Here is a 67,740-nt window from a genome sequence, read left to right as displayed (position 1 = left end):
TAGATATACAGGCGAGAGAGATAGAAAGAGAAAATGTATTTACATTTATTTAACCTTTATTTAACCAGGAAAAGCCCATTGAGACCCAGTCTCTTTTTCAAGGGAGACCTGCTCAAGAAGGCAGCAACAATCAATATATTACATAATTCAAACATACAACACAACATTATCCAGCCTAAAAAAAGCATTTACACTCCTCTGTAACAGAGTCTCCCATCAATATTTTTTAAATTAATTCAGTGGCACTAACATATCTAGATGAAGCATGGATTGTAGACTATTCCATGAGTCTGGTGCATAAGAAGAGAAGGCAGTCTTGCCTAATACTGTGAATGTCCTGGTGACTTTAACTAGCAACCACGTAGCAGACTGGGCATGGTAACGTAGCAACCACCTAGCAGACCAGGTATGGTAACTGCTGGTGGTGAAGGAAACCAGACTACAGAGGTAAAGAGGGAGTTTACCCAAAAGGGCTTTGTAGATGAACACATACAAATGTATCTTTCTGTGCATATAAAGTGAAGTCCAACCTACCATTTGGTACAATGTGCAATGGTGGGTGAGTGACTTGGCATTTGTAAAAACGCGCAAAGATGCATGATAAACAGAGTCCAGTCTCTGTAAGACGGAGGAGGTTGCATGCATATACAACAAGTCACCATAATCAATTACAGAGAGAAAAGTGGCCTGAACAAGCTTCTTTCTAGCCATAAGCGGGAAGCAAGCCTTATTACAAAAATAAAAACCCAATTTCAATGTAAGATTTGTCACAAGATTATCCACATGAACTTTAAAGGACAACTTGTCATCCAACCAAATACCTAGGTATTTGTAGGATGACACTTTTTCAATGGATAAGCCACCAGTTTTTTGTATATTCAAGACCAGTTTGAGACCATAAAGTTAGGCCTGCAGTGACTGAAAAGCAGTCTGGAGCTCTTCAGCAGCCTGAATCAGAGAAGGAGCACATTAATATATGACTATCATCTGCATATGTAACTTTGCTGATCTGTAACTTTGCTGGTTGCATCTCATTTCCCAAATCTTTAATAAAAATTGAGAACACAGGAGCACACCTCTATTAATCTCAAGAAAGCTAGACTTCTGATTGTCAGTATATACACATTGTGTTCTGTCAGAAAGATAGTTCCTAAACCAATTTACTGCCCCTTCACTGAGAACAATGTGTCTGAGTCTAGCTAGCAACAATTCATGGTCAACTGAATCAAAGGCATTTGATAAATCCACAAACAGTGCAGCACAATGTAGCTTTTTATCAAGTGCATTAATGATGTCATTTGCCACTGCCATAGCTGCAGTTGTGGTGCTGTGCCCCGATCTAAAGCCAGACTGAACCCCGCTCAGTATGTTCTTTTCAATTAATCCGTTTTTTAACTGTGAGTTCACTAGGGATTCATAGACTTTGGCCAGGATAGGGAGTTTGGAGATAGGACGATAGTTATTAGCATCTGAGGGATCTCCACCCTTTAACAGTGGGAGGACATAAGCTGATTTCCAAATGCTGGGTATGGATTTGGTAAAGAGACTCAAGTTGAAAATGTGAGCCACAGGTTCAGTAATAATTCCAGCTGCTATCTTTAAGAGGTAGGGGTCCAGGTTGTCTGGACCTGCAGACTATTTACTGTCTCTTGCCTTTTAGTGCTTTATAGACCTCAGAATAAGAAACAGGCTCAAAGTTAAAATGGTTCACATGAGGGCCTATATCATAGTTGACTGTAACAGAGCTTACATTAGAGGCCTAGGCACCACCATTATCAACAACTGAACCAGCAGATATGAAGTGCTTGTTAAAAAACCCTACAATATGGGCTTTATCCTTCACTTCATTATAATCCATCATTAAATGGTCAGGGATGCCAGAGGATACATTAGAACCTGACACTGTTTTGATTAGCTTCCAGAACTTGGTAGGGTTGTTTAGGTTCTCTGTGACTGCATTTAAATAGTAATCTGGTTTGGACTTCCTGATCAATCCTGTGCATTTGTTTCTTAGCGCCCTGACGGAGGGCCAGTCAACAGGAGCATTGTCTAGCTTGAGCCCAAGAGATATTTATTTTTCAAATAAATTCTGCCAAGTTATCTGAAAACCAGGGATTGTCCCTTCCACTGATTCAACATTTCTTCACAGGGGCATGCTTATCGCATATCGACACAAATGTAATATAAAAATAGTCCCAGGCAGTGTCAACATCGGGAATCAGATTTACTCTGTCAATATTATGGTACAGATCATGTAAGAACGCTTGCTCATCAAACTGTCTAAAATGTCTTAAAAATATAACGGTGTTTGGCTTTGGTCATTTTTGTATTTCTAACACAAGCAATAGCACAGTGATCACTGACATCATTACAGAATATCCCAGTCGATGTGTATTTGTGAGGGGTATTCGTTAGAATAATGTCCAATGGCGTTGATTTGTTCGGGGCTCTGGGATTCGGTCTTGTAGGCTCATTAATTAATTGAGCGAGATTCAGAGTCACATAGTTCTTTAAAAGAGTCCGATACAGATGTAAGCATGTCCCAGTTCAAATCTCATAAAACAATGAATTCAGAGTAATTTAGCTTGTGTAGGACATGTAGCAGCCGGGAGTCCTTATACGTGTTCACTTTAACCGCAAGCAATTCCAAATGTTTGGCTTCGGTAATCGAGAGAATTTCAGAGGTGTTAAACTCGGATTTCACAAAAATGCAAACCCTCCTCCTTTACTCATCCGATCCGTTCTAAAAAAAAACGTGTACCCGTCAATAGAAATCAAGTTATTTGACACAGATTTCTTTAGCCAAGTTTCTGATAAAACATTTACGTCTGCATTTGTCGTTTTGGCCCATATTTTAATCATGTCTATTTTTGGAAATAGACTTCTGACATTTACATGCATGAGGCCAAAACCTGCTCTGTTTTAAAAATCATAGGGAGTCGGTAGGGATTACGTGGTATCTACTGGCCCAGGATTTGGTCACACATTACCAGAGATGAACAATAAAATCCTAACAATATATCTCAGTTGCCCAATGCGTGAGGACTTGGTGGAGCCAGCACCATTGTGAATAAAACGAGTCGTTCGACACAGAAAGAAAGTAATTCAATAGTTTGAGATTTTGGAAGTATACCATCAAGTGTACGTCCAATTGCGTTTGAGAGTGGTACAAATGTAATTGCAGAGAGAGACCAAGTTCCTGATGGTATTGACATGATGGTCTCGTCGGAGTGTTTGCAAACTGTAGGGCATAAAGCGAAGATAATTAATTTAGCCTATTTAATCCAGGATGGCATGGAGTAAAGATCAGGCACAGTAACAGATACATAATGCCGGTTTAGAGGTATTTCAGCACAGGTGTGCAACGACCAATAGACGTTGTGTAGAACACGGTAGATTTTCCCACCGCCCACGGTGCATCAGGTTTTCCAATCCGATAACCACTTCTCCGCTCCGAGCCTTCAGTGCGCGCCTGCGCTCGCGTAGCAGGCCTTGCGCGCAGACAGACGCTCCTGACACCGCGAGCTCCAACTCCAGAAAGGTGTAGAAAAAAAAGAAAGGCCTTCTCAATCCGAAATCTTTGTACAAGTAGATTTCGTAAAACAGAGACTGATATCTAAAAAATAATAGTTGTTATATACAGCAACCACCTTCACATAAAAAGTATTTGAGCAGCCCTGGACATACCCAGGGTCAGAGGCCAGTCTGATGGGAAAGAGGAAGTAACAGGGAGGTCCTGGCCTGGAAGAGAGAGAATCAGGGAAGGAATTTTGACTTTTAGTTATAACAAGAGAATAGGAGTGTTCTTGCTGAAGCACTATAAGGAAAGACATGAAACAATATATTCACAATCTCTGAAATAAGCCCATCTGTGAGTTATGCATTTCTGATGTCAGATGGTCCTCGTTTTCCAGAAGACTGACAGATCCATTAAATCCCTTCAGGACCAGTTAGGATAATTTCCTCTGACTCCTCTATTTTTAAAGAAGTGCAGACAGAGACAATTGATGGTCTACTGAAATAGATGGTAAGGGAGAATAGATGTAACATGTATTATTCAACACAAGTCTATGTCTGCTAAAAATTAGACATGGGGGACCTGCTTAAAGGAGGACTGCCATCATGGAAAATATGTAATATGCATATGGTAATTTCCATGTAAAAGGAACCATGAGCATCAACATGTGAAGTTTGTAGGAGTGAGTATATCACATTTGGTGTCAAATGAAAGCTAAGCGTCTATACAGTACATTCGGAAAGTATTCAGACCCCTTGACTTTTCCACATATTGTTACGTTACAGCCTTTTTCTAAAATTGATTAAATCATTTTTTTTCTCATCAATCTACACACAATACTGCCTAATGACAAAGCAAAAACAGGGTTTTAGAAATTTTACATTTACATACAGTACCAGTCAAAAGTTTGGACACACCCACTCATTCAAGGGAGTCTCTTATTCTTATTGGTGTCCTTTAGTAGTGGTTTCTTTGCAGCAAAATCGACCAAGAAGGCCTGATTCACGCAGTCTCCTCTGAACAGCTGATGTTGAGATGTGTCTGTTACTTGAACTCTGTGAAGCAATTATTTGGGCTGCAATCTGAGGTGCAGTTAACTCTAATGAAATTATCCTTTGCAGCAGAGGTAACTGCGTCTTCCTTTCCTGTGGCGGTCCTCATGAGAGCCAGTTTAATCATAGCGCTTGATGGTTTTTGCGACTGCATTTGAAGAAACTTTCAAAGTTCTTGAAATTTTCCGAATTATCTGACCTTCATTACTGTCATTTCGCTCTCTACCATTTGAAGTACTTTATTAGGCCTATGTGGTCTAAAATGAAACAACAATACAATCACGAGGATCCACTTTTATAGATAATATACAGATTCACTGACAGCGCATTGCGCAAACAAAACAACCCTCACAATATGAACTGGAATTACATGGGTCTATTACTGAGCTTTTTGTTGAATAGAAATATTTGAATTGGAATTGACTGTCACAGGGAAACATGGTTACGAGGAGGGGATACTATAATATCATGTTGTTGGGTCTGTACCACCCTCCTTGTGGAGAAATCAGAGCTAATTATAACACACAAAGTAAGAAAAACAATTAAAGGCATCATTCTAACATTGCCTAAAATTATGAATAAGACACTAATGAGATATACTTATATAAGCAATATAACAATGCAGATATATAAACTATGGCATATATTCGACGATAAGCGGTTTGATTAAGACATGAGCGAGCTGAGACGGATGTAGCCTATATGCCACCTATTTGGTCAGCACTTTTGATATGGACAACGACAGAATTCAGAACATGGGCCTTTCTTACAGTATTCTCCCTGTACACCAAGTCAGAACCGTAGGATAAATAAAGGGGGCAGGTAAGCAGGCAATGAAAACTGTTACAATATTCAATGATTAGATTTCTCTAAAACTGGCTATAGGCTAGATGTGCACAACCAAGTCCGAACAGTAGGCTATGTGCCTATTTGTTCAGCAGTTTTGAAATGGACAGCGACATAATTCAGAACATGGGCTGTTCTTACAGTATTCTCCCTGTGTACCAAGTCCGAACAGTAGGCTATATTAACAGGGGAACATAAGCAGACAATGAAAGCTCTTAAAATGGGGGCAGGTAAGCAGACAACGAAAGCTGTTACAATATTAGATTATTACATTTCTCTAAAACTTGCTATAGGCTAGATGTGCACAACCAAGTCCGAACAGCAGGCTATATGCCTATTTGTTCAGCAGTTTTGAAATGGACAGCGACATAATTCAGAACATGGGCTGTTCTTACAGTATTCTCCCTGTGTACCAAGTCCGAACAGTAGGCTATATTAACAGGGGAACATAAGCAGACAATGAAAGCTCTTAAAATGGGGGCAGGTAAGCAGACAACGAAAGCTGTTACAATATTAGATTATTACATTTCTCTAAAACTTGCTATAGGCTAGATGTGCACAACCAAGTCCGAACAGCAGGCTATATGCCTATTTGTTCAGCAGTTTTGAAATGGACAGCGACATAATTCAGAACATGGGCTGTTCTTACAGTATTCTCCCTGTGTACCAAGTCCGAACAGTAGGCTATATTAACAGGGGAACATAAGCAGACAATGAAAGCTCTTACAATGGGGGCACATAAGCAGACAATGAAAGCTGTTACAATATTTGAAGATGATATTTCTCTAAAACAGGCTATAGGCCACATGTGCACCACCAAGTCAGAACACTAGGCTAAGTTCTAAGGGGGGAAAGGGACCATATTCTTAGGGTGAGGCACATGGGCTACTAACTGCTTTCTACACAACATACACTTTGTATTACTTTCTTAGCTACAGTATATATATCTCCCTGTCATATTACATCACTTAAGCAGCAGCATACTAGACATATTTATGGACTTACCATAGTTGTGCTATGCTCACTTGAACACGAAGTTCGCATGGCGGTCCTTCTTGTGGGCAAACTTCTCAATTACTTTGTCATCAAAGTCTGGCATTCTCTGGATGAAGTCATCCTGGATTGATAACATGGCCAATGCATTTAACCTTTTCTGGCCCATGGAATTGCGTATGAAGGTTTTTATCCTTTTAACGGTGGAAAAGTTTCTTTCTGACTCGCCGGTTGTCATCGGAGTGGTGATGATGATTTTGAGAAGAGAGACTGTCTCAGACAACGCTTCCTGCAGGTTGTTCTTGTAGAGTGATTTCAATAAAGAAAGTGCTGTCTTTCCAGTATGCAGCTCAGGATGCCGGTAGACAGTGAACAGCTCACTTTTCAACTTCTCCTGGTTGCCCACAGGCCATAGCTTGGTAGCACACTGGAGTTCTGCGGGAGGTTGGAAAGGAATCCTTCAGTAACGTTTGGACATCACCGCTGCCCTGTCGTGGGTTTGTGCAACCAGCTTCTCCTTGACATTCAGTGGCACTAGGACTTGTTTGATGGTGTTGGAGAGGCCAACACCAGTTTTGTCCTTCACCTCAACAAAAAACTCACACACACTGTTGTCTGGTAACATGTAGCGCAGCACTATTACCATCTGTGATTTACAGGAGACGTCAGTAGTCTCGTCTGCCTGTACAGACGCAAAATGAGTCTCAGACACCTCCTTAGCTATAGCTTCTCTGTACGCTTCATACATACAATCCAATAGTTTGTTTTGGATCGTGCTTGATGTACCCTTAAAAATTGCTTGGTCGTCATAATGCCTTTGTAGCCTGTAATCTCCTTCACACGTGGTCTCAAAAATACACCTGAAAACGCCTGGGTTCAAGAAGTCAACTGACTCGTCGTGGCTCTGTAGTTCTCTCACAATTGCCACACAATTTAATGCATGCTATAATTCTGGCAAGCACGTACCTATTCTCCTCCATTTGTTTGTTGTGAAGGTCGATGGCTCGTCTAGCTGAGCCACAACGTTTGATTTCCCCAGTAACCCGAGTTTAACAGCGTTGTCTATATGTGATGCACAATTCTCATGATTTGTGACACTTTAAGACAGATGTTTTAAATCCTTGAACCCAGACTTGGACAAAACACCCTCTCCACTGAATAGCAGGCAGGGGAAGCAAAATAGTGATAGCTTTGAGATGCTTGCAGTTAGCCACTGCTTCCTTCCAAACCACTCATTGTTGTATTTGCAATTTCCGACTTGTTGTGTAATGTTTTTGTCCAATGGCTGATGAGCACCGAGACGTTTTATCTCTAATTTCTCTTCATATGACAAGGGTTGAAAAGGATTTGCTAGTAAATTGTCGACTTGATTCATGATGATGACTGCTAGCTTGCTAGCTAAGATTTTTAAAGTATGTTGTTGACATGATCAGTCCAATCAAAGCTACTGTAGATATAATGTGATTTGACATAATTTTATCTGTGGCCAATGACCTTGAGCCCTTGGATGGGCACTTCTAATGTAACTTTGGCAGCACACAAGGGGCTTCATTTTTCGAGATCTCCCCGTAGATTTTGCAGTGACGTAGTGTCCCCATGAGTGACAGAACACTGACCCAATCAAGGCACAACTAGAGAACATTAACAACCCCTATGCTCTGTATTTCCGCTGGCTGCCCCACCACCACAGAAAGATGCGCTGCCATTGCAGCTAATTTTTACGTCACTCAAGAGCTTGATGCGATTTCCCCTGATGTGCCCAAATTCATCATGGGGGATTTCTCTCAAGCGCATTTGGAGTACTTACACTCAGCATGTGACTTGTCTAACAAGGAAAAATAAGGTCATTGACTTATGTTATGACTCAGTCTCCAAAGCGTATTCATCCTTGGCCAGACCTCCACTGGGTGGATCAGACCATAACACTGTTCTTCTCAGACCAACTTATAGACAGTTACTCAAAAGGTGGTGGAAAAACAAATACAGGTGTGGGACAATGACAGTATTGATCAATTGCAAGGATGCTTTGATTGTACTACCTGGAGTGTATTTGAAGAATCATCAGCTGAACTGAACAAGATGACTGACCTAATATTTGGCTATATTGAATTCTGTGTTGATTCGGTGATCCCCAAAAAACATGTAAGATACACAATATATACAAAAGTAAGTGGACACCCCTTCAAATTAGTGGATTCGTCTATTTCAGCCACACCTGTTGCTGACAGGTATATAAAATTGAGCACACAGCCATGCAATTTCCATAGACTAACATTGGCCTTACTGAAGAGCTCTGTGACTTTCAACGTGGCACCGTCATAAGATGCCACCTTTCCAACAAGTCAGTTCATAACATTTCTACCCTGCTAGAGCTGGCCAAGTCAACTGTAAGTGCTGTTATTGTGAACTGAAAACATCTAGGAGCAACAATGACTCAACCAAGAACTGTTCGTCGGGAGCTTCATGAAATGGGTTTCAATGGCCGAGCAGCCACAAGCCTAAGATCATCAAGCACAATGCCAAGCGTTGGCTGGAGTGATGAATCACGCTTCATCATCTGGCAGGCCAATGGACAAATCTGGGTTTAGCGGATGCCAGGAGAACGCTACCTGCCCCAATGCATAGTGCCAACTGTAAAGTTTGGTGGAGGAGGAATAATGGTCTAGGGCTGTTTTTCATGATTCGGGCTAGGCCCCTTAGTTCCAGTGAAGGGAAATCTTAACGTGACAGCATACAATGACATTCTAGACGATTCTGTGCTTCCAACTTTGTGGAAACAGTTTGGGGAAGGGCCTTTCCTGTTTCAGCATGACAATGCCCCCGTGCACAAACTGAGGTCCATACAGGTGTCCACATACACTACATGACCAAAGTATTTCCTAACAACAAACCATGAGTGACCAAATAATTGAAAGTGGTGCTTAAGAAGAAGAAACCAGTGTTTGCCTCCGGGAATCTAATCGAAAGAAAAGAGGTACAGAGAGAGGTTAACAAAGAGATAAAAAGGCGATATGCCAGTACAAGGATAAGGTGCAACAGACACTATCACAGGGAGACTCTCTGTCTGCCTGGATGGGCATTTAACATAAGTGGTCGTGTCCTGAAACACTGTTCCACTCAGCTAAGCAGTCTTCTGCTCTCTCTTCCAGCAGTCCCAGGATACACTGGAAATTCCATCTCTGTGGAAGAAAATCAATTGCTGTACCTGTCCCAAAAACTTCTCATCCATCCGCATCAAATGACTACAGACCTGTCGCTCTTACCTCCCTCTTGATTAAATCTCTTGAAAAGATAATCAAAGCATACATCACCAACACCACCAAACATCTCCTTGCCCCCCTCCAATTTGCATACCGGTCGTAGAGAAGAACAGATGATGCCATCCTCTCGTTCTTAAATCTGGTATACATGCATTTGCAGAACCGCAAAACCCATGTGCGTATCATGATCACAGATTTCAGGGCAGTGTTATACTGTATACAGACAGGTGCCAGAGGCAGTTCCCAGGGTACTACCTGATCAAATACGCTGACGACACTGCTTTGCTCAGTCTCCTCGATTGGGAGGAGACCGAGCACAGACCGACTCTGAATGAATTTACTGTCTGGTGTAAGTCGTCCCATCTAAAACTAAACACATCAAAAACAAAGGATATGGTGATTGATTTTCAAAGGAACACTACCTTGCATACACCATCACTGATAAAAAGGTAAGCCCATCGAAATAGTACAAATACCTTGGACTAGTCATTGACAAAAAGCTGTCCTGGGATCAGTGTAATGATGTCATTTTTAAGAAAGGCCAACAGAGACTGTATTTCCTACGGAAACTACACTTTTTAATGTTGACCTAACCATTATGGATCTCTTTTATATATCATCCTACTGCTTGACCTGCTGGTTTGGGAATATCAGGTTGCACTGAAAAATATGTTGGGCAAGACAGTCATGACTGTGCAGCAACAGCAAAAACTGTAATCTCTTTACCTGGCCAGAGCCCTCCAGAAGGCGAATAAAATAGTTGTTGACTCTTCCCACCCACCCCACCCCAAATTCGAGCTCCTCCCCTCTCGCCGCAGGTACAGACTACCTAAGGCCAAGTACTCTTTTACTCTGAATGCAATTCTGCAACTTAACAAAATCTTGGACTACTTGCACTTTAGCACTTGCACTTTAGCACATGTACCTGGTTTTGGCATATTTATTATGAAATTGCACTTACCCAGCCCACTTGCTTGTAAACATTATTTGCTATTTGCTATTTTTATTTTATTTTAAACATGTGATTTCATTTGTATGTTTTTTAAATGCTGCACAATTAATTGAGGTCCTTAGTTTTCTGAATCTGAATCCTCCTCTCTTCTCCCCATCACTTTTCTCTGTTCCTCCTCTCCCTCAATCCTCGTCTCCTATTTTCTCTTCTCCTACAATTTAATATAACCAAGCTTGGAAGAAAAATAAAGGTTGACTAGATGACTATAGAACAGCGTTTCTTAAAGTATGGGTGGTCGCGGACTTGTTCATGGTGGGTCACGACGTAAATGTATAATTATTACCTATAATTACTGGAATTGATTTGGACAAGTGCAACTTCGAACTCGGTTCAGTGCGCTCTCTACTTAGCAGCGGTCACTGCTCAGTTTGGCAACTGCGCGATTGGGAGAGGTAGAGGGAATGCCCGTGTGTTTCGCGATTTATCGGATCTTTTTTCTGCAGTTTTCTTGAAGATCACCCACACGCTGCAGGGCTGTAGTTCAAGCCACTGACTTGTTATTCCCACTCGCCATCACTCACCGCTGTCATGAAATGGACTCATGCTAATCACAAGTTCTGACTGAGCTCAATCGTTATGAGACGCAAATACAGTGATGATTTTTTGTCTCTTTCTTACAAACTTTGAGAAATAATGAGGAGCGCCCACAATCTGTTTTGTGTGGGGAAGTGCTTAGTAATGAGTCTCTCAAAACGAACAAATTTATAAAACGACCTGATCAAACATCCAGGCACAACATGACCGTAAATTAAACCATGGGAGTTCTTTCAGAACAGGGCAGAATGCTTCAGGAAACAGTGCTTCGAAAGTGGAAAAGTAAGTCAACTAGCAAGGCATTGTTGTCATTTCATAACAGGTGATGATAAGCAGAAATAAGGGAGTACTATCTCATCGTAGTAACGTTAAATGTGAGTTTCTCTTCCAAACAATCCCCTGGCATTGTAGTTACACAGCTAATAGCTAACGTTAGCCAAAGCAAGCTAACTAGCTACTGATAGTGCAACCCAAAGAAACAGTACAGATGAAGATGAAAAGTGATCAGACTTACTGTACATTTTACAGTAGAAATTATTGTTGAAAACAAGTTTAGGTTGGAACTGTTGCTGTTACAAGTAATGATTGTTATTCTGAACTGGAATAAACTGATTGAAGCAAGATGCTTTTTGAGGCAAATACTCACACAGTTCTGGGATGCTCATCTGCAGCAGGAAGCGGTCTCCTGCCTGACTGAGAAAGCAGTAGATGTTCTGATCCAGTTTGGCACCACATACCTATGCAAGTCAGGGTTCTGAAGTACAGAAACAGTGTCAATGCTGAGCATGACCTTAGTGTTGCACTGTCAAAAACTGATCCCAGAATAGACATGCTGGTTGAAAACCATTAGGACTGTGTGTATGTGTGTGTGTTTTCTGGTCTACATCTGTGGGATGTGATCAATCAGTTTATTCCAGTTCATAATTAAATTATATTTTGTATTTTAACAGCAACAGTTCCAACCTAGACAGGTATGTAAGAGTGTTTTTAATGAGGAAAAAAGAAACATTAAAAGATATTTATGGGTATTTCATTGTTATTTGTTTTTGTCTATATTGCTTTTTTTTTAGGCATAAGGGCAATGAAATGTATCGATATTTACTTATAGTTGCATATTTTCCTAAGCTTGGGTCCCAGGAAAACACAGAATTTCTAATTCTAGCTTGGATCCCAGGCTGAAAAGGTTTAAGAAGCCCTGCTATAGATTGACTGGATGTCACTTCAGTGACAGTATCACTTTAGTGACCTGTTGACAGCATATGCAGCCCACTGCAGGCTTTGCCATTCAACTGCGTTTCCACACTCATTTACCAGCAGCAAACGGCACTCTGTGACTCTCTGCTATTTCCTTGTTCATTTGAATTCCAACTTGTAGAACTTGTGACAGCATTGTGCTGCAATAAAACCTTTTCAAATGTCAAACTGTGTGCTTCCCTGTTCTTACTTAGCGACTGTAGACTATACACTCTGCTAAATAGAGCTGAGAAAGAGAAAGAGAGAGAATGTAAGATGGCTAAAAGAAGGATGGGTGAGTGAGAAAGATGATAGAGGGAGAGATGTGAGTGAAAGAGAGAAGCATGAGAGGAGAGTTGAGAGCGAGAGGTGGCGACAGCTAGACAAGAGTGCAGCAGCGACATAAATAACTGATTGTTCCTAAGCCTACTCAGTCCCTCTCCTGCTGAACACATACACACAGAGAGAGAGAGAGAGAGAGAGTATGGATATTGGACACACAAAACTGTAGCAATCCTTGGTACAATAGGATACAGAGCTTGCCTTGCAACCCGAGGCTCTGGTTTGGGCCTGAATTCACTATGCTTTGGTTAGAAAGCATGCTTGGCATCTTGGAGCCATGGCAGACACACATGGCGTATGTAGGGAACCTTGCAGTCTAGGAACTATGTCTAGGAACTATTTAGGAACTATGAACACACCCAGATGGCCTGCATCTTCCCTTTGTGGTTTGAGGAAACAGATATAATTGGGTGCCTCTCAAGACACTAGACAGCGTCCTGGGGTACCCTCAGGGGCCATGGCTGCACATTTTAGTTCCAGCCCAGCACACCATTTTGCTCTTGATTAGTTTAATCAGGTAGGTCCCTTCTGCAGGAGGGGGCAGAGGAACACTGGTCAAAGGCAGCTTCCATCCCTCATTTCCTTCATCTGCACCATACAGATAGAACAACACCATGGTAACCAGGGTCCAACCCTACCACACCCCATGTTTGTCCTCAGAAGATGACTGTGTTTGTGTGTGTGAACTAGCATATATGCTGAACTGTCTGTGAATAACATCTCTGTTCATTGCAGCAGACCAACAAGACAGCCTTTTAGTGACTGTTATTGCTCCATAAAATAAAATGTTATTTTTCCACATACAACGGGTGTAGACTTTGAAGTGCTTGCTTAGAAACCCTTAATAAAAATGATGTATTATTAGAGATAACGGATTCAGAAGTAGTTAAAATTATCATGGTAAGCCTATACCACTTATTAACAGTGTCATAACCTGCATCTCTCACACGTTCCTAAGTCTTTACTATGCCTGTGAGACAGAGAATTAGAGGGAGTGCAGACCTACAAACTAACAGAGAACAAATATAAGATCAGTAGGGATTAGAGAGAAGAGGAGTAATAAACTAACTTAAATAATTGCTAAAGGCAGAACTGTAACAGCTAATTAGAAACTGATGCACACACATAGACATCGACATACCGTAAATAAATCACACAGACTTTGATATTCAAACAGCGCACAATTGATCCATCAATCGCACGCAGTCTCCGGTACAATTCCTCTCCAACCCACAGGAACATGATGTAACAAACCCCAAAATGGATCTGAGAGGACTAAAATGTATTCTGTCTATATGTATTATAACAACCTCTTAAACTACCACAGAAAACACAGAAGTGAAAATCACAGAGCTTCTCACCTTCTACATTCCAACTCAAGCTGAGTGTCACTAGAGCACAGACCACGACGTGGATTTTGGTTTCCATCGCTCTCGCCAGGAACTATTAAAAGGCTCTTCTGTTCCTAATAGCAACAGAGATCTGTTAGTTCTTTGTGGCCCTCTCAACTATAAATAACTGCATGCACGGCCGATCAGTGGAGAGCCCTAACCCTAACCTTAACCACACTAACCTTATGCCTAACTCTAACCTGAAAATCAAAACCCAAAAGCAAATGTTTTATTTTCATTAATTTATGATATAGTTTTGTGGCTGTGGTAACTAGTGGAAACCTTTGTGCCTGTCGTTCACACGCTTATTTGCCCTCACATTGGCTAGAATGGTCCCTATACTATTAGTCTTTGGTCAGAAAGGATGTAATCGCCAGTGCCAGTTGGGCGCGTACCACCAGTGCCAATAGAAGGGGCGTAATGGATTAGATTAGATTAGACATTTAATAGTAACATGTACATGGCTGCAGATGTAATTACAGTGTATAGTGAAAATGTTAAGCTCCAAGCTCCAACAATGAAATACACCCCATGCTGTGAAATAAAAACTATAAAGGTATACTGAACAAAAATATAAATGCAACATGCAACAATTTCAAAGATTTTACTGAGTTACAGTTCATATAAGGAAATCAGTCAATTGAAATAAATAAATTAGGCCCTAATATATGCGGCCATGGGTGGGCTTGTTAGGGCATAGGCCCACCCACTTGGCATCCAGGCCCACCCACTGGAGAGTCAGGCCCACCCATGGCTGCACCCCAGACAGAAATACTCCTTAGCACCCCCTCAGACGATTCCACAGGTGAAAAAGCTGGATGTGGAGGTCCTGGGCTGGCGTGGTTTCACGTGGTCTGCGGTTGTGAGGCCGGTTGGACGTACTGTCAAATTCTCTAAAATGACGTTGGAGGCAGTTTATGGTAGAGGAAATTAACATTCAAGCCTCTGGCAACAGCTCTGGTGGACATTCCTGCAGTTAGCATGCCTTTTGCACGCTCCCTCAAAACTTGAGACATCTGTGGTATTGTGTTGTGTGACAAAACTGCACGTTTTAAAGTGGCCTTTTATTGTCCCCAGCACAAGGTGCACCTGTGTAATGATCATGCTGTTTAATCAGCTTCTTGATATGCCACACCTGTCAGGTGGATGGATTATCTTGGCAAAGGAGAAATGCTCACTAACAGGGATATAAACAAATTTGTGTAAAACATTTGAGAGAAATAAGATATTTGAACATATAGAACATTTATGGGATTTTTTATTTCAGCTCATGAAACATGGGACTAGTGGTGGCTATTCAGAGAGACGGGAGGGAGGAGAAGCAGGGAGGGGAAGAGAGACAGAGATGCCATGAAATTATAATAACGAATACAGTAGCTTTATCATAGTCTGTGACAGAAATAGGGGACATATAACTTGTGCAATATTGAGTGCACCCCTTATATGGCATTGCATAGTTATATGAATTGAGGAGAAGCATGGCACAATATTCTAACAATCAACAGAATAAGAGAAATTACAGGAAGAAAAATACAATATATATTTGGGGAAACATTTATGAACACTTGACATAGACTGACCAGGTGAACCCTTGTTTATCACCTGTTAAATTCCCTTCAATCAGTGTAGATGAAGGGGAGGAGACCGGTTAAAGAAGGATTTTTAAGCCTTGAGACAATTGAGACATGGATTGTGTATGCTTGCCATTCAGAGGGTGTATTTAAGTGCCTTTGAACGGGGTATGGTAGTAGGTGCCAGGCGCACCTGTTTGAGTGTACCAAGAACTGCAAAGCTGCTGGATTTTTCATGCTCAACAGTTTCCTGTGTGTTTCAGGAATGGTTCACCACCCAAAGGACATCTAGCCAACGACAGGCCAGTGGTTTAAAACGGGTCATTGATGAAAGAGGACAAAGGAGGTTGACAAATTGTTCAGAGCAACAGACGGGCTACAGTTAGTAAACTGACAGTCCAGTGCAACATTGGTCCCCAAAGACCAGTGGTGGAAAAAGTACCCAATTGTCATACTTGAGTAAAAGTAAATATACCTTAATAGAATGTTACTCAAGTAAAAGTGAAAGTCACCCAGTAAAATACTAATAAAAGTATTTGGTTCTAAATATACTTAAGTATCAAAAGTAAATGTAAATGCTCAAATATACTTAAAAGTAAAAGTATAAATAATTTCAAATTCCTTATATTAAGCAAAGCAGATGGCACCATTTTCTTGTTTTTAAAATGTATGGATAGCCAGGGGTACACTCCAACACTCATTTACAAACTATGCATTTTTGTTTAGTGAGTCTGCCAGATCAAAGGTAGTAGGTATGACCACGTGTTCTCTTGATATTGGATATTGTTCCTCTGTCCAGTGTCTGTGTTCTTTTGCCCATCTTAATCTTTTCTTTTTATTGGCCAGTCTGAGATATGGCTTTTTCTTTGCAACTCTGCCTTGAAGGCCAGCATCCCGGAGTCGCCTCTTCACTGTTGACGTTGAGACTGGTGTTTTGCTGGTAATATTTAATGTATCTGCCAGTTGAGGACTTGTGAGGCGTCTGTTTCTCAAACTAGACACTCTAATGTACTTGTCCTCTTGCTCAGTTGTGGACCGGGGCCTCCCACTCCTCTTTCTATTCTGGTTAGTGCCTGTTTACGCTGTTCTGTGAAGGGAGTAGTACACAGCGTTGTACGAGATATTCCGTTTCTTGGCAATTTCTCGCATGGAATAGCCTTCATTTCTCAGAACAAGAATAGGCTGACGAGTTTCACAAGAAAGTTCTTTGTTTCTGGCCATTTTGAGCCTGTAATCCAACCCACAAATGCTGATGCTCCAGATACTCAACTAGTCTAAAGAAGGCCAGTTTTATTGCTTCTTTAATCAGAACTACATTTTTCAGCTGTGCTAACATAATTGCAAAAAGTTTTTCTAATGATCAATTAACCTTTTAAAATGATAAACTTGGATTAGCTAACACAACGTGCCATTGGAACACAGGAGTGATGGTTGCTGATAATGGGCCTCTGTATAATGGGCCTCTGATATTCCATTAGAAATCTGCTGTTTCCAGCTACAATAGTCATTTACAACGTTAACAATGTCTACACTGTATTTCTGATCAATTTGATGTTATTTTAATGGACAAAAAATGTCCATTAAGGACATTTCTAAGTGACCCCAAACTTTTGAATGGTAGTGTATATATATATATATATGTATGTGTATAATTTGCTTTTAAAAAAACACATTTACAGTTGTTGGCTAGGAGAGAAAATGGTTTATTTCATGTGTCTGTTATCATTCATTCATTGACATTGACTATTTGATCCAATAGAAGATTCGTAATGCTTAAGTTGTTTCGAGTGTACTGATGTTAATAGGACACGTGACATCCCGGCAACTTTGGAGAAAAAAAAAAGCTATATCGGGGTTTTCTCGAGATGGTATGCATATTCATGTTATGAGGCCAGCATAGCGTCTCTCTCCATTGAATACAGGTGGATGACGTTAACAACCCTCATCGAATATTCAATATAGTATTACAATAATGAGATGTATCCACCAATCCAAATAAAGCATAGGTGGGAGCAAGACAGCCCGCCGTGCCTCCCATTGTTAGGGCGGAGAGACATGTATCTTGGCAGTATATCCATAATTTTTGCGATGTCATAGCAGAGCGTTTTACTGTAATAAAAATGTATGCAATGTTTTCAAACAGCCCCAAAGAGACAATGTTGCACTGTAAACCAGTCTACAAAGCGACGAGAACAAATAGACTAAGAACCCCATCAACCTCTCGGCTTGCCAAATGCAAGCAACGTCGGATAGGTTGAATTGCCAGAAATAAGTTACCTCTGGTTCGTTCAGCCATCCCCATGGGAAAAATGACATAGCAGGTGGCTATATCAGCCGACAGGGCTATTAAAGGCCCAGTGCAGTACTTTTGTGGCCCCCTTTTGTGTAAAAAAATGTACAGCACATTTTCTACATTTACAGCACAACCACAAAACGTTTTACAGCACATTTTCTGCAATTCTACACATTTTGCCATAGGGTGAAAGGGAAAGTAAAGGGAAAGGGGAGACAAGTTTGCAGTTTTTAATATGATATCTGAGTGGGACTGACTAATAAAATCAATGGGGACCCCCGGCCAGTAATTCGACCATGATAACAAGTTTAGATAGCTGGTCGCTAAAATAACTTAGCAATCTAAAAAATGTTAGCTGACATTGGCTAATTGCTGATGCGCAATAACATTTTGAAATTGCACTTTCAGTATTCTACTATTGTAACTTGCAACAAACAGTACGTTGTGTTTTCGTTGTGTTTTTGTCGGTGGCTAGCTAGCTAGCTAAAATGGTTCCTTTCCTAAATTAGCCATGGATGGAGATAGGGATTTGGACATGTGGTTTTACTTAATTCTCTGTACTGGCTAATGATTATAACGCCGATTCTGATCCAACCATAAATTCATACATTGTGCCCCTGGCCTGATGATGGAAGTTCAATATGTAGCTAGCTGTAGAAGGCTAATGTTAACCCACTGGCGAATCGTTGCCCATGAAAGGAAGTTAGGCTAGCGAGTAAGCATTTTAGCCAGGTAGCCTAGGATAACAAAAAATAAAAGCGTGTTTTGTATGACAGAGTCATAGACCGTTTCGGCAACATGAAAGAGAGGAGGATGGCATTGGCATTTCTCTACAAGTAGTGTGAGTCAACATGTTTTTTCTACTTACGCACACACACAAACAGAAATTAGTACCATGGACAGTCACATGATATTTTACTTACATGGATTGGACTAAATTGTTTTAGGAACCTTTTAGTTGTCACTGTATTAGACTAAGCATAGGTGATTTGATGATGATGAAATATTGAAGTTGAAATGGTGCTGGAATAGTTGAGTCAGCTCCTGTTTTTTTGCAAGTTGTGGTAACTCGGTGCTCTAAATCAATAGTTGTTTAGTAGTCCGAAAATGTCGGAAACATTGACTTGATTGACTATTCTGTAGGTCATGTAACTGTTTGTTACATGCAATATACTTTGTGGACTCCACCAGACATATGTTGCTCTCTGGTTTTGTGATGAAACAAAGGTGTGGTTGAATTTATGCTGCCACTGTGTCTTCTTATTGTCTCTTTGCCTATATATCACTGTGGCAAGGCAAATGAACTAACAGGTTAAGGAGCAAACAATGCAATTATCACAACACATAGGTTGTAATATGGCATTTCCCCCCTAGCTTGGCTTCCCCAGTGATTTTACCCACGCACAGCTACTGGTGTGTTAGCTGTGGAAGTGCCCATGGTGCTGGAGATCAGAGGTGTCCGGTGAGAGAAAGGCAGGTTGAGGTTGCCAGGGTCAGAGTAGTACAGAAGGTGTCATATGCTGAGACAGTGAAGAGAGTAGTAGAGGGAGATCGGTACAGGGTGAGGGATCCTGAGAGGATCCCTGTGAGTAGGCACGTGGGCCAATAGAGAGTGATAGGAATAATATGTGATTCAGTAAGGTGGGTTGCTTCGCATTCATAGCTATGGTTGTCAACTGAAATGGAACATAAGTCACAGAAAATAGAGGTTGTGGTGGCAGTGGCAGAGAGGTACTTGGGATTTTGAGGTTTTACTGTAGAAGAGTTCCAAAGGCCGTTGGCCTGGTGTAGGATTAAAAAGTGGATTTTTTTTTTTAGTGTTTTTTTTAATGAGGGCTAGTAGTTGCCAGGGTAATTTTTCCTTTTCCCCAATTTTGTATCACCAAAGATTGTTTTAAACCATCACCACGTATAATGGATTGCACAGTAGGTGGCAGCATGCACCTTTCACATTTTTTTGCGGACCGCCATAACTATAGAAGAAGAAGAAGATCATTTATACCAGCGTCGTAGCAAAGACACAGCGACTATATACTGGATATTTAGCAACAAATAGCTACCACCAATTTCTTATGCTAACGCATGTTTGGATGTTAATGACTTATATCGTCAGCTAAACACAGGTTTAGCTAGCTAGGTTGTTTTTACAGATACATTTCCAATAGGGTAGCGAGATGCTAACTAGCTAATGTCATCAAGCCATAAATTGTGACCCCAGACATACAGAAGAATCGGGGCTCACTGAGGCCGGTTAGGCAGCTTGCTAACAGGGTTTTGCTACGGAAGCTAACACAGAATAGCCAGCCATCCAAATCGTGGACAATTGACTAGTACCGCAGTCTGTAGTTAGCTAGCTTGAGAGACAGACAGCTAGCTAGATAGCTAGCTAAAGAAGCGGCTCTGTCATTTATTGACAGACCAGCCGATTGGGCTAACATGGAGACATCGGGGAGAATAGCAACCACGCCAGACGCCCTCGACTTCACAGTGGAAAACGTGGAGAAGGTAAGAATCTTAGTGTATGGACACATTCTCCAATCAAGCATGTAGAATCACACTACTAATCACAATATCAAATGTGTGTGTGTAGCCTATGTGGGTCTCTGTAATGTATTTTCTATGGGGTAACGTTAGCTATGATGGTGGCGGGTCTAGCTACAACATACTGTATCATGACGTGAATTAACAGCTACTAGATGGAAAGATACTTAATAACAGTGGTACCACAAACGCGTTGTATTTTGTCCCTGCAGCTGAAAATTCCACAATTAGCAAGTCTGCGTTCTGTCCTTGCTTGCTATTACCCTGACTAATCTAAACCAATATGACTGGAGGGCTTAATTGTTGTCTCTCTGTGTAGTTGACTGTAAGAACAATACATCCCTCACTCGTCTGTGTGAGACACTACATCATCCAAACCACTCTTGAGTCTTAATAAGGTTGTTGTGATCGAATGTAGGCTAGAAGAGAAGGGTGTTGTGGAGTGTTTTGTGAATATACTGCAGAATATCAAAACAACAGTAGATTTGAAACTGTGGTCTTTGGTTTAGAGGTCTGGAATGGGAAGCAGAAGAAGAAGCAAGGCACTCTTCATAGTGTTTGAAATGCCTTTATTTCTGACATGAGGTGTTTCAGTGTGGTCTTTGTCAGTGAATGAGACATGGGAAACCATCACAATGTTTTAAATCAATGAAATGTAATTTCTCTAATGTCATTTCTAGTAGCCTATGTAGTGTTACATCTTCCTAACGTCTCACACACACACACACACACACACACACACACACACACACACACACACGCACACAATCCATTCCTCTTCATCTGTCACTGACAGACAAGTGGTAGGATTCATCATCAGTAGCCTATTTTTGAAAATCTAAAATCTGTTTTAATGAATGCACAGAGGCTTGTGTGTGGTTCGACCATATATTCCGCCACAGGGAACACCCGGTTTTGATAGGCATGATTAACAGTAGCTGGCAGGTCCGACTCGCTTGCTTACAGCTGCACTAGTGTCGGACAGGCTTCCTGTGTAGATTAGGACACCGAGGGGCTGGCAAAAGATAATGGCTTGGAAAATGTACCATTAATCCAGGGATGACAAATGTGTTGTACTCGGAATTGTACCATTTTCTCCTTCCTTCACTCCGTTCTTATTTTTGTGTGATTTATTTCTGTTCTTTTAAGTGTAGACAGACCTGCTGCTGTGATTTTCACACAATATTATGCCACCAGCCACCTGTCTGTGTCCCTCTGTCTGTGTCTAAACTCTGTCCTAATGAGAAAGATAAAATGTGTGTGTGTTACAGTCCATTACTGGCTAACTGCTGTGCAGAGAAAGTCTCAGCTAATGACTAGCCGGCTGGGCTAAGAGTTGTCAGAGGGGGGCGGAGGGGGAGAGAGAAATATGCAGACTATTCTGATACTGGAGGTCATTATAGCCACCAGCCAATTCTCTCCATCTGTCATCTAAGGTGTGTGTGTGTGCGCAAGGGTTGCGTTAGAGTGTTGAGATATGCATTTTCAAAAAGCAGACCATAAAAAAATATGCTTTTTGCACAATATCACCTGCATGTTGTTTGCTGTTAGTGCATTCGGAAAGTATTCAGACCCCTCGACTTTTTCTACATTTTGTTACATTACAGCCTTACTCTAAAATGGATGGAAAAAAACAAAAAAATCCTCGTCAATCTTCACATAATACCCCATAACGACAAAGTGAAACAGGTTTTTAAAAATTGTCAAATGTATTAAAAATAAAAACATATGCCTTATTTACATAAGTATTCAGACTCTTTGCTACAGGTTAGCCACAGAAAAAGACCGCAACCTTCCCGCTAGCCACGGTTGGCTGCGATAACTAGTGGGCTGGACATGCCGACAGATGAGTTTGGATTGGTCTGCCATATAGCTTGCTTCTGTCTATTTGAGCTGGTCAGTATGTCTAGGTAATCCTGTCTAACGTAGCTTTTTTAAAGATATTGTGTATTAAAACTGCATAAGTGATGCTCTCCACTTTCTGGAGGACTGAGTTTTGAAATCAGTGGAATTCGAGTATGATAGCTTCCGGATTACATCTTCAAACTAAGGGCAACCATGAATGATGTATACGGGTAAGATAGTCAGACTAGCTACATTATCAGATATTACATGTTTCTATTTTTGACAAAGAACCATTTACTTGGCTAAGCTAAAGCCTAATGTTAGTTAGCTAACATTGAACCTAGTTGGTTAGCTACCTGCAGATTTATGCAGGGTAGTAACGTTGTAATTATGGTTCATTGTTTATCTAGCTAGCTACATGTCTTAACAAAAGACTCTACTAAGGAACCATTCGAAATTCAGTCTGGCCGTCTCCTCCGATTTCAGAGCACTCTCGTCTGAGTGTGCCAGAGAGCTCAGAATAACTGATGAATTTATGAATGCTCAACACCTGTTGAATATGGCCGGTGTCAGTAAACTCATCGGCCGGAGCGTCCGCTGTGCGCTCTGAATGCAAAACGCTCTGAATTTCCGAATAGACAATCTGACAGCACAGTTGCAATCACCAACGCTCTGGATAACATAACAGCCTAACCAGCTCAGCTAGGAAGAGTAATAATCAGTGAGCTGTTCTCTCTCACTTAGATGTCTGGAAGTAGCTAGCAAGTTAGCTTGGGTGCTTGACTGCTGTTAGTACATTTCGGGTCAACCCTTAAAGAGATGGGTGGGGCTAAAGCTTAAGAGGGTGTGAACAATGCTGAATGGGTGTAGACAAAGAAGGTCTCTCCAATATTAGTACCAAAACATTCAAAGGCCATATTCTCAAAAGTGAGTTTACAAGTTTATCAACATTCTAAGCAAAATTACTTTCCCATTGTTCCTCAACTGTAGCAGTGTATGATATTAAATGTTGTATCTCTGAGCCTCTACTTTTATCCAATGTATAAAAAAAAACACTACTTCAAATTTTGCTACATAAGACCGATTTTGAGCCGGTTGGTCACATTGGGTTAAAAATAATATGACTAGTTTGGTTTCCTATATCGTGCAGTCCTATGTGGCAGTGTGGAAGTTATCTCAAATTAGTGCAAAAATTGCTGGATATTTTTTTTTTAATATACTGTTTAATTAAACTTCAATCAGAATGGAGAAAGACCCATTGAAATCACTTAGTATGTATGTGTTACCACCCTAGGGTCATGCACTACTCATAAAGCAAATGCAGAACTTATTTTTATACCGTGATAGTAGTCCATATCGCTCAGCCCTAATCTAGATAAGTGCTTAGATTCTTGCAAAATCAAGCTTCGCTTGGTAACAGGAGAGAATCCCCTCCTGGATCAAGAGCCTTCCTGTGTAATTTTTGTTTGTGCAGGAAACTGTGAGCAGAATTTTGAGTTACTTGTATAACTATGAGATGGGATGTCTGCCCTGCAAATACTGTAGTTTTAGGTGAGAGACCTAACTTTTACTTGTTAGAATTGCTCACCTTCGGATCTCAGATGCTCAGGGGTATGGAAAATAGCGCTCCTTATGTTCTGTGCCGGTATTACCGAATGTTTCAAGGTCAGTATAAAGGTATGACATTCTGAATACCGCCCAAGCTTAGCCAGTGACCAGCACCAGAGGAGAGGGGGGATGGTGGAGGGGAGATGGGGATGGGTGAGACAGAGAAAAAGCTGTTGCTGCATAGAAGCAGACATGAGGTGATGAGCTGGAGGACAGAGGGGGGGTAAAGGAGAGAGGATGGGAAGTGCAGGGGAAATGGCTTTTCCCTGATGGAACACAGATGACGGGGGTGAGGGAGGGAGAGGAAGGAATGTGTGTTTAAATAGATGCTGGTGGCCCCTTATCATTGGTTTTGTCTGTTTCACACTATTTTAAAGCTAGTGTCAATAATTGTGTTGTAGCTTCCTCTATTTGTCTCCTCACCATCCTCTCATTGTCTCCTCTCCTTTATCTGCTCTGAATAGGGATTAATAGAAAGGTGAAAGCGAAGTCGTTGGCCGGAGGGAGAGTGAGAGAGAGACTCTCTCTGTAGGCTGTTCAGGTATATACCTAGTCCCCCAGTTCGTAACTCTATTAGCCGAGTTCAACGCACATGCAAACATCTCTTTAGTGTCCTAAAGCTAAATTGTGCTTCCCGTAAGTGGTTAAGGAGCGTGTGTGTCATGGAGAGGTTGGTTCCTGGCTCTGTCATGATTCCAGCAGTACAATAGCCTTTTTCCTAACTGTGTATGTGCCTAGCACAATCCCGTTGTCCTCCTGACTGTGTGTACATCTGGGCACCTGTGTGATTGTAAAATATATATATTTTTATATATATATATATATATATATAAGAGCACTCCAGCCGGCAACAGGCGAGGAGGGTGGTGGAATATGAAACTAAAAGGAGTCGTTGTGCAGAGGAGAGCGAGCAATATGCATCTTCTAGTGATCTATTGATAGGACAGGGTCCTGTCAGTCACAAAGTGAGTGATGACCGGGAAACGTAGTCTGCTGTCTGTCCCGCCTCCTGGTACAATTTGTGTGCTGTGGTTGGTTGCAGTCTAATTTCTTTATGAGGTGGAGGGAGAGACCATGATGATTGTGAATTTGCAGCTCTGGCTGGGTCACTCAAGGGCATTCAGAGACTTGACCAGAAGCCACTCCTGCGTTGTGAACCCCCCCCCCCCCCCCCCCGAGGTCCTGAGCGCTCTGGAGCAGGTTTTCATCAAGGATCTCTCTCTACTTTGTTCCGTTAATCTTTCTTGACTAGTCTCCCAGTCCCTGCCGCTAAAAAACATCCCCACAGCATGATGATGCTGCCACCACCACGCTTCACCGTAGGGATGGTATTGGCCAGGTGATGAGCGGTGCCTGGTTTCCTCCAGACGTAATGCTTGGCATTAAGGCCAAAGAGTTACATGTTGGTTTCATCAGACCAGAGAATCTTGCTTCTCATGGTCTGAGAGTCCTTTAGGTGCTTTTTGGCAAACTCCAAGTGGGTTGTTATGTGCCTTTTTACTGATTAATCTGTCTGGCCACTCTACCATAAAGGTCTGATTGGTGGAGTGCTGCAGAGATGGTTGTGGTTCTGGAAGGTTCTCCCATTTCCACAGAGGAACTCTGGAGCTCTGTCAGAGTGACCATCGGGTTCTTGGTCACCTCCCTGACCAAGGCCCTTCTCCCCCGATTGCTCAGTTTGGCTGGGCGGCCAGCTCTAGGAAGAGTCTTGATGGTTCCAAACTTCTTCCATTTAAGAATGATGGAGGCCACTGTTCTTGGGGACCTTCAATGATGCAGACATTTTTTGGTAGCCTTCCCCAGACCTGTTCCTCGACACAATCCTGTCTCGGAGCTCTACAGACAATTCCTTCGACCTCGTGGCTTGGCTTTTGCTCTGACATGCTCTGTCAACTGTGGGACCTTAAATAGACAGGTGTGTGCCTTTCCAAATCATGTCCAATCAATTGAATATACCACAGGTGGACTCCAATAAAGGTGTAGAAACATCTCAAGGATGATTAATGGAAACAGGATGCACCTGAGCTCAATTTCGAGTCTCATAGCAAAGGGTCTGAAAATGTATGTAAACAAGGTAATTCTGTTTTTTATTTTTAATACATTTGCAAAAATGTCTTAACCTGTTTTTGCTTTGTCATTATGGGGTATTGTGTGTAGATTGAGGAAATAATTGCATTTAATCCATTTTAGAAATAAGGTTGTAACGTAACTACATATGGAAAAAGTGAGGTGGTCTGAATACTTTCCGATTGCATTGTAGGTATTGAAATATAGGCCTATATAAGTTATGGTATTAAAACTAAATAGCATGCGCTCCTAGGCCTACAGGTCGATGGTGGTTATACAAGGCTGCTATACTAAGCCTACTAATGATAATGACATTACTTATTATAATAATGAGGATCATAATAATAGTAATAACAATAGGGAGATCTAGAAAAAGAAAGGTTATTGTTTGGAAAACTGTAAATCTCAAAATAATACCAAGTTAAGTGTAAAGCCTTTATTACAACTGCCGAATTTGTGAAATGTTTTATCCAACATGTGGTTGCGTGAGGCTTGACGCTCACGGAATCAGTAGGCCTATTAAACAGTCAAACGGGCAACAGGAGCTTTCTTATTTCTGTTGATATATATGAGGGTTTATAAAGCCAGGCACATTTAACAGTTAAGCTATTGATTATAGACCTAATTAAGTTGGTTTCCTCTCTCCTCATTTTTCTTAGACAATTAAGGCAAGGGCTCTTTTCATATTCTAAATCTGCTGCTGCCTCCGCTGCATTGTTCTCAACACCAATATGCTGGTTAACTTTGCTATTATGCACATAGCAACATGGTCTAGGAAAAGGCATCAATTCAACAGCGCACTGATGTGTTTCAGGACAGCTATCCAACACGGGAGAAAGCGTATCTGTTATATAATATTGTTTTTATTGGTGTTGCACTATTGTTCCTACATAATATGAAATTGTATATAGTTATGTCTTAGACTGATGGACTGTGCCACCCCCACAGCCTCCACAATGGATTAGTCCACTCTGACAGACACGTTTTAGACAGTTGTCTTGTACACCATAATTATTATTATTATTGTGTTTTGCTACTGCTTGACTAAATAAATCTCAGTCGACCAACAGCCTATTGACCAAACAGTCGACTAAATGGGGTCAGCCTTAATATAATTTCATCCCTGGTATAACAAGTGCACAGGCCAGTAGGCTTTGCAAGTCCACTGTCACGCAGCAGTGCCCGAGAGGAAAGACAGCTTCACGACAGGCAGGCATGCATGCACCTTTACAGAAAACGGTTTGCCTCCACCTCAAATGGTTAAAAAAAAATCTGAACTATACAAGCTACCTTTTTTCTTCGTGTGGATTTGATATAATTTCACAAACCATGTCGCTGGCCGTTTTTAAACTAATCCTGGGCCGATAATTATGGTTTGATAACAAACTAGGTTGTTCAGTCATGTTACCTAGCTAGTTAACAATCGAGTAACTTGACAGTAGGACTAGGGACATTTGATTGGCACTGGAAGAAAGGACAAGTGTTTGCTGATGTTCTTTTAAAGGTAGAATTCATATAGGCCTAATGTAAGCCTAAACTATATCAAACACCTATCTCTTTCGGGTGCTTCTAACATTCTGTTTGATGCTAATATTTTAAAAGTTGAGCAGTATGTGTTTGTTGGAGAGAGTGGTGTGTGTTTGTGAGAGAGGGAGACCGTGGGAGAGAGGGAGACCGTGGGAGAGTGGTGTGTGTTTGTGAGAGAGGGAGACCGTGGGGGAGAGGTGTGTGTTTGTGAGAGAGGGAGACCGTGGGGGAGAGGTGTGTGTTTGTGAGAGAGGGAGACCGTGGGAGAGTGGTGTGTGTTTGTGAGAGGGGGAGACCGTGGGAGAGAGGGAGACCGTGGGAGAGTGGTGTGTGTTTGTGAGAGAGGGAGACCGTGGGGGAGAGGTGTGTGTTTGTGAGAGAGGGAGACCGTGGGGGAGAGGTGTGTGTTTGTGAGAGGGGGAGACCGTGGGAGAGTGGTGTGTGTTTGTGAGAGAGGGAGACCGTGGGAGAGAGGGAGACCGTGGGAGAGTGGTGTGTGTTTGTGAGAGAGGGAGACCGTGGGAGAGAGGGAGACCGTGGGAGAGTGGTGTGTGTTTGTGAGAGAGGGAGACCGTGGGAGAGAGGGAGACCGTGGGAGAGAGGGAGACCGTGGGAGAGTGGTGTGTGTTTGTGAGAGGGGGAGACCGTGGGAGAGTGGTGTGTGTTTGTGAGAGAGGGAGACAGTGGGAGAGTGGTGTGTGTTTGTGAGAGGGGGAGACCATGGGAGAGTGGTGTGTGTTTGTGAGAGAGGGAGACCGTGGGAGAGTGGTGTGTGTTTGTGAGAGAGGGAGACCGTGGGAGAGTGGTGTGTGTTTGTGAGAGGGGGAGACCGTGGGAGAGTGGTGGGTGTTTGTGAGAGAGGGAGACCGTGGGAGAGAGGGAGACCGTGGGAGAGTGGTGTGTGTTTGTGAGAGAGGGAGACCGTGTGAGAGAGGGAGACCGTGGGAGAGTGGTGTGTGTTTGTGAGAGGGGGAGACCGTGGGAGAGTGGTGTGTGTTTGTGAGAGGGGGAGACCGTGGGAGAGTGGTGTGTGTTTGTGAGAGAGGGAGACCGTGGGAGAGTGGTGTGTGTTTGTGAGAGGGGGAGACCGTGGGAGAGTGGTGTGTGTTTGTGAGAGGGGGAGACCGTGGGAGAGTGGTGTGTGTTTGTGAGAGAGGGAGACCGTGGGAGAGTGGTGTGTGTTTGTGAGAGAGGGAGACCGTGGGAGAGAGGGAGACCGTGGGAGAGTGGTGTGTGTTTGTGAGAGGGGGAGACCGTGGGAGAGTGGTGTGTGTTTGTGAGAGAGGGAGACCGTGGGAGAGAGGGAGACCGTGGGAGAGTGGTGTGTGTTTGTGAGAGGGGGAGACCGTGGGAGAGTGGTGTATGTTTGTGAGAGGGGGAGACCGTGGGAGAGTGGTGTGTGTTTGTGAGAGGGGGAGACCGTGGGAGAGTGGTGTGTGTTTGTGAGAGGGGGAGACCGTGGGAGAGTGGTGTGTGTTTGTGAGAGAGGGAGACCGTGGGAGAGAGGGAGACCGTGGGAGAGTGGTGTGTGTTTGTGAGAGAGGGAGACCGTGGGAGAGAGGGAGACCGTGGGAGAGTGGTGTGTGTTTGTGAGAGGGGGAGACCGTGGGAGAGTGGTGTGTGTTTGTGAGAGGGGGAGACCGTGGGAGAGTGGTGTGTGTTTGTGAGAGGGGGAGACCGTGGGAGAGTGGTGTGTGTTTGTGAGAGAGGGAGACCGTGGGAGAGAGGGAGACCGTGGGAGAGTGGTGTGTGTTTGTGAGAGAGGGAGACCGTGGGAGAGAAGGAGACCGTGGGAGAGAGGGAGACCGTGGGAGAGTGGTGTGTGTTTGTGAGAGGGGGAGACCGTGGGAGAGAGGGAGACCGTGGGAGAGAGGGAGACCGTGGGAGAGTGGTGTGTGTTTGTGAGAGGGGGAGACCGTGGGAGAGAGGGAGACCGTGGGAGAGAGGGAGACCGTGGGAGAGTGGTGTGTGTTTGTGAGAGGGGGAGACCGTGGGAGAGTGGTGTGTGTTTGTGAGAGAGGGAGACCGTGGGGGAGAGGTGTGTGTTTGTGAGAGGGGGAGACCGTGGGAGAGTGGTGTGTGTTTGTGAGAGGGGGAGACAGTGGGAGAGTGGTGTGTGTTTGTGAGAGAGGGAGACCGTGGGAGAGTGGTGTGTGTTTGTGAGAGGGGGAGACCGTGGGAGAGAGGGAGACCGTGGGAGAGTGGTGTGTGTTTGTGAGAGAGGGAGACAGTGGGAGAGTGGTGTGTGTTTGTGAGAGAGGGAGACCGTGGGAGAGAGGGAGACCGTGGGAGAGTGGTGTGTGTTTGTGAGAGAGGGAGACCGTGGGAGAGAGGGAGACCGTGGGAGAGTGGTGTGTGTTTGTGAGAGAGGGAGACCGTGGGAGAGAGGGAGACCGTGGGAGAGTGGTGTGTGTTTGTGAGAGAGGGAGACCGTGGGAGAGTGGTGTGTGTTTGTGAGAGAGGGAGACAGTGGGAGAGTGGTGTGTGTTTGTGAGAGAGGGAGACCGTGGGAGAGAGGGAGACCGTGGGAGAGTGGTGTGTGTTTGTGAGAGAGGGAGACCGTGGGAGAGTGGTGTGTGTGAGAGAGGGAGACCGTGGGAGAGTGGTGTGTGTTTGTGAGAGGGGGAGACCGTGGGAGAGTGGTGTGTGTTTGTGAGAGGGGGAGACCGTGGGAGAGTGGTGTGTGTTTGTGAGAGGGGGAGACCGTGGGAGAGTGGTGTGTGTTTGTGAGAGAGGGAGACCGTGGGAGAGTGGTGTGTGTTTGTGAGAGAGGGAGACAGTGGGAGAGTGGTGTGTGTTTGTGAGAGAGGGAGACCGTGGGAGAGTGGTGTGTGTTTGTGAGAGAGGGAGACCGTGGGAGAGTGGTGTGTGTGTGTGAGAGAGGGAGACCGTGGGAGAGTGGTGGGTGTTTGTGAGAGAGGGAGACAGTGGGAGAGTGGTGTGTGTTTGTGAGAGAGGGAGACCGTGGGAGAGTGGTGGGTGTTTGTGAGAGGGGGAGACCGTGGGAGAGTGGTGTGTGTTTGTGTGTGTGTTAGAACTGAAGAGTAAAGGTTTTATACTGTGTTTTCCCCTTATTGCAACAGTGACATGCAGGTCATTATCCATGTATATTCATTCCTCCAGCCAAATCACAGGTAGGCCTTTGCAAATATGAGCAAATCTGCCATACTATTTTTCCCAATTTTATTATAGTGAACATTGTGAAGGTAAATTCAAAATGTGTTGAGTTGAAATGTGAATATCAGTGACAGTTTTTTTGTGTAGAATATGCGCATAATGTTTAGAAAACATGAACAAGTGTCGGGGGGACAGGGGGAAAACAGGATGCTAGGCCACTCCCCCGTAGTATTGCGATACTTGGCCTGGTATCGTATCGTTAGTAAAATGTTGATATCTTGACAACACTATATGTAACTGTATTCACCCCCCCACCAAAATTGAGCTCTTCAGCAAAAAATGTTGAACCCTTTGGATCTGGTTATTTTTTCCCAGTGGTGTAAAATACTTAAGTAAAAACACTTGTAAGTACTACTTAAGTCGTTTTTTGGGGAATCTGTACTTTTTATATTTTTGACAACTTTTACTTTTACTCCACTCCATTTCTAAGACAATAATGTACTTTTTACTCCTTACATTTTCCCTGACACCCAAAAGTACTCGTTACATTTTGAATGCTAATTAGGACAGGAAAATGGTCTAATTCACACAATTATCAAGAGAACATCCCTTGTCATCCCTACTGCCTCTGATCTGGCTGACTCACTAAACATTTGTAAATTATGTCTGAGTGTTGAACTGTGCCCCTGGCTATCTGTAAATTAAAAAAACAATAAATATTTGTGTCTGGTTGGCTTAATATAAGACATTTTAAATGATTTTTTACTTTTGATACTTAACATTCAAAACCAAATACTTTTAGACTTTTACTCAAGTAGTATTTTACTAGGTGACTTACTTTTACTTGAGTCATTTTCTATGAAGGTATCTTTACTTTTACTCAAGTATGAAAATTGGGTACTTTTTCCACCACTGCTTTTTCTATTTGGTTGGCTGCTCTATGTACTTGTCGGAAACACTGGAGAGACTAGAGGCTGTTTTAGACATGACTGATATGAGAGGTAGAGCACTTCCAGTTGACAGAATAAGGCATGGTGTCAGTTCTCTTTCCCTTATCGATTGTTTCTTATTTTAGTGCCTGGGGCTAATACCTTATCTCATATCTGCTTTCCTGTTCAGGGGTTGGATGTCATCAGTCTTCTCAATGGCAACCACATAACAATCATTCAGTGTGTGTGTGTGATGACAGGTTGTTTTATTGTTGCTGACGCGAGTGTGAACTGTCATTGTTTTCCGTCTAAATTGGTAACATGGGATTAGTATTTGTTTTTTATATCTCTGCGCAAACTGCAGCCAGTCAACAACCAACCACGCCACTACAAACGACCCTACACACACATGCGAGCGAGCGCGCGCGCCCACACACACACACACACACACACACACACACACACACACACACACACACACACACACACACACACACACACACACACACACACACTGTCCCCGCTTCATTCATCAAATCACCTACTTCCTCTGCATGTTATTTAATCTACATTTCACATCATGAATATTAATATGAACAGTTATGATATAAGAGGACATGGATCTAATCAATAATGATGTTCAGTCAGTATCCTGTCCTTCAAGAAGAGTCTCTGAGCACGCCTCTCTGTCCCCCACGAGTACAGAAGTGAAAACTGAATACAGACGGTACATTATAGTAGCTTCAATGGATACCAAACCCAGGTCTGCTGTGTGACTCAAGCATATTAGCCTGCTGAGCTAAAGCTTAGTCGCTAGAAGGCTACAACGAGTCTTCAGGTCTCAGTCAAGGTTACGCAACACAGTTTACTGAACCTCATAGCCAATACGTTCATCTGCACCCTCACAGTACCAGAGTTAGGAGCAGATTTACTATGTGGCTGGTTACACCTGTGCAGTATTTGCATACTACTCCCCAGAGGGAGTACCCAATGGAAGGCAAGCTACTAGGACAAAACCGTGGTCTACAGACAACCTGCATGTGATGTGCTGATAGACAGATTCATGTTTATTTTCTTACTCAGAAAATAGCGGGTGCTGTCTCTCTTACTATACTATTTTCTGGGACACTGTGGACCGACCGGCTATTCAATGCAACAACTGCCTACTTACGGAAGACAATTGGACAGAGCTGTCTACCCTAAGCAAACAAATCTCAGTGTTGCACAATTTGCTGGGGAAACTAGTACGTCCACCTACCTTCTCCTTTTCTACATCTCAGGCTGGACGTCATTTCGATATGGTGAGAGTATCACCACCCTGTCAGCACTCTTTATCTGACTGGCCAGTGCTTCACCGGGGCCTCTTACCAGGGAAGTCTCCCCTGCCTGTGGAAAATGGGACAGGACCGACGCTTCTAGAGGACCTTGCCGATGCCACAGTCTCCGATCCCGCAATGGAATCACATCTAGGGCTATTGCGGTGACCGCATTAATGCCAAAACAGCAGTCATGAGTCATGACAGCAGTAAATGTCCATGTGACCGTTGAGTCATGGTAATCTCCTTTTATGTAGTCTGGGCATGAGTCGGTAGTACCCAACTATCGAACAACCATCAGGTCTCTAATGGCCTGGTGCTCAGCGCTCTTTTGTCCCTCTAACGCAGGCCTGGGAGCCGTATGCGGCCCGTGATCTGATTCAATATGGCCCGCGGAATCGGGCTCAGATCACAAAGAATTTGCCATAGTAAAGTTCAGAAAAATTTATTTGTTATTCAAATTAAAAGCCCAATGAATACTCACCTTTGTGTAATGATTTAAGATTTATTTTGAAGGCACGTATAAATAGCAACTGCAAGAGGACAAGACCGTGACTGACAGGCTGACACACACACGTCACAGTTACAAATGGTAGCTAGCTAGAAATTGCGCAAAATGTGTTTTTCAAATTTTTTAAAGAAAAGGAAAGTAGACTGATTTGTAGGGTGTTCCAGCAAGAGTGGAACGTTCGCCAGATGTACAGTGTTTCCTCCAACACATTGGTGCGGCTGGCTTCCGGGTTAAGCGGGCATTGTGTCAAGAAGCAGTGCGGCTTGGTTGTGTTGTGTTTCGGAGGACACACAGCTCTCGACCTTAGCCTCTCCCGAGGCCGTACGGGAGTTGCAGCGATGAGACAAGACTGTAACTAGCAATTGGATACCACAAAATTATTTTCCTGCATTGCATTATTCATCAGGAAGTGTTCTGAAAATGAGCCATGTTGTGGATACAGTCACTAAAGTGGTAAACTTCTTCATAAGAGCAAAATCTTTTAACCACAGGCAGTTTGTCTCACTGTTGGAAGAGACTAGAGGTCGACCGATTATGATTTTTCAACGCCGATACCGATTATTGGAGGACCAAAATAAAAAAATAAAATAAATAAATAAAATATACTCCCACTGACCTGCAACTTGAGCTTATCGATCTTTAGTCTGATGCAGTGATTGTTTTGAATAGTTCTCCAATGTCACTAATGAGGTTCTATGCATCTTTCAATTAACAAAACTTTCCAATGATTAGGAGTCATGCTCAGAAGATGTTTGTACTGTTTGGGTCAACCTATGTATGTGAACAGACATTTTCAGTGATGAAATAATAATAACAATAATAATAACAAGTCAAGACACAGATCATCTCTTACTGACTCACCTCTCAGCAATCCTGCACATAGCGACGTCAGAAACTGTACCTGACTTCAATGCTCTAGTCAATGCCCATCAGAGACTTCACTCCTCACACTGATTGAGTAGTTTAAATGTAATGTTGAGCTCTCTCTTTCTTGTTTTTTGTGCGTACCCGTTAAAAGAGTTCTGTACTTTTCCCTCTGTGTATTTCATTGCATGTTTAATAATGAAAATACCTACCAAAAGGAGAACATAGATGTGGTTTATTTCTGTGCATGTTAAAGTAAAATAAGTAGCATATCTGGATGTGATTTACAGTAGATATATCTGATGTATAATCCTGTAATATGATTCTGGCCCGTGATGGCAAAAATATATTCTAATGTGGCCCTCCATGGAAAAGAATTGCCCAGGCCTGCTCTAACCACTCTGACGTCAATGCAAATTAAATCGAAACTCACATCAAACACTTATCATCAAAACAGTGTTGTGCTTTTAAAACTCGTCTCACTCAAGTTTCCCGTGTGTATCAAAAATGGTCCACCACCCAAAGGACATCCAGCCAACTTGATACAACTTGGGGTGTATTTTTGGGTAATGTGACTGGACCCCAGGAAGAGGATCTGCTTATGGGGATCCTTAATAAATAAAATACCAGGTGCTCCAGTCTGGTCCACAGCTGCAGGTAGGGAGGTGGTTCAGCTGAGCAGTAGGTTGGCACATTACAGCCACAGCAGTTTCACTAGTTGCCCTGAACTGAAAGCATATCTGATCTCTGGTGGCTAATGAAACAATTGAGCTGTTAGTTGATTTGCATTTGGCTGACTAGTGAGATGGGTCTCACACCCCATGTTTTGCTCAGTCTGGAGTGTGTCTCGGGGAAAAAAAGTCTCCTTAGATCACACGGTGGACAGCGGTAATGACCTGGTTTGAACTCTGGAAAATCATATCCTTGGAGGGAGAGATTTCAGTAACGACACTTCAGTAAATACACCGCTCCTCAGTAAAAATCACTTTAATGGTCAATTGCACCCTTCGAAAGACACACATGCATACATATACACAAACATATACATATTATCGGGAGGTGCGTGGTGGCTGCCACACTGGGTGCCCAGGGAGCTGCTGTTGTATGGGGTTAAGTGTCTTGCTCAAGGGCATAACAGCAGGCAATGGCATCTAGGATTTTATACCAGCAAACCCTCCGGTTGCCAGCTCACTTCCTGACAGATTTTTCCTGTCGGACCCGGGATTCGAACTGGCAACACCTCTCTAACCCCTAGCGTACCTGCTGCCTCTGTGAAGAGAGTTTGCCTGAGCTGGGCAGATACACTGTTAGACTTTAATAACAAATGCGTGTGTGTGTGAGAGACGGTTATAGCAGTGTTTCAATGAGGAACAACAGAGGACTGGAATATGATTCAGGCTGTGATCTCTACCGTATGACACACACAACCCGAAACTCTTCATACTGTGTGTTTCCATGCTAGGAGGTGATTTCAAAAGGAAACAAAGGGACCCTGCACAGACATGTTTCTTCCATTAGACAATGTGTCAACCAACCAGCCACCCACCACACTAGCTCTTGGTCAGGGCGCTAGGGTTAATCTACACACCAGCACTGGAGAGCCTCTTGATACTGACTGTCTCTATTGATGGCGTTCTTTAACAGCAGTCAGTCATACAAGAGTCTAGAAACACTTAACGTTCCTGTTCTAAATGACATATAATTGCATTGCAAGAATTATACTGACTCCCTCCCATCTCTATCTCTCTGTCTATCTATAGGGGCTCCACCAGTTGTACTATGACCCTAACATTGAGAATAAGAACCTGGCCCAGAAGTGGTTGATGCAGGCTCAGGTCTCCCCTCAGGCCTGGCAGTTCTGCTGGGCTCTGCTCAGCCCTGACAAGGTATGAAATGCCCACATGCGCTCGCACACACACAAATGCACGCACCTATACATAACCCTCTCTCTCCTCCTAGGTTCCTGAAATCCAGTACTTTGGGGCTAGTGCCCTCCACACTAAGATATCCCGCTACTGGTCTGATATCCCTTCTGACCAGTATGAGACCCTGAAGACTCAACTCTTCTCCCAGATCGCCTGCTTCTCCTCCGGATCCAAGATGGTGGGTATATGGATGGACAGTTGGTTGGACAGTTGGACTTATTAGATCAATAAAAATACTAGTGATGCACCGATATTATTATATTTTTGACCAATACCGATATCCGATATTTTCCTTGCCAAATAACCCGATACCGAAAACAGATATTTAACATTTTAGCGGCCTTTTAAGCATTCTAGTGCAGTTAAATATTTAAAACACACACAAACGGAAGCAGAGGTCTAAGGCACTGCATCTCAGTGCAAGAGGTGTCACTACAGTCCCTGGTTCGAATCCAGGCTGTATCACATCCGGCCGTGATTGGGAGTCCCACAGGGGGGTGCACAATTGGCCCAGCGTCGTCCGGTTTTGGCCGGGGTAGGCCGTCATTGTAAATAAGAATTTGTTATTAACTGACTTGCCTAGTTAAATAAAGGTTACACACCCCACACCACACTGACCAAAAAGTTATTTTGTTGGCATTTACGTATGTCCCCATTATCAGTCAAACATAATCAAAATCTATTTCTTTCACTTACTTGCTATGCTGTTTCGTTGTTCATTTGTTCAGTCATTTCATTCTCAACCAGGTTTTCTATGGAACGCCGTTTGGGTCTTTGCGTGTCAAAAAGGATACACGTCAAATAAGCTTGTTGACCAATCAGGTCCTGAATATGACTGCACGTCACATAATAAATTAACTCGTTCATAAATGTTTTATGTAGTTATTACACTATCACTCGTATTTCATATGTCACAACGATTCATCGATACGTATGCTATGATGCTGGTAGAGTTGTCTCGCGCACCTACAGTTCTGGTCATAAAAAAAGCTAGCTAGCTCATGGATGCAAACAATCTGTTTCAGTAGCTATCGTTAGCTAGATAACTATATAGCTAGGTGTCATCTAAAATAACCCTAATTTATAAGAGTTCTTATTTGAATAATGGTGGTCAACCAATCTATGTGAAGCTAGCCACGATAAGGATTAGCCACAATAGTGGATTTTGCAGTTAGCCTTCAAAATAAAAGTATGTCATTGACAGTGATGCAAATGAATACAACTCGTAGAGTTATGTCATAATTTAATAGATCATGATAAACGAGGTTGGAATATTGTTATATAGAATCAACAAAATACTAATTTGTTAATTTGACAAAAATCTGAAATCACACTGGATGTATATATACTTTAGAATTGCATTGAGGGCATACTTATTTCACTGTACAGCCTTACCTATGGATTGTGGATCAATGACATGAGGTATCAGTCTACACAGTGACACCCAGAGAACATTAGCATTGTTAGGTTCTTATTTTTCAGAGTTAATAACTTACGGACACTTGAGAAGCTTTAACCAAGTTTAATTCTTCCCAAAGGTTCTGTACAGCTATAATCAGACAGCAAAACATTTCAGACATCAGTTATATACATCCTACTTAAGACACTCCCTCTCTCCATCCTTAGTTTATGCCCAAGAGAAAGAAGGTAACCAGATACTAACCCTGATTACTCCCTTAAGGGGAACGGACCTCACCCCTCACCTCCTGACCTCAACCCCTCCTTCACATAATCCACAGATATCCATCTGTCTTCCCTATATCAACACATCGCTCTCCTCTCCTCCATCAAACACATTCCAAAGCCTTCTGGGTTGCTACAGATTCTTTCTATTCAAGGCTTCGTCTCTATCATTTATTTAATATCTCAATGTTCAAAGTTTAGCCGATTCCAACAGCATCATAGCTCTTATTGCGGGACTCTGAAACAACTTTGAATTGAGCCACATTTATTGTCACCCTATGTGTATTGAACACTATTCCAGAGGAAAAACAATACTGCGTGGATGTTTTGGAGTCTGATAACTCTGAGGACGTTGGGAAAAAATATATTGGGTATTGAGTAGACTGTTAACCCATTTCATTGATCTCCAATCCTTAGGTAAAGCTGTACATTGCAATATGAAGGTCAATACACCCAATAGGCTGACTGGGGAGGTGATTTCACACAGTCACAGTCCCGCGTTAAGAGCTACAACGCTAATATTTGCGTAATCTCTTCACAGTTGTGTTCTGTGGGTGTCATCGAGTAGACTGATACCCCATCTCAGTGCTTCACATTCCAACCTTGTTTAACATTATCTAGTCTAAATATTGCATAATTCCACCAATTGTAACCGTCTGCATCACTTTCAAATAGGTACTTTTATTTTGAAGGCAAACCGCAAATTCCACTATCGTGCCTACTCCTTATTGTGGCTAACTTCACAACACATAACCTGGTCAGGTCGAGCCTCACTAGCCAGATGAAGCTAGCTGGCTGCTTATAACGTTAGCTTTGGGCAACAGGGTTAAGTAGCTGGCTAGCAATTTATTTTCATGTACTGAAGTTAAATTTCAATAGGTGAACAACAAGTGGCTCCCTAGCTAATAGTTACTCACAAGGATTCCTAAATCATTGCTAAGAATAGTGAAAATGACTGCAGTTTCTACTGGTCATTTGTTTTCAGGCTGGTTGTATTGGTACCAAGCTAAAGCTAGCTAGCTACCCCAGAAGATGCGGTCGAACAAATAATGATTTATTACCAACGCGGTATAGTAAACACACCGTTCGTGGTACAGCTTTGACAGTGCGACTGATAGTAGTGGTGGTGCTTGGCTTGCACGTGCAAATTCAGAACACACAACATTCTATAATAGAACTGCGTTATTTGACGTGACAAATTAAAAGCTTATTTAACACATCAAATTGTGTTAATTGATGTGTATCTTTTATGACACGCAAAGACCCAACGGTGTTCAATAGTATGTTGTGAAGCTAATAGCAGTGACACTATTACTGCATCACTCCGGTAGGGCAACATCTGAACAATAGTGCACTTGGTAACGTTAGTGTGTACCGGTGCTCGACCAGTCGCGAAAGCCAACATCACCCACGACAGGGAACGGTTGATTGTCAAGGGCAATGGATTTCGACTTTGAGTTGTCTCGCTGAAATTCTTACTCTTTCAAATGACTGCTCAATCCACACAGCAGACATTGTGGGCTAGGTTAGGAATGCTGTGTTGCACGTTTAGCGCAAAATTTTACATGGCGTCATTACGTCATGTACCTTATGTAGGTATGCACGTCAACTTTGACATCGGTTTTTCACATCGCTGTTAAACTAGACATCGGGCCAATATCAACGTTGGCATTTTTAGCTAATATATTCCAATCCGATATGTTCACCGATATATCGTGCATCCCTAAAAAACACACATAACTGGTGGTAGCTACGTGCCTTAAAAACCATCAAGCATAAAAACAATTGTAAAGTTGTTGACTTACAAGAAGTTGTGTTCCTGTTTCCAAGGTGCTAACGCGTCTGTGTGTGGCGCTGGCCTCCCTGGCCCTGAACACCATGCCAGAGGTGTGGCCGGGCGCCGTGCCAGAAATGGTGCGTGTGTTCCAAGAGGAGGGAGGGGGGGTGGATGGCCGGGCCAGATGTCTGGCCCTGCTGGAGCTTCTGACCGTCCTGCCTGAAGAGTTCCAGACCAGCCGCCTGCCACAGTACCGCAAGGGACAGGTGAGGGGGTGCTAGAGACTGAAGGGTGCCAATGGGGACAACAAAAAGGCAGACGGGCACACACAAAAGGACAAGTGGGGGGCAGGTTAGTATTTCCTGTAACCTTGTGTCTTTCTGTCTGTAGGTGCGAGGTGCTCTGGGTCGAGAGTGGGGGTCAGTGTGTCCACTGCTCCAGCAGCTGCTGCGTCAAGAGGACAGTCCCGGGGCAGTGAAGGCTCGTGTCCTGCGCTGTCTGTCCTCCTGGGTGCTGCTGGACGTCCCTCTCAGTGAGAGTGAAGGACTGGTGGAGGACTGTTTCACTGCTCTACCAGACCCCGAGCTGTTTGAGACCGCCGTGGAGGCTATTGTCAACGCCATATCACAACCAGACTCCCAGAGGTGCGTCCGAGCCAGTGGGAGGTTGAGTGGGTGTGTCAACCAGAGTATGTAAGCGGAGCAGCGAGGAGCGGAGTGTGCCCAATGGGAATTTCGCCCCGCTTTTGGCTGGAGCGTCGGCCTTCTCGCCTGCTCCAATTTCACTCCAGTAGCGCTCACTTCATGAGCTCAGGGCATGCCAGGCTCAGCATGCATTTTGTAGTCTTTTAAACACGGAACCCAAACCGGCTGCGTTTGTCCCCCTACACCAAACGCGATCACGACACGCAGGTTAAAATATCAAAACAAACTCTGAACCAATGACACTAATTTGGGGACAGGTCGAAAAGCATTAAACATGTATGGCAATTTAGCTAGTTAGCTTGCACTTGCTAGCTAACGTTAATTTGTCTTATTTAGCTAGCTTGCTGTTGCTAGCTAATTTGTCCTGGGATATAAACATTGAGTTGTTATTTTACCTGAAATGCACAAGAACCTCTACTCCGACAATTAATCCACACATAAAACGGCCAACCGAATCGTTTCTAGTCATCTCTCCTCCTTCCAGGCATTTTCATCTTTGAACTTATATGGTGATCGCATCTAAACTTTCATTGTATTACCACGACAACCGACAACAAAGTTCGTCTTTCAATCACCAGGCACGTGGGTACCTGCTTCTATAAACCAATGAGGAGATGGGAGTGGCAGGACTTTCAGCGCGATCTGCGTCAGAAATAGGAATGACTTCTATTTTAGCCCTTGGCCTCGCAGACTTTGTTGGCGCAATAATTGAATAACATGGATTTCGACATTTATTTTGCGACGCTCGCGCACGCGACGTGTCCGGTCTGGTCAGCATGTAAGTCACCTTGCTTTAGCTACTGTCATGGAGTTAACTAAATATTTCCATAAAGAAATTGATTAAACACACAGGTGCAAAATCAAGGTGACTTACAAAGATGAGGACCAAGAGCAAGAGAGGGAGTGTGGTGATGTAGTGTCCACAACTAAAGAATCATTGTGGAATCTGAAAATACATGTATTTCGAATGCATGAAGGTGTACTTACTATGTGCACATGCTAAAAGAAAGGAACGAGGTGGGTAGATAACTGTCTCGTTTTTCCCCCTATTATCTGTACAATAGACCATAATTGATTTTGGCCCAATAGACCTGGCATATTCCCACGTCCAAGGAGCTTTACGTTTTTATTGGGTTATTTTGCCTAAAAACGTTTAGGCCTACCTAATACAAGAGAGAGAAAAACCAGCGCTGCATCTCCCCAGCCTGGCAAAAGTGGCCAAAAGGGTGTTTAGAATCTCCAGTTGCTCTGCGAGTGTGGAGAGGATATTCTTCGCTGCTGGCCTGCTCTCCAGGCACCATCACATGAGCCTGAAGCCACAGACTGGCCAAACTCATGTTTCAAAGGCACTGAAGTCATTTTTTGTTTAATTTGTATTTAATTCTAAGTAAATCACAGCAGATATGCACATTTTATAGACTCTAATGATTTTAATACAACAAAATGTTGTTTAAATGCTGAGCGCTTTATGTTCCTACCAGCCTATTGTGTCACACTCACAAATGCTTCACAATGTATTTATTTGTAGGCTATAGCCTTGAAATAATTAAAACAATATAGCCTTAAATTTTGTTCATTCTTAGGCTCCTGACCTATTTAGTGTTTATATGATGTTCTAATATGTCATGTAGCCTATTTGAAATGATCTGGGCTTCTTACATTCCCTTTTTAATGTTTATTCAAATACTTTTCATTCAAATCCATATGTTTGGTACTTCAAAACCAATTGGTAGGTCCAGGAAGTCACAAAAATAATTGTGTGTTGGTTAAATTGTGATTTTAATGAATGGAGTGAATTTGGGGCAGCAGTTTTCTTCCATTGTGAGCGTGGAGTGGTTTTTAGTGGAGTGGTTGGAAAGGACATGTAGTACCGGAGTGATGCGTAAGCTCCGCTCCGTGAGCGATTGAGCGGGATTTCCAACCAAAGAGAGAGAGATGGGAAGGGAGCAAGAAAGACATCCAGGGAGAGATGACAGCCAAGAGGACAGTGCGGGTATGGGAAGGGCATCTGAGAGAGGGGGGGAAAATAGCGATGCAGAGAGAAATACAGGCAAGGGAGAGTTGACAGCCGAGGGGAGGATGGAAGAAAAGAGGTTTACTGAGGGAGAGAATGGAGGGAGTACATGGAAAGTTGACTGCCAGGAAGGGAGGAGGGAGGGGGGCATTTCGAGGCTGGCTGGTGTTGCCATGGTTACACAGCTGGGGAGCGATGTCATCATGCTCCGATTGGCTCCGATGGCAGGCACCCAGTACCCCCTCCCGAGAGACGGGGAGGGAAAGAAAGATGAGCAAGGGAGAGGAAGAGGTGTCACATCCACCCGGCAGGTTGGAGCTATGATTACTCTGCTGACAGGCCTGTTCTCACACGCACAGCACATTACTTCTCTGTTCAACTTCTCAAGTCTCCTCATCATGCATGTTGTTTTTATTGATCTATAAGTAAGGCCAGTATGACTGTAGGAGGAATGAATATGAACCTCATATTTCTCATTCGTAGTGTCATCCATCCTGAGGCAGAAACACTCCACATTTGATGGTTGTGTACATTTTTGTGTCTGTTTGTGTGTGTCCTTCCTTCCTCTTTCCTTCACTTACAATGTTTCTCTTTCTCTCCCTTTTCTGTCATTCCCCCTTTTCACCCATTTCCCTCCTACTTAATTACTGGACAGGGGAAATTAGTTGCCTGGCAACAAGACCGTTGGACCAATAGCATCCTCCCAAATGACTTCACTGTAATGTGTTTAAACAGAGGGAAAGGGATGAAAAGAGGGAGGGGAAATTAGGTGCTTTTAAAAGAAAAATCCACCCAAAACCACTCATTCCTTTTAATTTACATTGTTAAATAACACTGTGAGAACAATATTTTTCATTTTAGCATTATAATAAGGTTGGTAGCAACATGTGGAAATCTGTTGCAGCTCAAGTCAACTACAAAATCTACAGTGAAATTCTCTCTCGATGGGCTAGGTAGCTAGCTAGCAAGCAAACCTAGCTACACACAATAATACCAAAGACATTATCAGCATGTAAAGTAGCTAGTTGGCTGTAAAATCGCCTAAACAAACTGCACTATCAATTTAGGAGTCTACAATCTCAATATGTTCAACCTGCAGATCAATGTGCCTCAGAGTAGAGTCTGACATTCACAACGGCTGATATACTTTTGAGGGGAGAGCATGGGCAACGTTTCCTGTGTCAATGGGATGCACGGTGCATTCTGGGCGATTTTGGGACAAGGAGCGTTCTCCTTCAAGGAATGAAAGGGAGTCTATTGGGCGCTAGCTCAAAAATCCAACATTAGCACGGATTTCATCAACGAGAAGTAAAACATTACAAATCTTTTCCCGATTATGTGAGGTAGTTAACTTGCTATCTGTAATATCGTACAGGTTTGGAATCGTCACATTACGTACTTTCGAAGAAAATAGGCACGTTTCTCGACAAAGTGCATTCGGAAAGGATTCAGATCTCTTGACTTTTACCACATTTTCTTATGTTACAGCCTTATTCTAAAATCGATTGAATTGTTTTTTCCCCTCATCAATCTACACTGCGATTACAGCTTCGAGCCTTCTTGGGTATGACGCTACAAGCTTAGCACACCTGGATTTGGGGAGTTTCTCCCATTCTTCTCTGCAGATTCTCTCAAGCTCTGTCAGGTTGGATGGGGAGCATCGCTGCAAAGCTATTTTCAGGTCTCTCCAGAGATGTTCGATTGGGTTCAAGTCCGGGCTCTGGCTGGGCCACTCAAGGACATTGAGACTTGTCCCGAAGCCACTCCTGCATTGTCTGGGCTGTGTGCTTAGGGTTGTTATGTTGGAAGGTGAACCTTCGCCCCCAGTTTGAAGTCCTGAGTGCTCTGGAGCAGGTTTTCATTAAGGATCTCTCTGTACTTTGCTCCGTTTATCTTTCCCTCGATCCTGACTAGTCTCCCAGTCCTTGCCAATGAAAAACATCCCCACAGCATGATGTTGCCACCACCATGCTTCACCATAAGGATGGTGCCAGGTTTCAACCAGATGTGACGCTTGGCATTCAGGCCAAAGAGTTCAATCTTGGTTTCATCAGACCAGAGAATCTTGTTTCTCATGGTCAGAGTCCTTTAGGTGCCTTTTGGCAAACTCAAAGCGGGCTGTCATGTGCCTTTTACTGAGGAGTGGCTTCCATCTGGCCGCTCTGCTATAAAGGCCTGATTTGGTGGAGTGCTGCAAAGATGGTTGTCCTTCTGGAAGGTTCTCCCATCTCTACAGAGGAACTCTGGAGCTCTGTCAATGACCATCGGGTTCTTGGTCACATCCCTGACCAAGAACCTTCACCCCCGATGGCTCAGTTTGGCCATGTGGCCAGCTTTAGTAAGAGTTTTGGTGGTTCCAAACTTCTTCCATTTAAGAATGATGGCGGCTACTGTGTTTTTGGGGACCATCGATGCTGCAGAAATGTTTCGGTACCCTTCCCCAGATCTGTGCCTCAACACAATCCGGTCTCGGAGCTCTACGGACAATTCCTTTGACCTCATGGCTTGGTTTTTGCTCTGACATGCACTGTCAACTATGGGACCTTACATAGACGTGTGTGCCTTTTCTAAATCATGTCCAATCAATTGAGTTTACCACAGGTGGACTCCAATCAAGTTGTAGAAACATCTCAAGGAGGATCAATAGAAACAGGTTGCACCTGAGCTCAATTTTGCAAATTTTGCGAATTTGCAAACCTTCTAAAAACCTGTTTTCATTTTGTCTTTATGGTGTATTCTAAGTAGATAAGGGGAAACATGTATTTAATCCATTTTAGAATAAGGCTGTAATGTAACAAAATGTAGAAAAGGGGAAGGAGTTTGAATACTTTCCGAATGCACTGTATCGGCTACTTTAAGATATATCATGGAAATAGCTTTTGATTTCTATGTGAAAATGTGTTACGGGATTTGCTCCAGTGGTTTTGTTGGTAGGTCTACATTATGCTCAAATAGCCACAATAGCCTATTGGCTAATGTCTAAAACTGTAAGGGTACAGCCTCAGTGTTCACTATAAACGCTCGCCAGAAGTTGCACAAAATTCTCACCATGTTCAATTTCCACTCACAAAACCTAAAATTTACTCAGTACCCCATAAAATTATAGGGAACATTGATAGACACTCACACTCTTAAATGCACAGTCACTCAAATACTCAACCCATTACCCTCTGAATAACATGCACACACACACACACACACACACACACACACACACACACACACACACACACACACACACACACACACACACACAGGGCTATGTTGGTCATGGCATTTTGGATAACGGTAATTGGCCAGCCAAATGACCGCGGTCTTTAATAACCGTTCAAATAGCAACACATTTAATTTTTTTACCCATATTTTCTCCTTTCCTCGGCTCCTGACTGCATGCGCTGCCATAGAAATAGAATAAATGGTTCAAGTAAATGATGGCATAGTGGTTGGACTGGCATCCATTGCTAGTGTACCCATAGGAGCAAAGCTGGAATTAAAAGCAGGAAATGTACCCATAAATATGTGCTGTTATTTGATGATTCAACTCAACTGACATTACAAAAAATATAGTCGTGGCCAAAGGTTTTGAGAATGACACAAATATTAATTTTCACAAAGTTTGCTGCTTTAGATATTTTTGTTAGATGTTACTATGGAATACTGAAGTATAATTACAAGCATTTCATAAGTGTCAAAGGCTTTTATTGACAGTTACATGAAATTGATGCAAAGAGTCAGTATTTGTAGTGTTGACCCTTCTTTTTCAAGACCTCTGCAATCTGCCCTGGCATGCTGTCAATTAACTTCTGGGCCACATCCTGACTGATGGCAGCCCATTCTTGCATAATCAATGCTTGGAGTTTGTCAGAATTTGTGGGTTTTTGTTTGTCCACCCGCCTCTTGAGGATTGACCACAAGTTCTCAATGGGATTAAGGTCTGGGGAGTTTCCTGGCCATGGACCCAAAATATTGATGTTTTGTTCCCTGAGCCACTTAGTTATCACTTTTGCCTTATGGCAAGGTGCTCCATCATGCTGGAAAAGGCATTGTTCGTCACCAAACTGTTCCTGGATGGTTGGGAGAAGTTGCTCTCGGAGGATTTGTTAGTACAATTCTTTATTCATGGCTGTGTTCTTAGGCAAAATTGTGAGTGAGCCCACTCCCTTGGCTGAGAAGCAACCCCACACATGAATGGTCTCAGGATGCTTTACTGTTGGCATGACACAGGACTGATGGTAGTGCTCACCTTGTCTTCTCCGGACAAGCTTTTTTTCCGGATGCCCCAAACAATCGGAAAGGGGATTCATCAGAGAAAATGACTTTACCCCAGTCCTCAGCAGTCCAATCCCTGTACCTTTTGCAGAATATCAGTCTGTCCCTGACAGTTTTCCTGGAGAGAAGTGGCTTCTTTGCTGCCCTTCTTGACACCAGGCCATCCTCCAAAAGTCTTCGCCTCACTGTTTGTGCAGATGCACTCACACCTGCCTGCTGCCATTCCTGAGCAAGCTCCGTACTGGTGGTGCCCCGATCCCGCAGCTGAATCAACTTTAGGAGACGGCCCTGTCACTTGCTGGGCTTTCTTGGGCGCCCTGAAGCCTTCTTCATAACAATTGAACCGCTCTCCATGAAGTTCTTGATGATCCGATAAATGGTTGATTTAGGTGCAATCTTACTGGCAGCAATATCCTTGCCTGTGAAGCCCTTTTTGTGCAAAGCAATGATGACGGCATGTGTTTCCTTGCAGGTAACCATGGTTGACAGAGGAAGAACAATGATTCCAAGCACCACCCTCCTTTTGAAGCTTCCAGTCTGTTATTCAAACTCAATCAGCATGACAGAGTGATCTCCAGCCTTGTCCTCGTCAACACTCACACCTGTGTTAACGAGAGAATCACTGACATATCAGCTGGTCCTTTTGTGGCAGGGCTGAAATGCAGTGGAAATGTTTTTTGGGATTCAGTTCATTTGCATGGCAAAGAGGGACTTTGCAATTAATTGCAATTCATCTGATCACTCTTCATAACATTCTGGAGTATATGCAAATTGACATCATACAAACTGAGGCAGCAGACTTGGAGAATTAATATTTGTGTCATTCTCAACTTTTGGCCACGACTGTACATTCCATTGCATTCGCCACATCAGTTAACATCATTTGAATGAACATTCTATATTACCATGGATGTGATTTTGGCACAATGCCAGGCAGCCATTGCGAGTGTACCCATGAGTTAAGGCTGGTTGAATCTTCGCCTATTGACATGTCTGTCGATAGTTGGCGCAGTGACTTCATGAACATTCAATTGTCGTCCGACGTCAAACTTGTCATTATGAAATAGTATATACTCAAAAACGACAGGCTGCATGACATCAGCAGCCTGGTGGTCCAAAATAACATAACTGCTGTATTTGAAATCAAATTTTATTAGTCACATGCGCCGAATACAACAGGTGTAGTACAGTGAAATACTTACTTACAAGCCCCTAACCAACAATGCTGTTTTAAAAAATGTAATAAATGAAAGTAACAAGTAATTAAAGAGCATCAGTAAAAAACAATAGCGAGACTATATACATGGGGGGAGGGGGGGGGGGGGGGGGGGGGTAGCCATTTGATTAGATGTTTAGAAGTCTTATGGCTTGGGGGTAGAAGCTGTTGTGAAGCCTCTTGGACCTTGACTTGGCGCTCCATTACTGCTTGCCGTGCGGTAGCAGAGAGAACAGTCTATGACTAGGGTGGCTGGAGTCCTTGGCATTTTTTTAGGCCTTCCTCTGACACCGCCTGGTATAGAGGTCCTGGATGTTAGGAAGCTTGGCACCAGTGATGTACTGGGCCGTACGCACTACCTACCTTGAAGCTCTCAACCTGCTCCACTACAGCCCCGTCGATGAGATTGGGGGCGTGCTCGGTCCTCCTTTTTCTGTAGTCCTGACATGCAGGTCATTATGCATGTATATCACATGAGGTTGGTGCCACCCTATTTGGGGAGGACAGGCACATGGTAATGGCTGGAGCAGAAGATTGGAATGGTATCAAACACTTGGGTTCTATGTGTTTGATGCCATTCCATTTGCGCCGTTCCAGCCATTATTATGAGCCGTTTTCCCCTCAGCAGCCTCCTCTGATGTGTATTACTTCCTCCCATTCCTCCAGTCAAGTCACAGGTAGGCCTTTGCAAATATGGGCTAATCATCTGTTCTGTGCAGTATTCTATCAAACACTGAACAGTGTGAAGTTAAATTCAATGTGTTTTATTGAGTAGAAGTGTGAATTTCAATGACAGGTTTTGGGAGAACGTTTAGAAAATGTGAACAAGCGTCCGGGGGACGGGGCGAACAGGATGCTGGTCCATTGATTCTTTTCCCACTGTGGTATCTCGATACTACTCGGTATCGTGATACTTGGCCTGGTATCGTTTTTATAGTTTTGGTATCGTGACAAGGTGAAATCCCTGAGCAGGTTCGTTCGTCTCCAGCAACTGAGTTAGGAAGGACGCCTTTATCGTTGTAGTGACTGGATGTATTGATACAACATCCAAAGTGTAATGAATAAATTCACTATGCTCAAAGGAATGTTCAGTGTCTTTTTTTATTTTTTACTCATCTACCAATCGGTGCCCTTCTTTGCGAGGCATTGAAAACCTCTCTGGTCTTTGTGGTTAGATCTGTGCTTGAAATTCACTCCCTGACTGAGGGACCGTACAGATAATTGTATGTGTGGGGGTACAGAGATTGGGTAGTCATTCATAAATCATGTTAACCACTATTATTGAAGACTGAATGAGTTCATGCAACTCACTATGCACATTTTTACTCCTGAACTTATTTAGGCTTTCCATAACAAAAGGGTTGAATCCTCATTGACTCCAGACATTTCAGCTTTTAATGTTTAATTAATTTAAATGTTTTACCAACAAAATTCCACTTTGACATTATGGGGTAGTGTGTGTAGATCAATGACACAAAATCTGTGGAAATAGTCAAGGGGTGTGAATACTTTATGAAGGCACTAATTATTCAGAAGCCAGAACCAATGATACTGGAAGGTTGTCCGGATCTGTAAACACACACACACCTGCATCATACAGTGTCAATTGTAGGGTAAGATGGCAGTTTGAGCTTAATCAGAATAGCAGAACAGGAGGTCAGGGGTGTGTGTACATGCGTAGGAGTGTTGCTTCTGTATTCTGTTCACATTGTGTCCGACCTCCAGCCAATCTCTATTTCCCTCTTAGAGGGTCAAATAAAAACATTATCTAAACGAGAGATGGTGTGTTGGTGCTTCCGGAGAAAAAAACAATAGATTTATTAGAAAGGACTGAGATGGCAGGAAGAGCAGACCAGAGTAATTTAAACCTTCAAGAGAACTGGAGAAATGAAACAAAGAAACCGAGTGATGAAGCTGGTAAAAAGTGAAAGATTTCTGTGTGTGCGCGCAGGTGGGTTTGAGTAGAGATTTTTCCCCTGGTATGTGAACTAACCCATCTCTTTGTCTCCCTGTGTGTGTGTGTAGATATGTGAACACGCTACTGAAGCTGGTGCCCCAGGTCTTGTCCCTGCAGGAACAACTAAGAGAGGCAATCCAGAACGGAGACATGGAGACGTCACACGGAATCTGTCGCATCGCTGTCGCGATGGGCGAAAACCACTCCAGGTGCGTGTGCGTGCGCTGTCCCCATATCTATCAATCAATCAATCCTTTCACTTCCCCTCCTCACACTGCTTGGTGACGACATTGATGCTTCTGGGTTCATTCTCACAAACCAATCAACAAATAATCAGATCAGATGACGTGTTCAGTTTCAAGCTCAGGCCCACCCTGGTAAACAAGCTGTTTGTTATTGTGTGTTTCTGTCTCCGGAGGCGTCATGTCTCCCTGTGTATGTCAATGGCTCCAGTCTGAACCCTTCAACTGTCACACTCTATCTAGAGAAACAGCCCTGCCTGTCCCACCTCACCTCACTCTTCCTGCGCACTGACCTAGTTTTCCTGGCTCTGTGTCCGTTTCTCTCACTCTCTCCCGTTTCTCTTCTCTCTCCTTTTCCATCTCTTGATCTCAACCCCCCCAGGGCTCTGTTGGAGCAGGTAGAGCATTGGCAGGGCTTTCTCGCATTGGTCAACATGATCATGTTCTGCACTGGGATACCAGGACACTACCCAGTCAACGAGACGACCAGCTCCCTCACACTCACCTTCTGGTACACACTACAGGTATGCACTCTACACCCATTAACACTGTAACCCAGGACACTTAACTTTACACCCTAAACCCAACTACCCTGTTCAGAATAACAGCACTTAACAGTACACACTCTCGCTCTCTCTCCAGGATGACATCATGTCGTTTGACCTTGAGAGACAGGCGGTGTATCTGCAGGTTTATAGACCAGTGTATTTCCAGCTGGTGGATGTTCTGCTGCATAAAGCCCAGTTCCCCTCTGACCAGGAGTACGCATCATGGTCCTCGGATGAGAAGGAGCAGTTCAGGATCTACAGGTACAAGAGTGGGGATGGGGTTGTGTGGGTGAGCGAGCAAGTGAAATGCAGTATGCCGACAGGTCTATTGCTGGGTGTGTTTGTGATTGTAACAGCCTGTAAGTGAAGTAGCAGCTGAGGGCACACATTTTGGATGATAATGTTTGAGTCACAGATCATCAGATGTTCAGAAGCACATTACTAACAGCACATTCTAAAGTGATGCCCTGCTGTTAGTCCCTGCACAGTTAAATGGCGCTTTCTATTTCACTTGATTTGAGGTGTAAACACAAGATTTTTTTGTGTACTACATTTACGGCAGTAGACAACAGCAGCGGACCCAAAACTGAACCTTGTGACACACCACTTTCTCCACCCTCACCCATAGCATTGATTGTTCCACCTCTATAACAAAACCTTGCTTTCTGTTGGTGGTATGCATTACACTTCTGTATTCTAAGACTTAACACATTTGTGTGTTCCAGGGTGGATATCTCAGACACTTTGATGTATGTGTATGAGATGCTAGGAGCTGAGCTGCTCAGTAACCTGTATGAGAAACTAGGACGAATACTGACCAACACAGAACAAGCCTCGTCATGGCAGGTACGGTACACACACATTCAACAAACACACACACACACACTGAACACACTGTCTGAAGCCTTTTATTGTCTCCTCCAGCATACAGAAGCGTTGCTGTATGGGTTCCAGTCTATAGCGGAGACGATAGATGTCAACTACTCTGATGTCATCCCAGGCCTGATCGGACTCCTCCTCAGAATCAACATCAACAACGTCCAACTGGCCGACACCGTCATGTTCACTATCGGTAGGTAGTGATACGCTCATACGTGTTCACGATAGGTATTAATACAGTGATACCTGTCATTTTGTTGTGTGTTCATCCAGGTAAATAATAAGCGGGAAAAGAAGAGAAACTAATTGGACAGGAGAACAGGAAAAGCACCTGTCTCATGTAGCATAGTGTTCAGTCTCTTTTCATCCACTGTGTTCTTCTCCCTCCTGCCTGTAGGAGCTCTAGCAGAGTGGTTGGCGGACCACCCGGTGATGTTGAGTAGTGTTTTACCTCTGGTACTCCAGGCCTTGGGGAACCCAGACCTCTCCATCTCCTCGGTCTCCACACTCAAGAAGATCTGCCGAGAGTGCAAATACGACCTGCCACCCTATGCCTCCAACATAGTGGCTGTATCACGTGTACGTGTGTGTGTGTGTGTGTACCGTATATGTTTTATGTCTAAATTTGTGTTTTCTGAATAAAAGTATTACATTTAAGTCAATATTTTATTCTTCTGCTTCTGCTATCCTCTCTCTTCACAGGAGGTGCTGAGCAAACAGATTCACAAGGTCAGTCCCAGTCCTGTCTGGAGATGCAAGCCATAACCCCAATGTCCCGACTGGACCCACTCTACTGTATACAACATCCTGGAGAATCATTTATAGTGAAATTCAGGGACAGAGTCAAACTTTCAAAAACTTTATTGCCTGTGCATTTGGCACATGCAACAATGAGCATATTCAATACATTCAAATGAACCACAGGGAGTACATCAGACCATAGAATCAGTCAGTCCATTCAGTCATGAAAACAAGGTAAGAGCTGGTGACAAGACTGGATGGTAACTAGCAAAAGACCACTTATCAAATCACATTTTATTGGTCACGTACACATGGTTAGCAGATGTTATTGCAAGTGTAGCGGAATGCTTGTGAGGAGTTGACACAAGGAGTCAACCTTTCAAAAGTCCTGGAAATGTGTAACAATGTTCTCTCCTCTTCCTCTCGCTCTTCTTCCTGCTCCCCTCCCTCCCTCTTCCTGCTCCCCTCCCTCTCTTTCTCCCTCCCTCCTCTTCCCTTCCTCTCCCTCTCCAGACCAGTCAGTGTATGTGGCTGATGCAGGCCTTAGGCTTCCTGCTGTCTGCTCTGCATGTGGAGGAGATACTGAGGAACCTGCACTCTCTCATCACTCCCTACATCCAACAACTTGAGAAACTAGCTGATGAGACGGTACACACACACACACACACACACTGTGGTAACAGTGTTATTACAGTGACATATTTTCCTGTCTCTGTTGGACTGCGGCCATATGAACAGACTGTGTGTCTGCATGGATGCACTACACACTAACACACACGCTGCACACACAGACACACACACACTCTTCTTTCTTTTGTTTCTTCCCCCTCTCACTGTTGGACTGTGTCCATATGAACAGGCGCTGTGTCTGTGTGACTCCACTGCAGTTGAACATTTCTCTGTGGGACCAGATTGGCTTCATCACCACACCATTGGTTACTGAATCACAGGGCCGTAACACACACACACACCACATTCTTTATTAAATGTCAGGTCTAATGAATCCAAGCTTTATCAGAGCTAAAAAATAAGGATTTGGCATTTTCTCAAAAAAGAAGCTGACATTAACTACAAATAGGGATGTGACATTATCAGTGTTGAATTAGTATTTCTCCCCTGATCTACTGTTCTGGAGTCAGCAGAGACCTGAGTGTCTGGGTGAACACAGATGTCAGTTCAAATGAAGAGTTTCATCTCTTGTGCTCACTTTCTCCTCTCTACTTCTCGCTCGCTCTGTCTGATGTATAGCCATAACATCAGACTATGGAATTAGGTTGTCTGTGCAGCCTAACAAACACTGGCACCTTAAGGCAAGAGATGAAACTGCACCTCCACTATGTAATTAGCTACAAGCAATGTCTGTTTTTATGCATTTAGGGTGGTATTCTGACTTAAATACTGTGCTCGTCATTAAAATGTTCACCCATTGACGTCTCTGAATGATTAAGGCATAAATCCAAGTTGAACATACCCATCTCAAATGAGCGTGTGTTCAGTTGCAACATGACCCGTTGCTCGTTAAGAGAAGGGTCGTCAGCCCAGCCACATGACTCCTCCCTTGTACTCCACAGCTCCGTTGTCATGGATACCGAGCGGTGATTAAATGGTTGCTAATGAAGCTTTAATTAGTGTTGTCACCCTAGAGAGAGAGAGAGAGTGTGTGTGTGAAATCTGCAGAAAAATGAAGCCATCAACTGACTGACGCACCCAAACTTCTGTCTTTCACTGATCCCTCTTTCCCTTCTGTCCTTTTTACTTCCTCCCTCCCTTCATGGTCTTTCACTGTCTTTTTGCTTCACTCGTTAACTCGTTCACAAAAACCAACAGATAGAAAATGATTGATGGCAAATCTTGTTTCAGCCTTTCTTCGGAAAGCTATTGACTTACTCTCTCGCTCCCTCTTTCCCTCTCTCCAGCCCAACCCGTCCAATAAACTAGCGATAATCCACATTCTAGGTCTGCTGTCCAATCTCTTCACTACGCTGGACATTAGCAAACAGGAGGACGAATCAGCAGAGAGCACTGCTCCCCCTGTCAAAACTGCCCCGCCCCCACCAGGGCCTAACCCGGTGAGATGCACCTTCATCATCATCAGCAGCACTCAGCCACACGCAACCTCTTTTACCGGGGAACGTTCATCCAGTTTTCATCATTTGTTCCTCATTTAGCTAGTGTTGTCAAACTAACCTGTGTGTTCTAGGTGGTGGTGGTCCTACAGCAGGTCTTTGCTCTCATTCAGACGGTCCTCAGCAAGTGGCTCAACGACTCTCAGGTGGTGGAGGTGAGACACGAACACACACACAACAAAAAAAGTGATGCGTTGACTCAACAGTTTCAATAAATGATCTGCACGTTCATGAAACATAAAAAAATCCAGCCTGAACCAGCTGAAATTAAACTCTCATTTCACTCTCCGCTCCCTGCCCTCCCATCTCTCTCCCGCCTTCCTCCCAGGCCGTGTGTGCTATCTTTGAGAAGTCGGTGAAGACTCTCCTCCATGACTTTGCCCCCATGGTGTCTCAGCTCAGTGAGATGCTAGGACAGATGTACAGTACCATACCACAGGCCTCAGCACTGGACCTCACACGACAGGTACATACACACACGCTTGAGAACACTCGCATACACCATACACACTCGCATACACCATACACACTCGCATGCATACATTCAGAGGCGCACCGATGTGAAACCGTCTGTGGTTGTGTTTGACAGATGGTCCATATATTTGCCAGAGAGACGGAGCACTTCCCTCCCATCAAGGCTCTATTTGAGCTGGTCACCTCAGTAACACTCTCCATCTTCCAGCAAGGTAGGGGGTCCTGCAGGGGAGGGGGAGGGGGGTAATCTCTGCCTGCTTTTGTTTTGGGTGATTTTGATTGACAGACAAACCTGCACACACTCCTGCTTTCACAGGAGAACAAGGAACATGGAGAATGAACATGGCTTCCATGAGAAATGCTTTAAGTGTGTGTGTCAACTAATACCTGCATAGCACAAGTGGAAACCAGGATGGCTGCATCTCAATAGTCTAAAGTCCTTGTCTTCTCATATTGCTTTCACCTGCCCTGTGTTTTTAGATGAGGGCAGATGAAGGGGAGGAGATAAGGAGAGGAAGCCACGTTAGACTGTTGAAATGCATCCTCTGTCCTCCTGTGCTGCTATGGAGAATTACACAAGAACGTTTTGTTTTTGAAGCTGATAATATCCAGTGGGTCTTACCTGAATACTGTCTGCCTCTTCTCCCCTTTCAGTTCTCCTCTCATACCCTTCTCCCTCTTCTTCTGCTTTGTCTGTGTTTGATTGATAATGGCTGCCTCCTTTTTTTAAATTTTTACTTTCTTTCTGAGCAAGTGTCCTTCAATGTTGCTCTGTGGCCAGTATCTTATACAATATGGTGCAATGTTACAAAACATAAGAGAATGTGGTTGCAGAACAACGTTCATATAGAAATGTATTGTGTAGAAGAGACATCCATCTTTTACAGAACGGGGACTTGTGTGGGCTCTATTCGTTGCATTTCTATCTGGGTTGCACCCCACTGAATAAGCCTGTAAGGTGGGGGCGTGTATGGGGAGTTGAGGGATGGGGTCTTGTTTGGAGTCTAGGAACAGCAAAGGGAAGGGTTGCCTCCTAAGTGTTCACCTTTTTGGGGGGTGGTTAATGGTCAGGGGTACTATCCCCTAGGCACATGGTGGTTGTAAGCCACACAGAAAAAACTGATCTTGCCTATCGTATTACACGGTGGAGCTATTAGCAAGCCCCTAGTGTCTAGGGGAGATGCCTAGGGCTTTGGGTGGCTAGTCCAAGGGGCGGGGGATTGATTTGGGACTTGACGCCCCTTTTCTCTGAAGCGTTACAGTAACAGTTGCCTCCTGGGTTCCCCACTCCAAAGCCACTTTTGTTATTTTTAGGTTTATTTTTCTCTCGTTATTCTTACCTTTTTTTTTATCTCCAAATGGAACCCATGTCTCCTCTTTCTCTGCCTGTTTTCTGTTCGTTCAACCGCTCACTGTTTCTCCCAAGACTCTTCCAAAGCTTCACATGCCCCTCCCTCTCTCTCCCCCTTTGTTTGTTCTTTATTCACGTGTGACAATTATTTCAATGAGATATTTTCGGTTCTCTTTTCTTTCCACATGACTGTTGAATCGGTTGAGTTGCTGTTTGTATATTATTATTCTCTTTATTCTTTATGATTTGTTAAGTTTCATCTTTATTATATTTTAGGACCCAGGGATCATCCTGATATTGTTGATTCATTTATGCAACTCCAAGCTCAGGTGTGTTTTTGGTTTCTTATTTCATTCACTTTGGGTTTCTCTCTCGTTCTCTCTCTCTCTCTCTCTCTCTCGCTCACACACACTCTCTCAAGCTCTCTCTTTCTCTTTGTTCTTTGTTAAAGGGTCTGAGGGCGACCCATCATAATGGCATGGCAGAGAATAGACAGTAGGTGGTGGTATTGAAGGACGGACTCTGTCTCCTTCAATACTCAGGGCTCTAACCATTCTGATGAGGGAGTAAGGGTCAGCGTTCACCAAGGTCTTGTCCAGGAGGCACAAAACATGACAAAATGCTTTGTAACGAGGAGGGACTACCAGAATGTGTCCAATAATAAGCATGTTCATGTTCGGTTGTCTTCTGAACATGACCCTGGGATGTAGTTCCCTGTGACCTCACTGGTTAGAATCCCCTAGCCACGCCCCTTTTCGGATGTCATTCCAACCCATAGCCAATCAAAGCCACAATTAATTAATATTCCATTAATTAATAAATTCAGGCGAATTGGGTGCCCTCTGTTTTTTGTTTGTTTTTGTCTTCCTTCTACATTCTTCCTTTAATTTCTATCTTTGGATAGAGCTGATCTCTATCTCTCTCCTCTTCCCTCGCTCCCTCTCTTTTCCTCCATCCTGAATGAGTTCATTACAGTATCAGTTGTATTTATCCGTTCATGTACCTTACTTACTTATGTTGCATATTCAATCCAACCAGGCCAAAAAATAGGGAGAAAAAATTGTATCAGAATGAAATTGATACAAACAGCAGCTACAGAACCATCATTGCCTTTAGTTTGACTTAAGTTTTAAATAATATTTGTTTGATTTCCTCCAGTTTGCTTGCTGAGTTTTCATTGGAGCAGAGTTGTGTACTGTATGAGTGATAGTTTATCGTAGAGAGAGGGAGTGAGTTAGTCTAGCCTGGTAGCCTCCACTGTTTATCTGCTGTAGATGACTCCTTTAGCCCAGTTCTCATTCACTCCTCCTCAAGAATTTAAAAGCATTGGGATTGGTGTAAGAAACACTTTGTCTATACCAATCCAATACTGTTAAATCCCAAAGAGGGAGTGAACGAGATCACACTTCAGGGAGAAGGGGGACAATCAGAATTTGGCTTTTGTTGTCATATCTATGTCCCAGAATTATTTTCCTGACCTTGTGGGCAAACAGTTGGACATGACAATGACAAAGGAGTTATCTAATGCAGACACAGTTCTGTCTACGAGGCTAGGAGAGTGGGGGGTTCAGTATTTTCCGGGGTGGGAGGTAGGAGTTGGGGTGTACCCCTGGAGTAGGGGAATAGACTCCTGCCCTGTGTCATGCCTCTGTCTGCCTCCTACTGTAGGCCCTCAAACGGAAGCCAGATCTCTTCTTGTCTGAGACTCTTGACGTGAAAGCTGTGTTCCATTGTGGTAAGTGTGTGTTGCTTTGCTCCCGCACACACACGCTGCTCATTGTATGTGTTGCTGCGTTTCTCTTAACACACACACACACACGTTGTCAATCGTTTGTGCCTCTGAGATCCACAGAGATTGTACTGGAAACATCTGAAGAGCAAAACTGTTAGTTTTTAAATAGAAATGTGTATTTGGATGTTTCTAATACCCTCCCCTCTCTCTCTCCTCTGTAGGACTACTGTCACTGAAATTCCCTGAGGCGCCAACAGTCAAGTCTACCTGCTTGTTCTTTGTGAGTGTACACACTAGGGATGTGAAAAATGTACAAATATTCTTAACGTTTAAAATGCTATTTTCTTTAGCGTTTAAATATATTATTTTTTCATAAAATGACCTGAAATTAGAATCCAGATATGGTTCTGCGTTTGACCACTAGGGGGCAGTGCAGTTCAATCTACCACAAACCTGGCTGCCTACCTACCTGTCGTCACTAGTTACCACAGCCACAAAGTCCTAAAGCCTGCCTATTTCTGCAATTTATCTAATTAAAATGTGATTTTTAAACCTAACCTAAACCATAACCACACTGCTAACATTATGCTTAACCTTAAATTAAGACTATAAGATCATTTTTGTTTTCATACATTTTTACAATATATCCAATTTTGACTTTGTGGATGTGGTAACTATGGGAACCCAGCAGACGGCGCTTACCTTACTGCTGTCCCCCACCCACTCAGCAACGATGGTATTAATGCCATTTTAGGTTCTCTGTTGTGTGCCTCTCCTCCATGTCCTTAGTTGTCAGTACGTACTTCATGTCCCACTTTTCAGCAATGTGAAAGCTCGTCGCAGTGATCTATGACGGCTTGTTCATATACGGCCATCAGGGCCGTCATGTTTTTTTCACATGGCATCTTGTGGTCTGGTTCTAGATAAGCCAATTGACAATGGCTGCATATCAACGGCAATCATTTCTATAATCAGCTCTGTGATTTTCTCACTCCTTCTCTTATTGCACTGCTGCCCAGCAATGGGTTGGGTCTCACGTTGCCTCCTTTCAGAATTGCACCTGTACTGCCACTGTAGCTCAATTCCACCTCGCAAAGTTTGTATTTCGTTAGCTTCTCATTTAACTTCTCAAAGTATTGCCATAGAGGACTTCGTTGTTTACGCCATTTTTCTAACTGTTAACAACGATGACGTGTGGCGCGCTTTGGCAAATATATGAAACAAAAATATAAACAATTCTACTGAATTACAGTTCATATAAGTCAATTGAAATGAATTCATTAGGCCCTAATCTATGGATTTTACATGACTGGGCAAAGGTGCAGCCAGGCCCAGCCAATCAGATTTTTTATTTTTTATTACCTTTATTTAACTAGGCAAGTTAGTTAAGAACAAATTCTCAATGACGGCCTAGGAACAGTGGGTTAACTGCCTTGTTCAGGGGCAGAACGACAGATTTGTACCTTGTCAGCTCTGGGATTTGATCTTGAAACCTTTCGGTTACTAGTCCAACACTCTAACCACTAGGCTACGCTGCCGCCCCATGAGAATGAGTTCTTCCCCAGAAAAAGGCTTTATTACAGACAGAAATTCTCCTGAGTTTCATCAGCCGTCCAGGTGGCTGGTCTCAGATGATCCTGCAAGTGAAGAAGCCTGATGTTGAGGTGCTGGCCTAGTTACACTTGGTCTGCGTTTGTGAGGCCGATTGGACGTACTGCCAAATGGCCATTCCTGCAGTCAGCAAGCCAATCTCACGCTCCAGCATCTTGAGACATCTGTGGCATTGTATTATGTGACGAAGCCGCACAGGAGAAATAAGCTTTCTGTGCGTATGGAATATTTCTGGGATCTTTTATTTCAGCTCATGAAACATGGGACCAACACTTTACATGTTGCGTTTTTATATTTTTGTTCAGTATATCTCCTACTTACAGCATTGTTGCGTTAGGTATTTGTTTTATTTTTATTTTTGCCTTAATGATGATGATGATGATTGGGACCTGTTAATGGTAGTTTTGTGATAACTGATTTTTTTTACATTTAAAAATTAATTTAAAAATGTAATCGTTTTAACGTCACATCCCTAGTACACACACACACATTTTTGGTTAACAGGTGAATCTTGTTGAGATGTGATATTAGTGTTGTGGTTTGTTCTGATAGTCCCTGTGTGTGCCATAGACGGATTTGTTGCCACGCTGCTCAGATGTGCCCCCAGTGGCCAGAGTGGTGCAGGAGAACGGAAAACTACTGCTGCAGGCCGTACTAGAGGTAAACCTACATACTCACATCCTCGCTAATGTCTTTTACCTGTCCTACTGTATACCGAAACATATCACCTACTGACTGGTCTTTGCCCCCTCTCTCTTTCCTTTCTTTCTCGCTCTCTTTCTCTCTCTTGCGCTCTCTCTCTCTTGCGCTCTCTCTCTCTTGCGCTCGCTCTCTCTCTCGCGCTCGCTCTCTCTCTCGCTCTCTCTCGCTCTCGCTCTCTCTCTCTCGCTCTCTCTCTCGCTCTCTCTCGCTCTCTCTCGCGCGCTCTCTCTCGCCCACCCAGGCAATCGGTGGAGGTTCATCTCGTAGTCTGATGGAACAGTTTGCTGAAGTGCTGTTCAGTCTCAATAAGCACTGTTTCCCTTTGCTCACCGTGTGGCTGAAAGAGGCGCTGCAGGCACAAGGCTTCCCCTCTACTAGGGTCACCACAGAACAGAAAGACACCTTCACCCAACAGATACTCAGGTACTACACGCACGCACACACAAGTATAGACAGACGGACATACACACACACATTTGTTTTCTATCTCTCTGTCTGACTCTCTCGCTCCCTCCTCCCTTTCTATCTCCTCCCTTTTCTCTCTACTCTAGAGAGCGAGTGAATAAGCGGAGGGTGAAGGACATAGTGAAGGAGTTTACACTAGTCTGCAGAGGTCTTCACGGGACCGAGTATGCTGCTGAATACTGCCTCTGACCCCTGACCTTGCCACGACCCCCAGGCCGGACGCCACATTACTACAGTACCCATAAACCCCTCAAAACTGGAGTTTCCATTGGACGATAGAAACAAGACCCTCCCCCTAGAACAGAAAACAGCTCCCCATAAAGGTCTGCCATTGATGGAGCTATGTCACACCCCACAGTGGTCTGAGGAAGGTTGCTCAACCCCCCCCCCTCATTTCTGTGACTTCAACTACAAGCATGCCCTCTGTTTGTCTCGCTTTGACTTTTGGTTACGATCTTCCATGGCTCCAAGGCTGTTTCTCTGCTCTTTCCTGGTTGTTTAGCATCTGAGACGATAGTGGTACTGTACCTACCGTACGTAGCTAGCTAGTTGTCCTTTGTATCTTTGGAAAGAAAACCAAAATAAATATATATCTAAACATATATATATATATATATATATACACACACATAAACACCTATGTAATGAAACACAGCCAGTCCTGCTGCTGCTAAACAGGAAGAGAGAGGGACCAATGACAGGACAGCATTCTGTGGATAGACACATATTTTCAGCATAATGTATATCGTACAACACTGACTCGCGCACCCCCATGCTCTTACGTTTGCCAAAATTATCGTGGAACGTCATGTGAACTAGTCTTTTATTTTGTGTATTTGATAGTTGCCTTGATGGGGAAATTATGAGGTGATAGATTGAACCACTAACTAAGGAGACTAAAGTAGAAGATTATAGACTCTGCTCTCCTGCACCTGCCATACACACACGCACACAGTCACACACACATACACACACACACACACACACACACACACACACGCACACCCAGTCACCCACACAACGGTCACGAAACTGTGGTTTCCTCATGAATCTAGAATGTATTTTGTCCAGGAGAGAGTGATAGAGGTAGGAGAGATGATGAATGTTGGGAGGGGATAGATGGGGGTGTGTAGGAGAGGGGTATGTTGTCCTAGCTGTGGACTACAGTCACTGTAATCGTGCAAATCTATTAATCATGTTGTGCGTATTAACAGTCATATTACTGAACATTTCCGTGCGTGTGTGTATGGGCGCATGTTTTTGCGCGAGTGTGCAAATGTCTGCCTCCCCACTTATTGAGTGCACTTATATCTGACCGACATCACTTTCACATACCAAACACCCCCCATGGCCCCGCCCCCTTTAGAAACGGACCCCACCATCCCATTTGACACTTAGTCCTCCCATACATACAGCACATGTCCTGAGTACTCCACTTCAATGTTCTCCGCTTGCCACACAGACCAAAATAATACAACAGTCCACTAACCTCCACATGGCCTGGAATGACTGACCAGTCCTAACCAACGACTAGATGAACTCATCCATATGATCTATAAACCAGTAGAACAAACTGCACACCATACTGCTCTTAACCGGTGCCTGTCAACCAGTGTCTTATCAACCAACCGGTTGCCTGCCTAGACTGAAACCAGGGGGGAGGGGGGGTAGTCACTGATGTCAGAAAGATTATTCAGGAAGTATATTTGCACTGGGCGCCAGATGAAATGGACTCCTCTCAGTGAATGGAATTGAGACTGTGTCTGAAATGAAACCAACGTGCACTACTTTGAGAATAGATGGAGATCAGAGAATAGGGTACCATTTAGGACGAATGAAACGATTGGTGCAGCCGGCTCATGTGTATTTCCTGGTTCCTTATTACGTCAACTGGGTCCATTCCCTCTTTCTGTCACTCTAGGTGCCTGCAGACATGTAGCATGTGTGTGTTTTTGTGGTAAGGGGGTGGGAGATTATGAAATACTGTGAGTGTGACACTGTGAGAAGATTCTCTGGGTAGAAGTTGGCCTTAGACACAGATCATGGATCCTCTTAACCATTACTGACTGAAGATGCAAGACTGACTTTAGATCAGTGTCTAGGGTTGACTTCGTCCAGTGCCTAGGGGTACAGTCTGGGAATATGTTTGTCACAGAGAGGAGGAGTGGGTGAGGGAAGGGGGGGATAAAATGTACATTGTTTCTTTTTTGTACTTTGTTTTAATTTATTAAATATGTCTTAAGACGGCACGTCTGGTGTGCGAATGTTTCCATTAAACCTTTTCAGGCACTTCCTACTGGCCGCTATGTTAGGTCTGTGTTTAATGTAAATAAAAAATGTTAAATGAAACATCTGTTATAGTTTTAGGGCACCAATCTGTATTAATTCAACATGTTCATGGTCATCTTTCTCATTTTCCAAAGCGAAGAAGAGAATAACATTTTCAAGATCACAATTAAAGGTTCTGATTTGGGCATTTAGAAAGCTCACAAACCCATCCATTTCAAGGTTATGTCATCTTATTTACATCACTGAATGTCGCAGGTGAAAATGTATTGGTTGTGGGTTTTTGGGATACTTCTAATGCCATAGAGCCCATGGTGGAACTTTTAAATATTTTAAGATTCAGTACCAATCACATTTTTGGATATACCTACTCATTCCAAGGTGTTTCTTTATTTGACTAATTTCTACATTGTAGAATAATATTGGTTATCAAAACTATAAAATAAAACATATGGAATCATGTAGTAACCAAAAAAGCGTTAAACAAATACAAATATATTTTGAAATTGTTCAAGGTAGCCACCCTTTGCTTTGATGACAGCTTTGCACACTCTTGGCATTCTCTCAACCAGCTTCATGAGGTAGTCACCTGGAATGCATTTCAATTAACAGGTGTACATTGTTCAAAGTTAATTTGAGGAATTTCTTTCCTCAATGCGTATGAGCCAATCAGCTGTGTTGTGACAAGGTAGGGGTGGTATACAGAAGATAGCCCTATTTTGTAAAAGACCTAATCCATATTCGGGCAAGAAGAGCTAAAATAAGCAGAGAGAAATGAGAGTTCCATCATTACTTTAAGATATGGTCAGTCATTGCGGAAAATGTAAAGAACTTTGAAAGTTTCTTGAAGTGCAGTCGCAAAAACCATCAAGCGCTATGATGAAACTGGCTCTCATGAGGACCGCCACAGGAAAGGAAGACCCAGAGTTACCTCTGCTGCAGAGGATAAGTTCCTTAAAGTTAACTGCACCTCAGATTGCAGCCCAAATAAATGCTTCACAGAGTTCAATTAACAGACACATCTCAACATCAACTGTTCAGAGGAGAATGCGTGAATCAGGCCTTCGTGGTCGAATTCCTGCAAAGAAACCACTACTAAAGGACACCAATAAGAAGAAGAGACTTGCTTGGGCCAAGAAACATGAGCAATGGACATTAGACCGGTGGAAATCTGTCCTTTGGTCTGATGAGTCCAAATTTGAAATGTTTGGATCCAACTGCAGTGTCTTTGTGAGACGCAGAGTAGGTGAACGGATGATCTCTGCATGTGTGATTCCCACCGTGAAGCATGGATGAGGAGGTGGGATGGTGTGGGGGTGCTTTGCTGGTGACACTCAGTGATTTATTTAGAATTCAAGGCACACTTAACCAGCATGGCTACCACAGCATTCTGCATCGATACGCCATCCCATCTGGTTTGCACTTAGTGGGACTATCATTTTGTTTTTCAACAGGACAATGACCCAACACACCTCAAGACTGTGTGGAGTGCTGCATCAGATGACCTGGCCTCCACATTCACCCGACCTCAACCCAATTGAGATGTTTTGGGATGAGTTGGACTGCAGAGTGAAGGAAAATTAGCCAACAAGTGCTCAGCATATGTGGGAAAGCTTAAGACTTTTGGAAATGCATTCCAGGTGAAGCTGGTTGAGAGAATACCAAGAGTGTGCAAAGCTGTCATCAAGGCCAAGGGTGGCTGCTTTGAATAATCTAAAATCTAAAATATATTTTGATTTGTTCCATTTCTGTTATTTAAGCGTTTTTGATGTCTTCACTATTATTCTACTGTAGTGTGGGGCGGGGTAGTAATATGAATGTTTCTTACCATTTCAGAAGTGAAAAAGACATCCAAGCTGAAGTTGGACTCCAGTGTGAGAGAGCTGTATTGTCTAGCTAACTCTCACTGTTGATGACTACACCAGGCAGCAGCGTTGGTAAACATGCGTAGCCCGGGAGATCACTTGAGCTGTCTTTAACGTTCCAATGTTCACGCTACTACTAACAGAGTTTGATTGGTCCGCTGTCTATCACTGGTACTGTTCAATTATATTGGAAGATTAGTTATTGTGTAATTTACTGACCAATTGACAAATGGTTTATGAACTGTTTTTTCAAATTGAGAACTAAATAAATACATTTCAACATGTGGAGATGCAATAATTGACACTCAAGGTCAAGGAACAAACTTTCAGAACAATAAATACAACATTTATAGAATTATAAGTGTTTTACAAGTATTCACAATGTTAAGTAAGGGATAATCAACGTGGGGGCATTCTATGGAAAATAACAAGCTACTTGAAAGGTGTTCTGACCTTTCACGGAGTTGCATTATTTTCCAGAGAACGCATAGAGCCCCGAGTTGATTATCCTTTTTATACCATGGCTATAATTTAACATTCACTTTAGACGATAACAAGTTTACTAGATAGCTACAATACTTGCAGTGGTAACCAAACCATCAGTCCTAGCTTGACATTATGAACATCCAGTGGTGGAAAAAGTACTTAATTGTCATACTTGAGTAAAAGTAAAGATAGCTTAATAGAAAATAACTCAAGTAAAAGTGTAAGTCACCTAGTAAAATACTACTTGAGTATACTTTAGTATCAAAAGTAAATGGAATTGCTAAAAATATATTAAGTATCAAAAGTCAAAGTATAAACCATTTCAAATTCCTTACAATTTAAAAAAAAATTTTTTTTACATTGATGGATTGCAAGGGGCACACTCCAACACTCGGACATCATTTACAAACTAGGCATTTGTGTTAAGTTAGCCTGCCAGATCAGAGGCGGTAGAGATGACCAGGGATGTTCTCTTGATAAGTCTGTGTTGGGACACTTTTTGTCAGGGAAAATGTATGGAGTAAAAAGTACATTATTTTATTTAGTAATGTAGTGAAGTAAAATATAAATAGTAAAGTACAGATACCCAAAAAATCAACTTAAGTAGTACTTTAAATATTTTTACTTAAGTACTTAACACCACTGTGAAAATCAAATTCAACAATGCTTTCAATTTCACATTGGCATTCAATTATTTGTTTATTTTTTAACCTTTATTTTACCAGGTAAGTTGACTTACAGCAACAACCTGGGGAATAGTTACAGGGGGGAGAGGGGGATGAATGAGCCAATTGGAAGGTGGGGATGATTAGGTGGCCATGATGGTATGAGGGCCAGATTGGGAATTTAGCCAGGATACCTTGGTTAACACCCCTACTCTTACGATAAATGCCATGGGATCTTTAGTGACCACAGAGAGTCAGGACACCCGTTTAACATCCCATCCGAAAGATGACACCCTACACAGGGCAATGTCCCCAATCACTGCTCTGAGGCATTGGGATATTTTTTTAGATCAGAGGAAAGAATGCCTCCTACTGGCCCTTCTTCACCACTTCCAGCAGCATCTGGTCTCCCATACAGGGACCGGCCAGGAGATAGAACAACCCTACTTAGCTTCAGAGGCAAGCCAGCAGTGGGATGCAGGGTGGTATGCTGCTGGCAAAGCAGTTCAAACATACTGTATAACATTTCATAATTTAACAGACAATCTTATCAAGACACTCTTAACATGTAAGAATGAACTATATCCATTGAATTCTACTGTGAATTATACAATGGGTGGGTCTAATCCTGGATGCTGATTGGTTAAAACTGCATTCCAGCTGGTGTCTATTTAAGCAATCAGGTACGAGGGGGTGTAGTTTACGGGCATCATTACAACAAGTGTATTTGTGGTCTATGCTATGTAGGAAAAACAAAACGAGCTCTGAAAACAAGGATAGCAGAACTCAGGAGTAATATCAGGACCCTTGACCAGAGAAACCTTGTGGCTGTGCATATCATGGAGGCTCGTCACAACATTAGCTCTTTGAGATACATTGGCATCGAACATGTTAAGACTCCTAGAAGGGGGGGGGGGGGGATACTGATAATCTATTATTGAGAAGAGAATTGGATTGGATTCAACGTTTGTGTACCATGTCTCCTAGAGGTCTGAACCAAGAGTTTGATATCAGACCATTTCTTACATGAATATGTCACTTTGATTTGTCTTGCCTTCCAGGTTACCCACTTGGTCATTTTGTAAATATATATTATTTTCTGGAACTACTACATGTACACATCTCAATGTTATTCAATTATTAGAGATACACATTGTTTTTGCACCCACCATGCGTCATGTCCACAATGGTCATGTGAGGTGAAATGTGTATATTTTGGGATGTGAGCACTCAGTTTATTTGACCTGACGAAGATTCGTTTCTTACTTACTTACTTACTTTATTGTCCCCATGGGGAAATTTTGTTGCAGTGTCATGTACACATTTAAAGTGGCGTTAAATACAAAACAAGATTAACAATACAACTTTCAATAACAGTCACGCACCAATAAAAAAATAATAATAAGAAATAAGAAATAAAACATTTAAAACAAAGACTAGCCTGCTGGCCTTACGGGGTCAATGGGAACATTTGCCCGAGCTATTTAAGAGGGATATCACACCTGGCACAAATGATTGTCTCGTTCTATTTTTCCTGCTGAGGGGTGCCCTATACCTGCGCCCAGAGGGGAGTAATTCAAAGTCCAGGTACAGGGGGTGACTTGGGTCTAAAATGATTTTGTGAGCCTTACGGAGGGCCCTGACCTTAAAGAT

General features: G+C 43.1%; 1 protein-coding gene across 1 annotated transcript; it reads left to right on the top strand.

Annotated features, from left to right (window-relative positions):
• The first annotated feature begins 20,036 nt into the window (after positions 1 to 20,036).
• LOC120052546 (importin-13-like) lies at positions 20,037 to 63,034 on the top strand. The gene is made up of 23 exons (XM_038999518.1): positions 20,037 to 20,549; positions 36,130 to 36,255; positions 36,329 to 36,472; positions 39,808 to 40,020; positions 40,145 to 40,398; positions 49,983 to 50,123; positions 50,539 to 50,680; positions 50,799 to 50,965; positions 51,430 to 51,550; positions 51,629 to 51,776; positions 51,981 to 52,162; positions 52,286 to 52,312; positions 52,838 to 52,972; positions 54,241 to 54,393; positions 54,525 to 54,605; positions 54,779 to 54,916; positions 55,040 to 55,136; positions 56,552 to 56,604; positions 57,944 to 58,010; positions 58,229 to 58,287; positions 60,189 to 60,278; positions 60,562 to 60,743; positions 60,872 to 63,034. Exons 1-23 carry the CDS (start codon positions 20,481 to 20,483, stop codon positions 60,972 to 60,974), a joined length of 2,892 nt encoding a protein of 963 aa, XP_038855446.1. The 5' UTR covers positions 20,037 to 20,480; the 3' UTR covers positions 60,975 to 63,034.
• Positions 63,035 to 67,740: the final 4,706 nt, after the last annotated feature.

This window comes from Salvelinus namaycush, chromosome 8, assembly GCF_016432855.1.
Source record: "Salvelinus namaycush isolate Seneca chromosome 8, SaNama_1.0, whole genome shotgun sequence".
NCBI classification, from domain to species: domain Eukaryota; kingdom Metazoa; phylum Chordata; class Actinopteri; order Salmoniformes; family Salmonidae; genus Salvelinus; species Salvelinus namaycush.
The sequence above is the reverse complement of the archived record's forward strand: the minus strand, read 5'-3'. Positions and strand labels throughout refer to the sequence as shown.

Bases quoted from the DNA above. Each gene is read 5' to 3' on its own strand.
- LOC120052546 (XM_038999518.1), top strand. From the start codon at position 20,481: ATGGAGACATCGGGGAGAATAGCAACCACGCCAGACGCCCTCGACTTC. The intron at 50,124-50,538 runs GTGCGTGTGCGT...CAACCCCCCCAG, and splicing joins ATGGGCGAAAACCACTCCAG to GGCTCTGTTGGAGCAGGTAG. The intron at 58,011-58,228 runs GTAAGTGTGTGT...TCTCCTCTGTAG, and splicing joins GAAAGCTGTGTTCCATTGTG to GACTACTGTCACTGAAATTC.